This window comes from Lactuca virosa, chromosome 9, assembly GCF_052849685.1.
Source record: "Lactuca virosa cultivar CGN04683 chromosome 9, Lactuca_virosa_CGN04683_v6, whole genome shotgun sequence".
Lineage (NCBI taxonomy): Eukaryota > Viridiplantae > Streptophyta > Magnoliopsida > Asterales > Asteraceae > Lactuca > Lactuca virosa.
The window spans coordinates 104267536-104339624 of record NC_136434.1 but is presented as its reverse complement, the minus strand read 5'-3'; the positions used below and the strand labels follow the sequence as shown (position 1 = coordinate 104339624).

Below are 72089 nucleotides of genomic sequence, written 5' to 3'. Positions count from 1 at the left end.
TCGTTTAGAATATGGGAAACTTATTTGGTTAGGTTCTCTTAGTAAAAGATAGAACTTACGATGTGGTTGCTTTCATCTTGAAGTGAATGTCACAACGATATCTTGTCCAAATCGGAGTTGATTTGAATGTGATATTCACTCTCAAAATTCACTTTGTAGCATATATTGGTTTAAATGGATTGCGATTTAATCAAATCAAAATACTGAAAATAAAACAACATGGATCATTGTGACTGGCCGGAACTTAGAGACAAAATTAGTGATTTTGAGTGATTAAGTGATGTGGAATTAGCATGACAAACAAACGATCTTGTCCTCATCTTCATGACCAATCAAAATTATAAAAAAAATAAGGGGTAGTTTTGTGAAGTGAGATGAGGTCTAAAAATAAGGTTTTGTAATCTGATATATACATATATACGAGTCTTTTTAGTTAACAGTTTAATCCAAAACATGTTTTTAGAAAGTGTAATCTAGATACGAATCTTTAAATTAAAGGTTTTAAATTGAACGATAATCAAATGAATCCTTTAATCATTGAACTTTTGTGAAACTGATCCACAAAAGAAGAGCTAACTTTGAGGGGTAGTCATGTTTTGACCAAAAACAATTACCTAAAAATTGTTCCCATTTTGTCATGTGAACCATCTTCAAAAGTTGATGGACTACATAACACACAATAAAGGGATCAATTCAACCCACTATAGAACTTGACCAAATTTAATTCTATTCTTACCCCTCATATCTCTCTATCAACAAAATAATAATTAAACAAAAAAAGCAAAAAAAGTCAAAGGTCAACTTTACATTTTTAGAGTTTGATCCTCTATGTCAATTGATTCCTTCACCATTTCAACATTTTTTTTTGACAAACAATCCCATCTTCCTCACCATCAAAGCTAGCATGAACACTATATAGAACATAAACAAGCACCACAACTGCTGAAAAAAATCCAAACCGAATATAGGAGGCAGTGTCGATATTTCCCAACAGAAATATGTTGAGAAATATAGATACACGTGGTATCCATGGCATAAGTGGGACCCCCCAAAAATCAGGCTTTCTTGCTTGTGGGACCATGTAACTGAACAACTGTACTAATCCAACTCCAATTATAGAACATCCACCAAGCATGAACCCTTTAGGTTTCCCGGGCGGTGCGAACCACCATAGCAGGGTAAACATGATGGAAGTGAATGAAAAGTTTAACAAGAACGACAGTGTGGGCCATGGGGTTGTGGTCCCCAGTGAGACATATCGTCTGTAAATGACTGCGTTTGAGACCATTAAGAAGACAAAAAGTGTTCCGATGGAAACAAGGTTGAGGAGGACGTGTAGCTCCGTGAATAGCGCTATCGCCGCAATCAAAATCCCTAAAAGTCAAAATACATACTATTTAGTCAAAAAAAATTCTAGAAAAATTATTTTAAAAGGAATCAAGGATTATCTAAACATATGGGAAGACAAACAAAATCTTAAAATTCACAAAAGATTTAGGACAAGTACATCAAGAAGTTGTTCAAGGAAAGTAAGTTTTAGTAAAAGTCAAATTTTTTAAGACATTAAAAGAATGGATCTAATTTAGTGGTTGTAAAAGAAGGAATTCACAAGACCCACATGGTAAATACATGTGAATTTGGCTCAATTCCTCCATATCTCTACCTACTGCATAAGCGTGAATTAGGCTGCATAAAATAAGTTAATTTAATGCAGGAAAATGAAAAAAGAGGACAAATTTGCACTCAATATAGCAATATCCCTTACGTGGTAAATACATGTGAATTTGGCTCAATTCCTCTACCCCTCATGCTCTCAAACATTTCTCTTGCTCGATGCATGTCACCTTTCTTTGCATAATATTTAATCATCAATCCAAACTCTGTCCTGGAAGGCTATAATAGTCAACTTTTAGAAAAAAGAATCAATTTATTTATAAAATAGAGTAAAGAAAGAATGTTCAGGTTCTAGATACCTTTTTGATCATTTCAAAAGCTTCAACAATAGCTTGCCAATTTTTTGGTTGACTTCCTAACACATTTTTGAGCTCTTTTCTTGAAACATGTCTCTCTTCTTCCCATTTTGACTTGTAATCTACAGTGTCATCCCCTTCAATCCACCTAGCCCTATCTGCAGATTTCTCCTTCATTCGCCTCCCATCATCAAGTTTTACAGTTAACACCCTCCCATGAAACTCCATACCATCAAACTCAACTGCTTTCATTGTTGAATTTTCAGCTGTTGTGCCTCCATATATTACAAACCCAAACCCCAAGTTTCTTTCTGTATCGTTGTAACGCTTTATTGATATCACTTTCTTTATTGGTCCAAATTGTCTGAACAATTCTTCAAGCTCGTTCTTTGTTATCCACCATGGAAGATTCCCCACAAAGATTTTTCCCTTATCTCTGTACTCAATTCGTGTGGGTCCCAAATCACTGTTGTTTACAATTTCATCCAAATCAGTTTTGTAAGCAGAAGAATCTGGCGGTGGTTGTGGTGGAGCTGGTGGAGGTGGAGGTGGAGGTGGCGGTGGGGGAGAGAGTTTGTTGGTTAACCAGAGTGTAACGCCCGTGTTTCGAGGCTAAACATTGATGCGATGATGTAATAGTCTAGGTCAACCATTGTACCTCATTTTAAAGTAATAAAGATGAATTACTTGAATATAATGTGAATTATGTGCTTTTGTGTGCTTATTAATTGTTTATAATAATATAATAAATAAAGGATAAAAATAAGCGTCAAAATTAAAATGGGAGATAAGCCCGATATCTTTACATAAGGTTTTAGTGGTCGAAACAAGGATTCCGGGGATATAAAGAACGCCCAAATCTGACTTCATATGAGGAAGTTATGATTTTTCGAAGTTTCGACTTAGCAGTGTACAACCCAAAGTTGGAATATTAGATCGAGCGGTTTCTAGCCGACACAACCTAAACGAGAATCGAAGATCTCGTTATTAGTAGCGTAACGATAAAAAGACAGACGAAAACGGACGTCGGATGAAGAAGTTAGGAGATTTTAACGAACCAATACTGTCCCGGCCTGTTAATAATGTAACTTTTAAAATAAAATCAAAATTAGCCGACGGAGTCTAAACTAAAGTTGTAGATTACGTTCCCGCCTACGCGTGGATATAAAGAACGTCGAAAACGGAGCTCGCATGCGAAAGTTATGATTTTTAGAAGATAAGTGTGTAATTTGCGAAGCTGGATGCGAGGCTACGCCCAGCGTAGACTTCGGACGCCTCGCGTACCAACTACGCCCCGCGTACGAGGACCCTACGCCCCGCGTATTGACTTTTTCTGCGGTTCCGGAGATGGCCACGTCGCCCCACCCGAAGCGAGACACCTGCCCCTACGCGCAGCGTACCACCGAGGGTACGCGCAGCGTTCCGAGGAGGCTCGCGCCTATAAAAGGGCTGCGAGGGCTGCCGAGTATTTTACACCAAATCCTTCTACTTTCTCTCTCTATTCTCTCTCTAACTCACCCAAACACCCTCCTAAGCCTAGGTGAACCCCCTAGCACCTGAAGGAAGCCCCGAGGCTCCCGGAGTCTCCAAGAAAAAGAGTTTTTCGGTTTGAAACTCTGCCCGCGCAGAGCCCGGTTTTCAAGCAAACTTCCCAGTTTCGTCAAAGAAGGTTATTTTTAGAAGCAAGGTGCTGTCCGAATCACTCCGTATCAGGTGAGTGTATAGTCACTTTCATCTTACACATAGATATGAAGTAATTTATGTGCTATGTGTATAGGTATATGTTAGCTATTTACTTGAGATGTTGTTGAATGAAAGATCTATGCTTCTTTCTTTCAGATCTGAAACTTTTACCTTCAGATCTACACTTTATCCTTCAGATCTAAGACTTTTCTTTTAGATCTGAGACCTTTTCTTTCAGATCTACACTTTCTCAGATCTAAACTGTATACTTTGAGATCTAGGTTGGATGAAAGATCTGAACCTCTTTCCTTCAGATCTGGACTATATATGTATTTTATTCTTTAAAAGTTATGTTGCATAAAAGATGTAAGCTTTACTTTATAGATCTGTACCATGTATGTATTTTATATCTACAAATATGTTGGGTAGAACATGGGTAGATAAAATAGTTGTTGTGGTGAAATAAAATGATGAGAGGCCTCAATGTTGACGTTGTTCCAGTCATCTAGCGGAGTATGGATGACGACCACAGACTTTTCTAGGAAGTCCAGTGGAACGCTAGCAGGCTCGCAACCTGTAGGTGTTTGTGAACGAAGTGTTCACCGGTGTACTCCATCCCCCCCATGGTTGCCTTACGGACACATATGGCTGAGGAACCCCCTTAGCAGTAGTGTCCATCCCGATGAAATTCCTTAGGATAGGTCCCTTATAATAGATGCTCTAGGGACGTAAAGTGAGGATAACGAGAACGGGTAACCGGGTTAGTAATTTGATGAAAATAAATAATGAACTTATTATTGTGGGTTGAAAACACTATATGCTCACCAGGCTCCCCAGCCTGACCCACTCAGTTTCTTGTATTACAGGTAGTGGAAAAAGCATAGTTGGATGATTTGACGAGGGATTACGGATTTGAGGCCAGATAGTGTTTTGTGGCCTAAAATGTTTATTTCTTTTTAGTTTATGCTTATGGTCTGTATCGATGATTGACATCCCGAGTTTTTGTAATGTAATGGAAATACATTTCTTTAAGTAATGCTTTGATAAAATTTATATCATATTTTGTTTTGGGAACAAATTCCGCAATGCTTTTCTTAAGAAGTTACTCTGATTTTTATTAAAAAGCATAAACCAAATCGTTCTTTTCTGGCCGTAAAAATGGGGATGTCATAGTTGGTATCAGAGCATTAGTTTAAGCGAACTAGGAATTTGTAGGATTTCTAGACTTAAACTTAGAATGCTAAGCGATGATTGTGAGGTGTGAGCACTAGGTTATTTAGGAAATTTTGCCTAATATGCCTTATGTGCTAAATGATTTATGCCTTATATGTTGTTATTTGTTCGGATCTATGGTCTGTTGCCGACCGGATCTGGAAACCTTATGTGTTTAGGATTCTAAACGTACGACTACGATATTAGAACTAGCATGTAAACGTTTCGGGGTGATAAGGGGAATTTACACATCTATCATGAATAAAGATCTAAGTTCACCTAATTTGGTGAATAGATCGAGATGGCAAGAACCCGAAGTGGAGCTGGAAACGCAAATGGGAATAGCAATCAGCAGCCTCGCCCCGAAGTGATTGAGTAGGTGCCGATAGTCGAAGTTGCACCTGAGCCAGTCACAATGGCTGGAGTTCAAGCCATGATTCGGGCTATGATGGCGGAACAGAGGGAAGAAATGAGACAACTGTTGCTGAATAACAGAAGCAAACCTTCAATGCCTGTTGAACAACCAGAACGAAATGACAGAGAGTCGGAAGAAGGGAATAACAGCCGCACTGTCAGTCAAGTGGAACCCCCAGTGGTAAGAAGGAATGACCCGGAGAGGGAAATCGACCGAGAGGGACGTATGTATAAGAACTTCTTGGGTGCCAAGCCACCAAGTCTTTCCGGAAACCCAAAGCCTGTGGAGATTATGGACTGGATTTCCGAAATGGAGATGGTATTTGAAAGCTGCAACTGCAGCGAGAAGCAGAAGACCGTCTTCGCTGTGAGACAACTGAAAACTGGAGTCTTAAGCTGGTGGAAGCTATTGGCGGATACAATGACGCGAGGAGAAGCTCTGAAAATGTCATGGGATGAGTTCTTGGAACAACTGAAGGCGCAGTACTATTCAGAGATAGATCTAATTGATCTGAACAATGAGTTCCAAAACTTGAAGAAGGGAAGAATGAGCATCGACGACTATGCTGCTGCATTCACAGAAAATATGAAGTTGTTTCCATACTTAGTGCCAACCGAACTTTCCAAAATTGAGAAGTTCGCAAATGGACTGCCAGCCGACTATGGCCCAACAGTCAAGATGGCAACCACTCTGAAATCAGCTGTTCGAGCGGCTAAGAATGTGGAGACCCAACAGAAAGAAAGGGTCTGGAGAGGGCCGAGGTTGGTGAGAAAAGAAAATTTGACGGATCCTCGAGGTCCGGAAAGAAGAGTAAATTCTCGAAATCTGGTTCGAGAGGAGGAGGATCAGAAGCGAAGTGGTGTGACAAGTGCAAGAAGAAGCACTCTGGGAAGTGTGACGGAGGGGTCACTTGTTTCAAATGCGGAAAGCCTGGGCACTATGCCAATGAATGCACCCTCACCCAGAAGGCTTGTTATGGGTGTAATGAAGAAGGGCACGTTTTGAGGGACTGCCCAAAGAAGAAGGAGGCAGGAAGACCCAACATTCCACCGAAGCCGCCGAAGGCAAGAGCCTTCCAGATGACGCTCGAGGCTGCGAAGGAGGCAACAGACGTCGCTTCAGGTACCTTTCTTGTAAATGGTTTGCCTGCAAATATACTATTTGATTCAGGAGCAAACTATTCCTTTGTATCGCATAGATTTGGAGGAAAATTAGCATTGCCTGTAGAAAAACTTGATAATGCCCTAATTGTGGAAGTTGCCAGTGGCAAGTTCGTACCTGTTAGTGATCGTATTAGGAACATCGTCATCGACCTAAACGGAAACGAATTCCACGAGGAGTTATTACCCATAGAGTTAAACGGTTTCGACATCGTTTTGGGAATGGGTTGGCTTAGCACCAACAATGCTGAGATTCTTTGCAGGAAGAAGATAGTAAGGGTGAACCCACCCGGAAAAGATTCATTTATGGTGTATGGAGACAAACGCAGAGTGAATTCTGGAATCATCTCCCTGATGAAAGCCAGAAAATGTTTGTCCAAGGGATGCGCATCATATTTGGCGTTTGTTATCGATGCTAAGAAGGAAAAGAAGGAGGTGCAGAACATACCGGTCGTATGTGATTATCCGGAAGTCTTTCCCGAAGATCTTCCTGGATTACCACCTGATAGACAAGTAGAGTTCAGAATAGACTTGTTGCCAGGAACAACACCGATAGCGAAAGCACCATACCGATTAGCACCGACGGAGATGAAGGAGCTCATGACGCAATTTCAGGAGTGTTGGACAACGGTTTCATTAGACCTAGTTCATCACCCTGGGGAGCTCCGGTGTTATTCGTGAAGAAGAAAGATGGAAGCATGAGAATGTGCATAGATTACAGAGAGCTGAACAAGGCAACGGTGAAGAACAAGTACCCATTGCCGAGGATTGATGACCTGTTCGATCAGCTGCAAGGTTCGAGCTATTTCTCAAAGATCGATCTTAGGTCAGGATATCATCAGCTAAAGGTGCGAGAACAAGATATTGAGAAAACCGCGTTCAGAACCAGATACGGACACTATGAGTTCTTGGTTATGTCGTTTGGACTAACCAATGCTCCAGCATCATTCATGGATTTGATGAACAGGGTTTGTAAACCATTCCTCGATAAATCCGTGATAGTGTTCATAGATGACATTCTGGTTTACTCAAAAAGCGAGCAGGAGCATGGCAAGCATCTACGAGAGGTGCTAGAAGTTTTGAAGAAGGAGAAGTTGTACGCAAAGTTCTCCAAATGTGATTTTTGGATCCGAGAAGTCCAATTCTTGGGTCATGTGGTTAACCAAGAAGGGATAATGGTTGACCCAGCAAAAATCGAAGCGGTGATGAAGTGGGAACGACCAAAAAGCCCCACGGAGATCCGAAGCTTTCTGGGATTAGCCGGATATTACCGAAGGTTTATCCAAGGATTTTCTTCGATAGCTGCCCCATTGACAGCTTTGACCCATAAAGGAGCCGCTTATACTTGGAATGAGAAGCACGAAGAAGCATTCGAGAAGCTAAAGAAGAAATTATGTGAAGCACCGATTCTTTCTCTACCCGATGGAGTTGAAGACTTCGCAGTGTATAGCGATGCGTCGAGAGTCGGGTTGGGATGTGTTCTAACTCAAAGAGAAAAGGTGATAGCATATGCATCTCGACAATTGAAAGGGCATGAAAAGAACTACCCCACTCATGATCTGGAGTTGGCAGCGGTAGTATTTGCACTAAAGATATGGAGACATTATCTTTACAGCACGAAGTGCAAGCTTTACACGGATCATAAGAGTCTTCAGTATCTCCTTGATCAAAAAGAGTTGAATATGAGGCAACGACGCTGGCTAGAGTTGCTTAAGGATTACGATTGCGAGATACTTTACCACCCTGGTAAAGTAAATGTCGTAGCCGATGCTTTAAGCCGAAAAGTGAGCCTTGAAAGGAGAAGGCCAAGAGCGTTAAGGATAGAAGTTGTCTCGACTATTGTGGAAAATATTAAGAAAGCTCAAGAAGAAGCTTCAGAGAAGAATGGCCGAAAGGAAGAACGTTTGGGCAAAACGTTGGAGTTCGGTACAAACAGTCACGGGCTAAAGGTATTCCAAGATAGGATTTGGGTACCTAAGACGGGAGGAATAAGAGATCTTCTGATGGAAGAAGCTCACAAGACCATGTACTCGATTCATCCCGGCAGCACAAAAATGTATAGGGACCTAAAGCCCTACTACTGGTGGCCGACGATGAAGCTCGATGTTGCGAAGTATGTGGCCAAGTGTGTAACATGTGCAAGAGTTAAGGCACAACATCAGAAACCATACGGGAGTTTAGAACCTTTACCTGTACCCATGGGTAAATGGGAAGACATCACCATGGATTTTGTGACTAAACTACCCAGGACGAAGAACGGTCACGACATGATTTGGGTGGTCGTGGATCGTTTCACAAAGAGTGCACACTTCATAGCTGCCAACGAAAGGTGGTCTATGGATAATCTTGCAAATGCTTACGTGAAGGAAATTGTGAGACTTCACGGTGTTCCTCTAACAATTGTATCGGATCGTGATAGTCATTTCACGTCAAGGTTTTGGAGAAGTCTGCAAGAGGAACTGGGTACGAAGTTGTGTCTGAGTACAGCTTACCATCCGCAGACTGATGGTCAGAGCGAAAGAACGATTCAAACGCTTGAAGATATGTTGAGAGCATGTACCCTCGAGTTCCAAGGTAACTGGGATGAGCACTTACCTTTGGTAGAATTTTCCTACAACAACAGTTTCCACTCGAGCATCAAGATGGCACCCTATCAAGCTTTGTACGGAAAAAAGTGTCGTACGCTTTCTTGTTGGCTTGAGGCTGGAGAAAAGTAGTTTATGGGCCCCGAGATAGTCCATGAGACTGCTGAGAAGCTAAAGGTGATTAGGGAAAGGATGTTAGCAGCTCAGGATCGTCAGAAGAGCTATGATGACAAGAAAAGACGACCGATGACTTTTGAAGTTGGAGATTCCGTTTTGCTTAAAGTCTCACCGTGGAAGGGACTTATAAGATTCGGTAAACGAGGAAAGTTGAGTCCAAGGTTTATTGGACCGTTCAAAGTTCTTCAGAAGATTGGGAACCAAGCTTACAAGCTGGAATTGCCCGAAGAACTCGATGGTATTCATAACACCTTCCATGTGTGTTATTTGAGGAAATTCAAGGGAGAAGTTCCCGACATAATCCTGATCTCAGATTTAAGAATGGATGAGAATAAAAGGCTGATCGAAGAGCCCGAGACAATCGTTGACCATAAGACTAAGAAGTTACGTCGCAAGATGGTCGACCTAGTGCTAGTCCGATGGAAACATTCGAATGGGCCAAATCTCACCTGGGAAACGGAGAGTGACATAAGGAGTCGCTATCCACATCTGTTTGCTGATGCATGATTTCAGGACGGAATCATCCTAAGGGGGAGAGAATTGTAACGCCCGTGTTTCGCGGCTAAGCATTGATGCGAAGATGTAATAGTCTAGGTCAACCATTGTACCTCATTTTAAAGTAATAAAGATGAATTACTTGAATATAATGTGAATTATGTGCTTTTGTGTGCTTATTAATTGTTTATAATAATATAATAAATAAAGGATAAAAATAAGCGTCAAAATTAAAATGGGAGATAAGCCCGATATCTTTACATAAGGTTGTAGTGGTCGAAACAAGGATTTCGGGGATATAAAGAACGCCCAAATCTGACTTCATATGAGGAAGTTATGATTTTTCGAAGTTTCGACTCAGCAGTGTACAACCCAAAGTTGGAATATTAGATCGAGCGGTTTCTAGCCGACACAACCTAAACGACAATCGAAGATCTCGTTATTAGTAGAGTAACAATAAAAAGACAGACGAAAACGGACGTCGGATGAAGAAGTTAGGAGATTTTAACGAACCACTACTGTCCCGCCCTGTTAATAATGTAACTTTTAAAATAAAATCAAAATTAGCCGACGGATTCTAAATGAAAGTTGTAGATTACGTTCCTGCCTACGCGTGGATATAAAGAACGTCGAAAACGAAGCTCGCATGCGAAAATTATGATTTTTAGAAGATAAGTGTGTAATTTGCGAAGCTGGATGCGAGGCTACGCCCAGCGTAGACTTCGGACGCCTCGCGTACCAACTACGCCCCGCGTACGAGGACCCTATGCCCCGCGTATTGACTTTTTCTGCGGTTCCAGAGATGGCCACGTCGCCCCACCCGAAGCGAGACACCTGCCCCTACGCGCAGCGTACCACCGAGGGTACGCCCAGCGTTCCGAGGAGGCTCGCGCCTATAAAAGGGCTGCGAGGGCTGCCGAGTATTTTACACCAAATCCTTCTACTTTCTCTCTCTATTCTCTCTCTAACTCACCCAAACACCCTCCTAAGCCTAGGTGAACCCCCTAGCACCTGAAGGAAGCCCCGAGGCTCCCGGAGTCTCCAAGAAAAAGAGTTTTTCGGTTTGAAACTCTGCCCGCGCAGAGCCCGGTTTTCAAGCAAACTTCCCAGTTTCGTCAAAGAAGGTTATTTTTAGAAGCAAGGTGCTGTCCGAATCACTCCGTATCAGGTGAGTGTATAGTCACTTTCATCTTACACATAGATATGAAGTAATTTATGTGCTATGTGTATAGGTATATGTTAGCTATTTACTTGAGATGTTGTTGAATGAAAGATCTATGCTTCTTTCTTTCAGATCTGAAACTTTTACCTTCAGATCTACACTTTATCCTTCAGATCTAAGACTTTTCTTTTAGATCTGAGACCTTTTCTTTCAGATCTACACTTTCTCAGATCTAAACTGTATACTTTGAGATCTAGGTTGGATGAAAGATCTGAACCTCTTTCCTTCAGATCTGGACTATATATGTATTTTATTCTTTAAAAGTTATGTTGCATAAAAGATGTAAGCTTTACTTTATAGATCTGTACCATGTATGTATTTTATATCTACAAATATGTTGGGTAGAACATGGGTAGATAAAATAGTTGTTGTGGTGAAATAAAATGATGAGAGGCCTCAATGTTGACGTTGTTCCAGTCATCTAGCGGAGTATGGATGACGACCACAGACTTTTCTAGGAAGTCCAGTGGAACGCTAGCAGGCTCGCAACCTGTAGGTGTTTGTGAACGAAGTGTTCACCGGTGTACTCCATCCCCCCCATGGTTGCCTTACGGACACATATGGCTGAGGAACCCCCTTAGCAGTAGTGTCCATCCCGATGAAATTCCTTAGGATAGGTCCCTTATAATAGATGCTCTAGGGACGTAAAGTGAGGATAACGAGAACGGGTAACCGGGTTAGTAATTTGATGAAAATAAATAATGAACTTATTATTGTGGGTTGAAAACACTATATGCTCACCAGACTCCCCAGCCTGACCCACTCAGTTTCTTGTATTACAGGTAGTGGAAAAAGCATAGTTGGATGATTTGACGAGGGATTACGGATTTGAGGCCAGATAGTGTTTTGTGGCCTAAAATGTTTATTTCTTTTTAGTTTATGCTTATGGTCTGTATCGATGATTGACATCCCGAGTTTTTGTAATGTAATGGAAATACATTTCTTTAAGTAATGCTTTGATAAAATTTATATCATATTTTGTTTTGGGAACAAATTCCGCAATGCTTTTCTTAAGAAGTTACTCTGATTTTTATTAAAAAGCATAAACAAAATCGGTCTTTTCTGGCCGTAAAAATGGGGATGTCACACAGAGCTTCTCTGTTAGGGTTTGTGAGTTGTTATTATTATTGCCAGTTGGGTTTCTTTTAAGTGTTTGAAGGGGATTAGTGATGTGGGTTTTGGGTTTTGGAGGGTGCGGATTGGTGGTGATGGGTTTAAACGGTGGTTTGTTGTTGGTGGGGAGGCGGAGGGACGAGGAGGTGGAGGTGGGGTGGTGGGGTTTTCAGATTCATGGGACCAAACGGTGATGGAGTAGAAAGGGAGAGTGGTGGTAGAAAGGGAGTAAGGCTTTCCAGAGAAAGTAGAGCAGTAGTATGTGGTGGAGGAAGCAAGGGACAAGTTATCCATGACGATGGAAATTGGTGATTGTATTCAGCCATTTCGATTGGTAGATTTTGTAATCTGATATATACGAGTCCTTTTAGTTAACAGTTTAATCCAAAACTTGTTTTTAGAAAGTGTAATCTAGATACGAATCTTTAAATTAAAGGTTTTAAATTGAGCGATCAAAGCTTGTTTTACAAACAGTCTCATCTTCCTCACCATCAAAGCTAGCATGAACACTATATAGAACATAAACAAGCACCACAACTGCTGAAAAAAAATCCAAACCGAATATAGGAGGCAGTGTCGATATTTCCCAACAGAAATATGTTGAGAAATATAGATACACATGGTATCCATGGCATAAGTGGGACCCCCCAAAAATCAGGCTTTCTTGCTTGTGGGACCATGTAACTGAACAATTGTACTAATCCAACTCCAATTATAGAACATGCACGGATCATAAACTCTTTAGGTTTGTCGGGCGGTGCGAACCACCATAGCAGGGTAAGCATGATGGAAGTGAATGAAAAGCTTAACAGGAACGACAGTGTGGGCCATGGGGTTGTGGTCCTCAGTGAGACATATCGTCTGTAAATGACCGCGTTTGAGACCATTAAGAAGACAAAAAGTGTTCTGATGGAAACAAGGTTGAGGAGGACGTGTAGCTCCGTGAATAGCGCTATCACCGCAGTCAAAATCCCTAAAAGTCAAAATACATACTATTTAGTCAAAAAAAATTCTAGAAAAATTATTTTAAAAGGAATCAAGGATTATCTAAGCATATGGGAAGACAAACAAAATCTTAAAATTCACAAAAGATTTAGGACAAGTACATCAAGAAGTTGTTCAAGGAAAGTAAGTTGTAGTAAAAGTCCAATTTTTGATGACATTCAAAGAATGGATCTAATTTAGTGGTTGTAAAAGAAGGAATTCACAAGACCACATGGTAAATACATGTGAATTTGGCTCAATTCCTCCATATCTCTACCTACTGCATAAGCGTGGATTAGGCTGCATAAAATAAGTTAATTTAATGCAGGAAAATGAAAAAAGAGGATAAATTTGAACTCAATATAGCAATATCCCTTACGTGGTAAATACATGTGAATTTGGCTCAATTCCTCTACCCCTCATGCTCTCAAACATCTCTCTTGCTCGATGCATGTCACCTTTCTTTGCATAATACTTAATCATCAATCCAAACTCTGTCCTGGAAGGCTATAATAGTCAACTTTTAGAAAAAAAAATCAATTTATTTTTCTTGAATTTTTTTGACTAAATAGTATGTATTTTGACTTTTAGGGATTTTGACTGCGGTGATAGCGCTATTCACGGAGCTACACGTCCTCCTCAACATTGTTTCCATCGGAACACTTTTTGTCTTCTTAATGGTCTCAAACGCAGTCATTTACAGACGATATGTCTCACTGGGGACCACAACCCCATGGCCCACACTGTCGTTCTTGTTAAGCTTTTCATTCACTTCCATCATGCTTACCCTGCTATGGTGGTTCGCACCGCCCGGCAAACCTAAAGAGTTTATGATCGGTGCATGTTCTATAATTGGAGTTGGATTAGTACAATTGTTCAGTTACATGGTCCCACAAGCAAGAAAGCCTGATTTTTGGGGGGTCCCACTTATGCCATGGATACCATGTGTATCTATATTTCTCAACATATTTCTGTTGGGAAATATCGACACTGCCTCCTATATTCGGTTTGGATTTTTTTTCAGCAGTTGTGGTGCTTGTTTATGTTCTATATAGTGTTCATGCTAGCTTTGATGGTGAGGAAAATGGGACTGTTTGTCAAAAAAATGTTGAAATGGTGAAAGAATCAATTGACATAGAGGATCAAACTCTAAAAATGCAAAGTTGACCTTTGACTTTTTTTGCTTTTTTTGTTTAATTATAATTTTGTTGATAGAGAGATATGAAGGGGAAGAATACAATTAAATTTGGTGAAGTTGTATAGTGGGTTGAATTGATCTCTTTATTGTGTGTTATGTAGTCCATCAACTTTTGAAGATGGTTCACATGACAAATAGGGAACAATTTTTAGGTAATTGTTTTTGGTCAAAACATGACTACCCCTCAAAGTCAGCTCTTTTTTTGTGGATCAGTTTCACAAAAGTTCAATGATTAAAGGATTCATTTGATTATCGCTCAATTTAAAACCTTTAATTTAAAGATTTGTATCTAGATTACACTTTCTAAAAACATGTTTTGGATTAAACTGTTAACTAAAAAAACTCGTATATATCAGATTACAAAATCTACCAATCGAACTGGCTGAATACAATCACCAATTTCCATCGTCATGGATAACTTGTCCCTTGCTTCCTCCACCACATACTACTGCTCCACTTTCTCTGGTAAGCCTTACTCCCTTTCTACCACCATTCTCCCTTTCTACTCCATCACCGCTTGCTCCCATGACTCTGAAAACCCCACCACCACCACCACCTCCACCTCCACCTCCACCTCCACCTCCTCGTCCCTCCGCCACCCCACCAACAACAAACCACCGTTTAAACCCATCACCACCAATCCCCACCCTCCAAAACCCAAAACCCACATCACTAATCCCCTTCAAACACTTAAAAGAAACCCAATTGGCAATAATAATAACAACTCACAAACCCTAACATAGAAGCTCTGGTTAACCAGCAAACTCTCTCCCCCACCGCCACCTCCACCTCCACGTCCACCAGCTCCACCACAACCACCGCCAGATTCTTCTGCTTACAAAACTGATTTGGATGAAATCGTAAACAACAGTGATTTGGGACCCACACGAATTGAGTACAGAGATAAGGGGAAAATCTTTGTGGGGAATCTTCCATGGTGGATAACAAAGAACGAGCTTGAAGAATTGTTCAGACAATTTAGACCAATAAAGAAAGTGATATCAATAAAGCGTTACAACGATACATAAAGAAACATGGGGTTTGGGTTTGTAATATATGGAGGCACAACAGCTGAAAATTCAGCAATGAAAGCAGTTGAGTTTGATGGTATGGAGTTTCATGGGAGGGTGTTAACTGTAAAACTTGATGATGGGAGGCGAATGAAGGAGAAATCTGCAGATAGGGCTAGGTGGATTGAAGGGGATGACACTGTAGATTACAAGTCAAAATAGGAAGAAGAGAGACATGTTTCAAGAAAAGAGCTCAAAAATGTGTTAGGAAGTCAACCAAAAAATTGGCAAGCTATTGTTGAAGCTTTTGAAATGATCAAAAAGGTATCTAGAACCTGAACATTCTTTCTTTACTCTATTTTATAAATAAATTGATTCTTTTTTCTAAAAGTTGACTATTATAGCCTTCCAGGACAGAGTTTGGATTGATGATTAAATATTATGCAAAGAAAGGTGACATGCATCGAGCAAGAGAAATGTTTGAGAGCATGAGGGGTAGAGGAATTGAGCCAAATTCACATGTATTTACCACGTAAGGGATATTGCTATATTGAGTGCAAATTTGTCCTCTTTTTTCATTTTCCTGCATTAAATTAACTTATTTTATGCAGCCTAATTCACGCTTATGCAGTAGGTAGAGATATGGAGGAATTGAGCCAAATTCACATGTATTTACCATGTGGGTCTTGTGAATTCCTTCTTTTACAACCACTAAATTAGATCCATTCTTTTAATGTCTTAAAAAATTTGACTTTTACTAAAACTTACTTTCCTTGAACAACTTCTTGATGTACTTGTCCTAAATCTTTTGTGAATTTTAAGATTTTGTTTGTCTTCCCATATGTTTAGATAATCCTTGATTCCTTTTAAAATAATTTTTCTAGAATTTTTTTTGACTAAATAGTATGTATTTTGACTTTTAGGGATTTTGATTGCGGCGATAGCGCTATTCACGGAGCTACACGTCCTCCTCAACCTTGTTTCCATCGGAACACTTTTTGTCTTCTTAATGGTCTCAAACGCAGTCATTTACAGACGATATGTCTCACTGGGGACCACAACCCCATGGCCCACACTGTCGTTCTTGTTAAACTTTTCATTCACTTCCATCATGTTTACCCTGCTATGGTGGTTCGCACCGCCCGGGAAACCTAAAGGGTTCATGCTTGGTGGATGTTCTATAATTGGAGTTGGATTAGTACAGTTGTTCAGTTACATGGTCCCACAAGCAAGAAAGCCTGATTTTTGGGGGGTCCCACTTATGCCATGGATACCATGTGTATCTATATTTCTCAACATATTTCTGTTGGGAAATATCGACACTGCCTCCTATATTCGGTTTGGATTTTTTTCAGCAGTTGTGGTGCTTGTTTATGTTCTATATAATGTTCATGCCTAAAAATGGTGATCTTCCTCCTCCTCCTCTACCCACTCATAATTTCATTATATTGTCAATTTTGTCAAAAGAGAAGCTTATTTGTCCAAACTATATGGACTGGATGTGGAATTTGTAGATGACACTTCGCTACGAGAACAAAGAGTATGTTCTCGAGAATCTAGTTCTTAAAATTGATGAAGCAACTGCTACACTTGAGGAAATTTTTGCACATAAACAACACATTGAAGATTCCACTAAGGTCGCTTGCCTTATGATTGCAACCATGACACTTGATCTACAAAAGTCATATGAGGACTATTAGCCATACGAAATGAACTTGGCTCTTGCTCAAAGGTTCCACAATAAAGCAAGGCAAGAGCGTTATGAAGTTTTCAAGTCCCTAATGATGTGAATGTTGAAAGAAGGGGAATTTGTGTGTGATCATGTGTAAAAGATGTAGAGACACATAGAAAGATTGGAGAAGCTTAATGTGAATTGTGAAAAGGAGATTGCCATTGACACGATGTTAAACTTCTTACCAAGTAGTTATGATCAGTTTAACTTAACTTATCATTTGAACAATACTGAAACCACATTGATTGAGCTTCATAATCTATTGCAAACTACCGAAGTTGGAAGGAAGAAGTCCCATTTGAACTGTCAACAAGTTCTCCAGTCATGGCTATTCAACAAGGCAAGAGGAAGAAAATGAAGGTTTATTACCAACCCAAATGGAAATGGAAAGCCCACATTGGAGAGTCTAGTGGTGGGTCAAAAGGAAAAGTCAACTTTTATGATCCTCCTGTTGGTGATCCGAAAGAAGTTGTGTGCTTTCATTGTGGCGAAAAGGGAAATTGGAAGAGAAGCTGTCCCAAGTACCTACAAGAAGTGCGAGAAGCAAAGGGTAAAGTGTCTGGCTCTACATATGGTATGTACTCTATCGAAATCAATAACACTAGTATTTCAAGTTCATGAATTCTTGATACAGGATGTGGTTTCCACATTTGTTCTGATATGCAAGGACTAAGGAAAAGTAGAGAGGTCGATCATGGTAAGTTGAACTTGATCATGGGGATTATATATCAGTTGTTACCAAGATTTGAGTTTATGAGTATTAGGGGAAAGATCCTTGAATCATATTCAGGATCCTCAAATACTTCTGAAGCCTCAGGATCCTTAAACATATCTCGGCATGCTGACTATTACCACTAATATTTATAACACTTGTGACGGCTATATTTTCTTTATTTTTCTCACATATGCAGAACGAGTCGACACAAGACCCATTCTCAATAGAGAGTCATCTCAACCAGGCAAAAGACCCGGAATACCAAGTCAAATAACGTTCATATGCTGATTCCGGAGGATCCCAGAATTATCGAACTTCTTGTTATTAGCATTATTTAGACTATAAATAACACATGTAACTAGCAAACTACATGGACACTTATCTCATATAAGACAATTGTACTTGCATTCATACATTTATCTCTATATTCAACATTTTATATCAATAAAATCACCAAGGCAGGTGATCACTATCACCTCCCAAGGTTTTATGTCGGAGATCCTATCAAGGATCAAGGGCTTTCCTAGTAACTCACTTGTGTCACTTTGATTATCATTTCTTACTTGATTTTCCACGAACATCACAACCTCTCATACAATTTGGTTAGATTCTACTTAGTTGATTTTTGAACAAAACAATTTGGCGCCCACTGTGCGGCCATGGTGTTCAAAATCGTTCAAGAATCATGTCTACCCAACCGACCTTATCCTCTTCCTCAAATCCTCCCATTTCCTCGAAAATCTTCCTCCACCCAGGCGGAGCTCCTAAGAAAACCTATGAGGCACCGAAGAAAAACACCTCTCCGGTTGCTACCCAAGGGTTTTAGGATCCTCATATATCGATTTCTAATAACGAAATCCTCACTATGATGAAGAGACTGGAACGACAAGCCACTTAGAAATAGGAGGATAACTAGACGATACTCAAGGAAATGGAAAGAATAAGGGCAGAGATCCGCAAGCCTCAGGAAGCAGCTCCCTCGATCTTGCAGCCCAAGATCCTAAACTTCGACAACACGAGATCCTCAGTGAACCGCCATGAGATAGGATCCCAATACCAACCTCCATTCCTGCCTGGGACACGACTCCAAGAGAGCAGTCCCATACAATCCAGGATCCCAAAGACACCTTTGTTATTCCCAATAACAAGGATCCTGTTAACTTCTTCAATAATAACACCTTTACCACTAACTCTATGGATGTTGATGTAGGAATGAGCTCGCTCATGGACAAAGAATTTCAACAGTTATGAAAAATGATCTCAAGCGTACCTGGAGTAGTCCAACCTATACCGGAAGTATCCCCAACAAGCTACATGATCTCGAGATTCGTGCCTGCAATCGTTGACACCGAGGTCCCAAAACACTTCCAAACTCCCAGCATGAAGCCTTATGAAGGGACCACGGATCCTGAAGAGCATGTGGCACAATACAAAGAAAGAATGGAAATTATCCCCATTCCCACACACTTGAAGGAAGCTTGCTTGTGCAAGGGTTTTGGTTTGACCCTCACAGGATCAGCCTTAAAAAGGCTTCTTAATGTTCCTCCTTACTCTATTACTTCATTTGCTCACTTAGTTAATTTACTTAACAATCAATTTTCTTGTAGCTAAACATTCGAAAAGATCACTAGTGATCTCTATCGAGTGGTTCAAGATCCTAAGGAATCCCTTAGGACTTTTGTGAATAGGTTTGGTAGGGAAGATCTGAGTATCCCCAACATTGATATGGCGACACCAGTCGAAGCCTTTAAAACGGGCTTAAAAAGGACTCTCCTTTCTACGAAGACTTTGTACTGACCCCATGCAAGAGAATGGACGAGGTCCGAAGTAGAGCATTAAGATTCATAAGGATCGAAGAAGACAAGGAGATTCAGAAAAGGAGCAACCCACCAAGCTCATACGATCACCTTAATAGGAAGGCCAACTCATCAGCACAAAGATCCTACAAGTTAAAACCATATTCCAATCCTGATCATCATAGGGTTAATGCCCTTGAAGATGAAGGAGAGGAAGAGGATTTTTCTAAGATTACTAACTATTGCTTTTCTGTGTATATTTCAGGAATAATATTTGCTATGCAAGATCTTGGCGATAAAGCAAGATGGCCAAGGAAGGGAGAAAATTTCACCACTTGGAAAGACAAATCCAAATGGTGTGCAGACCATGAAGACTTTGGTCATATCACAAAGGATTGCATAACTCTCAGGAAGGAGACCGGCTACCTCTTAAGCAAAGGATACCTCAAAGAAATCCTTGGAAGAAGAAAGGAAAGATCCAAAGAGAAAGATCATGATCCTTAGAAGATCCTCAATAAGCCAGGATCCCCTCCTGCTGACGCTAAGGTAATCAATGTGATCTCTGGAGGATCTGATATTTGTGGTACCTCTTATTCTGCAGAAAAAAGGCATGCCAAGGTGCCAAAAACAGAAAAAGAAGAAAGGCCACGGAAGAATACGTCAATCACAAACGAAAAGGAAATCACCTTTGACTAAGCAAATAGACAAGACATCCATGATCCTCACCACGACGGATTGGTGATCACTCTTTACATCACCAACCATTTCGTCAGAAGGATCCTTGTTGATGGAGGATCCTCATTCAACATTATACTCTTGGATGCTTTAAAAAGAATGAACATCTCAGAGTCCGAAATAATCAAAAGATCCTCAGTATTAATAGGATTCAGTGGCAAAAGAAAACATACAGTCGGCGAAATAAAGCTATCTATCTACATTGAGGGGGTAAACTCTATGCAACGTTTCTGTGTAATAGATACATTATCCTTTTATAATGTTATACTCGGTAGACCATGGATTCACGAAATGAAGGCAGTCCCATCGACATATCATTAATGTGTGAAGATGCCCACCCCATGGTGAATAGTGAAGATCACAGGTGATCTACAAGAATCCAAAGAGTGCTAAAAGACCTCGATGAAATCTTCAACAATACCATGACAAGCATAACAATTAAAGCAGGGGGAACAAGATGTGCTAGGAACAAGAGAGAAAGATGTAAAGGAAGTGCCCATGAAACTTGAGGATCCTGATGCCAAAGTTCTCATAGGATCCTCAATACCAGAACCAATCGAACAAGAACTAATAAAGTTCCTTAGAGCTAGAAGCATGACATTTGCATGGAAGCATGCAGACATGACATGCATAGACAAAAATATAATAACCCATAAACATAATATTGATCCTTCTTTCAAACCAATACACCAAAAGAGAAGGAAGTTCGCACCAGAGAGAAACCAAATTTTACAAGAAGAAGTAGAAAAACTTCTAAAGACAGGAATGATAAAGGAAGTGAAGTTCCCAAGGTGGCTAGCCAACGTAGTCATAGTACAAAAAAATAATAGGAATAGAGAGTATGTGTGGATTATACGCATCCCAACAAGGCTTTTCCCAAGGATCTTTTTCCCTCGACCACATATATACTCCATGATAGACGCCACGGCTGGTTATGAGTTACTAACATTCATGGATGCATCAGCAGGATTCCAACAAATCCAAATGGAACCATCTAACTAAGAGGATACAACATTTATAACCCCAATATATATATATTGTTATACTGCCATGCCATTTGGTCTTAAAAATGCAGGTGCAACATACCAAAGGATAGTCAACAAAATGTTCAAAGAGAAACTGTGGGACACCATGGAAGTCTACATTGATGACAAGGTGGTCAAGTCAAGGAAAGCTGAAGAACGTCTCAAGGATCTTGAAGAAGCCTTCAACATATTGGACGAGTATAACATGAAGTTGAACCCCTCTAAGTGTCACTTTGAAATGAGATTATGCAAGTTCCTTAGGTACATGGTGACCAAAAGAGGAATTAAAGCAAGTCCTGAGCAAATCAAAACAATCATTGATCTAAGATCCCCATCCTCGACAAAGGATATCCAAAGACTAACAGGAAGAGTGACAAATTTAAACAGGTTCATCTCATGATCCTTTGAAAGATTCAAACCTTTCTACGGCGTTTTGAAGAAAAATAAAAGGTTCGAGTGGACTAAGGAGCACGAAGATGCTTTCCAGGAACTTAAAAGATACCTAAGTTAAACACCCCTATTGGTAAAACAATTAGATGGAGAACCACTCATTCTCTACCTTTCAGTATCCTCGAATACGGTGAGTGCACTCTTAGCCAAGGATCTTGACGGGGACCAACATCCCATTTACTATGTAAGTAAAAGTCACTTGGATCCTGAGACCAGGTACTCTTACCTTGAAAAACTTATACTTGCACTCGTAATTGCTTCCACGAAATGAAGACACTACTTTGAAACACATCCTATAAACGTAAGAACTAATTATCATATTAAGAATGTTATGAGAAAACCAGAAATGTAAGGAAGGATAGCAAGGTGGTCCTTGAAGCTAAGCACATACAACATCAAGTATGATCCAAGATCCGCTATAAAGTCTCAAGCATTGGTGGACTTTGTGGCTGGCTTCAATAATAATCTACAAGCTGAAGTAGAGATAGAAACTAAACGATTTCTAGGAGAAGAAAACATAGGAAGATGGACACTATTATTAGATGGAGCATCAAACCAAAGAGGAACTGGACTAGGGATCATACTAAAGACACCACAGGGGGACATCCTACCCCAGGCACTCAGTTATGAGTTCGATGTAACCAATAACGAGGTTGAATACGAGGCACTAATCATGGGACTACAGCTAGCCAAGGATCTTTAGGTATATGTCGACTCCTTATTAATAACTAACCATTTTAATGGATCCTATTTAGTAAAAGGATAAAGACTAGCACTATACCTCCAGATCCTAAAAAATTTAGCCTATGAATTCGAAGCATTCAGCCTAAACCAAGTTCCTAGATAAGACAATGTTGAAGCGGATGCTTTAGCCAATCTAGAATCTTCTCTTAGGATCCCACCAGAAACCAGGGTCCCGATAATCCACGTGATGATACCAACAATCGAGGATCCTGCCAAAAGACTGAAGGATCCCGATGATGACGAGGTAACAACCAACGTCGCTACAATCGAGGATCCTGATCCTCAACTTCCTCATCGGGATCCTAGCATCTAGGATCCTTCCCCAACCTTAAGATCCTGGATTCAACCCATTGTAGAATATCTCCAAAATGGCACCATCCCGAAGGAAGAAAAAAATGACAAGTCATTCAAAATGAGGGTCTCATGTTTTTTGATGATCCATGGTAAGCTATATAGGAAATCCATGGCAGGTCCATACCTTAGATGCCTAGAAGATCTCGAGGCTGCGGAAATCCTAAAAGAGATGCATGAAGGAGACTGTGGTAACTACAAAGGGGGCAGATCCTTCTGCTCCTAGGTGTTGAGGACGGAAATCCGACCCGTGCAACACACATACCTTTTCACCAGTTAAAATTAAATATGCAACAACAATGGAAAAATATTACATAAAAATGAATTTACTTCTTAAATGTTGCACAATCAAATGCAACCCATTCATAAGCATTGCCATAAAAAAAGGGCTTCAAAGAATTTTCAACAATGAAAGTGGCGATTTAATAGTTGCTGATTGAATTAGATCTAATTAAATTAAGGTCTAAGTAATATAAAAATTTGAATGTGACCGAGTAGAAAACATATTAGATGATGCAATGCCAAGTTAGATGTTTCTAAATGTGATATCAAAAATCTAAATCTGACCGAGTCAAATTTTTTTTTTTTACCAAACCCAATAAAAGACATATCAAACAACCTGTAAGGCTAATTGGATTGTTGGTTTCAAAACCCAATATTTCTATTTTCTTATTGTAATAAACTTTTTATTATAACTCTTTGCTAGTTCTACGCTGTTACAAAAATAAAAGTGACTTTAAATTTGTATAATTTAAGATGAATTTCCTCAATCATTGGTCGTGGCAAATTTGTTAGATACTTAGATCATTGGGTGTGGCACACCCATATCCATCTACAACGTTGCCACATCACCAGCAACTCATCATGACTTCTAGTCGGTCTTAACATCGTTGAGGTGAAGCAAAAAAAGAGGAAAAGTAAAAGGAATAAAGAAAGGAAAAAAGAAAGAATTTAGTTTTATGGGGTGTTATTTGTGGCAACATTATCGAGGTGCCTCCATGGAAGGGATGGATCCAAGAATACATTATTATATGTTGTCAATATTAAATAGGTGTTGTCAAAAAAATAGGTAAAAGATCGAAAAAAAATTCACTACGAAAAGACATAATAGGTGTTGCAATGCCACTATGGGACCTATACAAAACCGCTCCTGCTCCACGACATGGTCCAATCGACCGTCGTATGCTCTTAAAGAACCATGCGTATATATTAAAAGCGTAAATTTCACCTCATTCGTATATACAAACATTTTGCATGAATCTCGTGATTTAAAAATGCTAAAAAACTATATCAATTTAACACGTAATGAATGTGGAGTCAGATAGGTTTGTCGTCTAACCCTATCCCCCACAGTTTCTTTTCCCAATTGGATGGGAACGAATGTGATATGTCTGCCACTTCACTCAATGTACTTATGGTAGGCAGTCACTCATAATAAATGACCCAATTAAATTCATAAATGATAAATCACACATTGCTTTTCAAAAAATGGAAAGCTAGAAAGCACAATAACTTCTTGCAAAGTTAAATATTTTTTGTTTGATTATATTACTTAATTAAGGTTACAAAAGCAAATCATATTTTAAAAAGTAGTTTTAGACACATTATAAATTTTATTATATTTTATCTTGTAACATTGTTAGTACTTTAGTTTATATATATTTAGTTTATATATATTTGAAAGAAAATAATTTTATAAAACAATCTAATGTCTTATAGAATTGACCTTACATTAAAAAATGGTGGTGACAAAAACATTCATGTTTGAAATTGTTATGAGGTAACCTGCAATAAAGTATCAATGTACTTTATATATATATATATATATATATATATATATATATATATATATATATATATATATATTCTTATTTGGTTTTTGAGTTTTCCAACTTACTATAATTATATATATTTACCAAAGGGCTCATACTCCAGCGGAACCAAATATTGTCCTCATTTTTTTAGGTTGAAGGTTTAAATCCTATATGGGATATAAGTAAATTTAGAAATGGTTTAAGAGTATGTTGGATTTATATTTTAAGCTTGATAGTTATGACAAGAAAAATCTGTTAGATGTTAATGAAATTGGACGATTTAGTTGTAGGTCTTTTAATGCGGTATCAAGGTGGCTAACATATATTTATATAAGAAAGATAATATGACGTCTAATTATGATAAGAATAATATAAAGAATAATATGACGTTTAAAATCATTTAATTTTTAAATCTTTTATTTAATTAGAAGATAAGTTATCATAGGATGTTATTCATTAAAATATATGGTTCTAAAATGTGTGTCATGCTGCAAGACGTGATATAGTCATTATGAAAACGTCGAAGGTGAGTTTATTACGTGAAGCCAAATATCATGTCAAAGTGCACCTTAGCGCGTGCGTTATGACGTGATTATTTTTCAAGGCGTGAGTTTTTTTTATTAGACCTAAAACAATTGAGTTTTTGTTAACTTTTTCATGGTAAGTGTTACTATAATACTTCTAAAAACTTGATATTTTTTATTTAATTATATAATTATGTGATTTATCTTTTTTTAATGTATATAAAACTATCACACCTTAAAAAACAACATAGATCGTCAAAGTTCGCCATAACGCGAAACAACAACTTATGTCGTTTAAAACCTTGCTAAAATCACCACGAGAACTCCATATCATCCAACAACTTTCATTTTTAGAATATATTAAAAAATGAGAATTTAACTTGCGAAAAGGCTCACAATTTATTAAGTTACTTTTTCTGATATTATATCTAACAAAATTTATTAGATTTCCCGATCATGACATATTATTATATATATATTAAAGATATGAAAAATAGTAACAGTAAACTGCATTCATTCAGAATTGGCAAAATTGATCCATAAGTTTTTATATTTTCAATTGTTCAGATATTTGTCACTAAAGTTTGTCATATTTACAATTTACTCCCTTAAACAGTACCTCATCCGGTATATTCTTCATCTGGATCCTTCCTCATTCCACTGTTCGAGGAACCCACCGCCTCATCTTATTCTTCCTCAACCCTCTGTGTGAGTGTCTCCTCTTCTATCACCTCCTTGCTTTCGCCCAGTTATCCACCGCCTCAGCCTTTCCACCGCTTATCATCGTTTTTCTACAGTTCTGTCGCCTTTCATTTTCTCTTCTCTGCTTCACACACGACCTTCAGCACGGTTGAGGCGCCAGAAAAGGATCGACTACAAGATCGAAGGTCGGGATCGACTGCAACTGTTGGCCGTCTTCCTCCGCCACTGAAGTGACAGATGTTGCAGCGCGTTTCATCTGGGTTTAGGGCTTCGAATCGATTGCTTCGATGTCCACCATCAGCTTCCACATCCAACGCTATTGGCTAATCTGTATACCAAAAGTAAGTATTTTGCTTTCACGGTAACAAATCCTTCCCTCGGTTTGTATACAACCGGTGTCTCTTACCCTGCATATACAACCGGTGTCTCTCTGGAACGCATCCATGGATACCATCATCGACTTCTTCTCTGATACTTCTCCACTGCTTCTCCGCTTCTCTATGTTTCGTGCCTCTAAGGCTATGTGCCGTTCGGGAGGGAGGAGTCGTCTTCTCTTTTCTAGCACTACATGAACTGACGGTGGTGTATGTATGAATGTTTGCCGCAGGTGATACTCACTAAAAGCTTTTCTTATTTGATTGATAATATGATATATAAGGACCGGTAGATTTCTTCTCATGTTCTATGTAAATTTAACCTGATTTTAATAGATATATGAAGCATCTTCTAATTCTGAGTATTGGTCTTTTTTTAAATCTCTTATGTTTAGCTTTAGTCTGATTGTTATGTCATCTTTTATGTTCAAGTCAGTGGGTGAAGGTTTCGTTTAAGTGTTTTCCTATCATTGGTAGAGCAACGCAGTCCAGGTGTTCGATGAAATGCCCCTACGAATTTTCAAAATTTCCTTAAAAGCCACTATTGATTGGTTCATGTTTTCTGTAAGGTTTAGATAGAACAAACTTCTATTTTGAGGCTGATTTTATTTAATCATTTTTTTATGAGTAGGTAATTGGAAAAAGGCGAGGTTCACAGCAGCAATTGGGGAATCCTTCTTTTCAGATGTTGGTATTCAATGTGAAATTGACTTTCACCTTTTAGGAAATTCTGTATATGGATTTTTTTTTTGTTTTTTGTATGAGTTTGTATACATTTCTGTCTTTCTGACTTCTTATGTTGTATTGTTTACAGGTTTTGGCTCTGTTCTCTCAGTTGCTTCAACTATTGAATTCCTCTCATCTACTTCTTCTACCTTCTATCTGGTCTAGAAGTGTGCTAAATTCTTACAAATCAACTTCATCAATACTTGCTAAGCTTAATGGGTAGTTGTATGTCATTTTTGTTTCTGTTCAGATATCAAGATCTATGATTAGGTCGAACTATGTTTATATATCAGTTTTTATTACAAACATTGATGTGGACAACTATGTTTGTAACCCTTCTTAAATTATATTAAACTGAAACTACCCCTCTTTTGGTTTTGACATTTTTAAAATCAAGGGATAACCAGGTAGCATATTCTTGATTTGAGGATTTGGATGCAGAAATTGTTGTTGCAATAATGAATATGAAGAATCCAAATCTGTTTTGGCTACCTATCAGCAGGACCACCTATGCTTCTTGTCATCTTCTCCAGACCTTTTGATTTTGCATTCAAAGTTAGAACAAAGGAAATTGTGTGGTAAGTCTTATTGTTAATTTTATGTACTTAAATCTGATACGGTTAAATTTATGTCGTTTATGTTAAAAGTTTAGTTTTAAAAGAGTATTTACTTTTCCAAGTCTTTGGAGTAGTTAATAAACATCTGAATTTTTTTTTTCTTTTTTTAAGTTATGCATGATTTTTGGATTAATTTTCAATTTTACAAGTGACCTAACAAAAGTTGGTAATTAATGTCACTTTAGAGCCTCTCTGTTTATGTTAAAAGTTAACTTTTGTATGTACTCATTTTTTATAAAACAATACATGAAAGATACAATAAATTATTATATATCCAACTGGAACCGCATACGCCTCTATATCATTTGGCTTAAAAAAAATACTATAGATTGTACTGTTTTAATGTATATTTGATCATATTCTCCCAATTATTTAGGCTAAATGACTATAATTTATTGTTCACACACTAATGAGAGTCTTCAACCGATTGGCACATTCCTTATAAGTGGCTGATTTTGTTTTCCAGCTTTTAATAGCAATCTTTTATTCATAAAAAAGTCAACCCTTTCGCAGATTTTTGTACTGAATCTTTGCTTCTTCTGTTTGATATCCAACACAAAAGGTGTATAACATCTTCCTTTGGTTTATGCATTTTCGTTTTTATATGTTATTTAGGTGGAAGAGTGCAATGGACTAATGGTGCAACCACATAAGGCTATTGTTGGTGCTAATGCTTTTGATCATGAAACTGGAATCCATCAGGTTTCAGTAATTTACATATAAATTTATGGGAAAAGTAAAAAATTCAATTAACTTATACCCGATATACCCTTGCTCGACATTGATGGAAAGGAACTTAATGATCTTTTTTGGGGATTTAAATTCATAGTTGAAATGAAAAAGGTACTAAAAAATAAAAACCTTATTTTCATTTAATACTTTTGGATTATTTTAAAATCTAATCAAATTATTATGTGTTAGGTTATAATTGGTGATGATTTAGAAGCATTGGTATCAGATGAGGCATTCCGGCCTCAAGTTGTTTGGAAATTTGGAGAGGTTCTGGTATGAATCCAACCGGACCCCAATCAGATGTGCCTCCGGTCATATAATATAGTTCTCTTATCCATTTATTCCTCATTTGGTAACCTACTTTCTTATCTTCATTTTCCTTTGTTATATTTAACGACCATTTTACACTTACATTTAAAAAAATCACAAGCTTATTCAATTTTAATACATTAAGCTATAATTTTTGGCTTAGCCTATTAATTAAGTCCATTAACTAAAAAAAAAAAGAAATAGGCAGTTACAGTTATGACTATCATAATAGGGTTAATGACGAGGGTAATAAGGTTTTAAGTCAAGTATGGAGGGTTATGATGTCCCTGCTTTTGAGATGTCTTCCACGTGCACAATTTCAATTTGTGTCGCTTGAAGTGGGGAACCCTAAATCGCCGACCTCCAGTCCCACCGCTTCAAATCCATAAAATATGATAACAAACTTTACCATATTAACGGTGGGTTTTTTTTTCTTTAACGTATTTATTATTATATATAATTTTATGTGTATATTTTTTTTAGGAAACATCTACAACCTGCCCTTTCATCAGTTACAGCCAGAGGCACAGGCAACATCTTAATAGGATTGTTGAATTCACATTCAATGGAATTGTAGGAACCTGCTTTTACTTCTTCATCATTTCTATTAGATAAGTTTGAGTGTTGTTTAGCACAAGTAATATGTTATTTCTGCATTTAATTTTTAGTTAAATACAAAAGATAGCAAACCTACTTTCATAACTATGTCTATTTTCATCCTCCTGTAATAATATTATACTTCAACATTGAATCCAATCAACATGCACCATTCCGACCCACACAACACCATTTCCGACCAGCGCAACGCGCTGGAACGCATCTAGTTTTCATTAGTGATGTTAGCCCACAAAAAATTGTGGTGTTTCGTGAAATATAAAAAGACAGTTTAATATATGTATTTCTTTAAAATGTAAGACAAACTAAGAGAAGTGGAAATGGTTAACGTGTTTTGTTTTCATGTTAGGCTATAAGGAGTATGAAGAGTTAATTGAGGTGTTAAGGGAGGTGCTAAAGATGCTACACCATTTCCTACCTTGTGCTAAGGAGGGTGCTAAGAAAGAGTTGTTGGATTACGTGTCTAAGCTCATAACTATCATTGATATATACTTGAATTGATATATACTTGAATTGATAGTAGCACAATCCTTTTTGGGTTGCCCTCAAGACTTGCAATAGACAGGATGATTTTGGAGATGGAGTTTGATTTATTAATTTGATTAATAAATTGAAATAAGTAATTTATTAATATATTATGAGAATAATATATTAATTGGAAATAGTAATATTTAGTTAATATTTAATCATAATATAATTGGATTAATTTTGGGATTAAAAGAATTAATTAAAAAGTGCATGGATTGAATTGTAATTGTTCAATAGTTGAGCAATAGGCAATCTAGAACCCTCCATAGGCTATGGACGGTTTTCATATGCCTCAGGGTTTCTAGAATAATCTTTAATGGATAATCAGGAAAGTGGATAATTAACCGGTTTAAGATAATCTTGGATTTGGGCTTATCATAGGGTTTCCTTACTGCACTATAAATAAGGCTGATACCCTATGATTTCCGACAACTTGTTCTTGAAGAGTTCCAACTGAAAATTTGCAACCTCCCTCCTCCTTCTCAATCATTATTGCTTGTTAGTGTTGGGTGTGAGCCACTAGAGGCGTGACAATTGTGACGCTTGCTCTCAAGGTTTTCAACAACACAAGTATTTGGATTGCTATTTCTATATAGGCATGATTAATATAACCCTAAGTTGTGAATTTCGAAATCATAGAAGCATGCTAGGGTTTTATGTATTGTTGTTCAAGTTGTATGTTCAATTAGAGAAAACGTAGATCAAATTATTTAGGGTTGCATGCACACATAGGATTGTTTGTTATGCTCAAAACCCATCGGTGGTATTAGAGAGCAGGTTTAGTTTTCTATTGGATTGATACAATTGTTGAACTTGAACAAGGAGGAGAAAACAGAATCGTCATTCTGTTCATCAAACACGCCGTGGTGTTCTTCCAACACGGCGTGTTGACCTGCAAAATCAATCCAACAATTATCATCTTAGAATTACTCATGACTTGGTCCATGAAGTAATATCTAAGTGTGAGTTGTTCCAATACTTATATCTCTATTAAGTACTCATGGGTATTACTCGCAATCTCTACACTATGTATTATGGAAAATGTACTAATACTTCATGACAGTCTTAAATCACTACTTACTTCCAAGAGTATGATCGACTGTGGAGGTTTGAGTAAATTAATACTCGGGAAGTGGCATGCAAAATGAAACATAATAATAAATGGACACACAAATGATAGCAAACCAGCTTATTATCAAGCCACCACAAAATAATCACCAAATCGGTTACAACTTATACTATTATAAGTTTCAAATTTACCAAACTAAAAATTTATGCAATATCACTTGCAAATCTAATCCCTATGGACCTAGTATGACTATCATGCTTTGTCCTCAATAATGGATTCATGAAGGGATCAATCGGATTCTCCTTTGATGATACTTTATTCACTATGATGTCGCCATCCTCAACACGTTTCCTAATGTAGTGATATTTCTTGAGTATATGTCTCGACTTTCCATGATCCTTAGGTTCTTTAGTCAAAACGACTGCACCTTCATTATCACATAATATTTCTATTGGATCCTTGATGCTAAGGACAACACAAAGACCACAAATGAAGTTCTTAATCAATTTAGCCTCTTTTTTGCTTCATTAGCTGTAGTATACTCAGAATCGCATGTAGAGTTTGTCGTTGTCTTCTGCTTGGAACTATTCTAAGAGACCGATCCTCTATTTATCAAGAATACCCATCTTTACTTTAAATAAGAGTCATCTCTATTAGTATGTAAAATTGCATCATAGTAACCTATAAATGATAACTCTTCTCTGCCTCCATGAACTAAGGACATATCTTATGTTCTCCTTAGATATTTAAGGATGTTCTTTACTGCCATCCAATGACTATCACCAATGTTATCCTGATAACGACTCACCATACTCAAAGCATACAAGACATCAGGTTGAGTACATATCATGGCAAACATGATCGATCCTATAGATGAAGTATATAGAACTTGACTCATTCTATCTAGTTCCTCACTAGTACTGGGACATTGATCCTTACTCAATCTTATGCCATGTTGCATGATTAGATACCCTTTCTTGGAATCTTGCCTCTTAAACCTCTTCATGATCTTATCTAAGTATGTACTTTGGCTAAGTCTTATTAGACAAATCGATCCATCCTTATAGATTCTTATACCAAGTATGTATGTTGCATCCCCTAGATCCTTCATAGCAAAGAATTCCACAAGCCAAGTCTTCACACTTTGAAACATTGAGATATCTTTCCTATAAGTAATATCTTGTCAACATACAATACTAGGATCACTACAACACTCCCAGTAGCTTGGACATATACACATGACTCATATTTTCTTCTAGAAAATCCAAACTCTTTTACATTTTCATGAAAGCAAAGATTCCAGCTATGAGATACTTGTTTGATTCCATAGATGGACCTTTCAATCTTACACACTCTATTTGGATATTTAGGATGTATAAAACTCTCATGTTGTGCCATATACACATCCTCTGTCAGATTTCCGTTCAATTTTGCCTTACCTTATAACCATAGAAGGAAGCTATGTCAAGTAATATCCTAATAGACTTGATCATAGCTACTGATGAGAAGGTTTCCTCATAATCAATCCTTTGAGTTTGAGTATAACCTTTCACAACCAATCTAGATTTGAACGTGTGCACATTCCCATCCATTTTGGTCTTCTTCTTTAAGATTTACTTATACCTAACAGTTTTAAGGCCAGGTGTACGATCAACCAAATTCTAAAATTAGTTATCATACATGGACTAAAGCTCTCTCTACATGCTCTCTTTCCATTGGGTTGCCATTGGGCCTTCCATCACTTCATTATAGTTGGATAGCTCATCAATACATGCCAGTGATTCATCATTGATCTATACGTCTCCTTCTGTAGTAACATGGAAACCATAAAAGTCAAGAGGAAGATGAAATCTAGTGGATCTGTGAAGCGAAGGTGGAGATACGTCAGTTTCCTCAATAGGTGGTTCAACCTTAGGTTGAATGCTAGTTTCAACTATAGGTTCCACTTCGGTTGACTCTTGAGTTTCTTCAAGATATATTGGGATCCAACTGGCTTATTTAGATATAAGCTCCCTCTAAAAGTAAGAATCCCCTTCGAGCCACAAACACTTTGTTCTCTAGCGGCTTGTAGAACAAGTCTCCAAAATACATTTGGGGATAACCCACGAAGTAACACTTCTCTGATTTGGGTTCTAGTTTTTCATTGGCCTCGCGACGGACGAAAACTTTGCAACCCTGGACTTTCATTTGTGAAAGAGTGGGATGTTTCTCGTTCCACCTTTCAGAAGGTGTTTTAGCAAACTTCTTAGTCTGTACGATGTTTAAGATGTAGGCTGTTGTCTCTAAGACATAACCCATAAACTTATTGGAAGTCTAGCATGATTCCTCATAGATCGAACCATATCTGATAGCGTTTGATTTCTCTTCTAAACAACGCCATTAAGTTATGGTGTTCTGGGAGGAGAAAATTGTGAATCTATTCCACAATCCTTTACATGATCAATGAATTCAAGACTAAGATATTCTCCACCCCTATCGGATCGAAGCCTCTTGATCTTTTTTCCCAGTTGCTTATCTATTTCATTTTGAAAATCTTTGAACACTACAAAATTTTCTGACTTCTATTTGATTAAATATATATAGCCATAACTACTAAAATCATCACTAAAAGTCAAAATATCATTTGTCATGTCTTGTGGAAGATATAAGTTGTCCACAAACGTCTATGTTGATAATGTCCAACATATTTTTCTCTTTCACAATTGCATGTGAATGGTGTTTTTGTCATCTTTCCAAGTAAGCAAGATTCACAAACATCATCTGGTTTTAGGTCGAATGATATCAACATCCTATCCGATCAGAGCTTCACGATGTGTTTCTTTTTTATATGACCAACAAGACAATGCCACAAACAAGACTTATCGAAAACATTTTCGAAAGAATCAACGTTTAAGATTAGATTATTAAATTTACTAACATTAACAACATTCTCATATATATCCATTGCAAGGATTAGCTTTGAAAATAAAACTGCCCTTTTTATAGACAAAAATATCACCATTTTCCTTATCAAAAGAGAAACAAAATACAACCTTCACAAATGCATAAAAGTAGATAATCTTTCAAGCCATATCAGGCAAGTAGCAACAATTTAATAATCTAACACAAAATCCATTATTAAGAATGATCTTGTAATCCTTATCCTTGTAACGCCTACAGTGCGTCTGCTTCCCTTGATCAGGTTGAGCTCCAATACTTCAACTTCATTCTTTCCTTTAATCCCAGCATATCCGAGCAAATGTACGTACCACATATAGTATCAAGGACACACGAATGAGAAGTTTTGTACTAAGAAGTTCAATCATAAACAAACCTGAAGTGCCACACTCTTTGACTTTGTTCTTCTTTAGATCTTGTAGGTATTTTGGCAGTTATGTTTCCAATTCCCCTTCTATTGGCAGTAGAAACAAATGGCATTGTTGGGGTCAATGTAGGAGCTATATCAGATTCGACCTTTCTCTTAAAACTTTGGTTAGACTGTCCAAGCTTGGTCTTTCCCTTAACCTTGGGAGGAGAAACCTCTTTCCTTTTAGCAGTACCATGTCCAATGGCCAAGAAAAGAGCAGTGGAGTTAAAGTTGCAAGTTTTTAGCATACTCACTTCGGTAGTTTTCATCATGACATGTAGCTCCATCAAGGTCTTATCTGTATTATTCATATTATAGCCCATAATGAATTGGTGGTATTAACTAGAAAGCGAGTTAAGAACCATGTCAATGGCTAACTCATTTGGAAACTAGATACCTAGATTTTCTAATCTGTCTATTTATGATTTCCTCTTTTAAACATGTGCACACACAAATTCTCCCTCTTGATGTTTATATGTCATGAGGGACTTTACGATATCGAATCATTCTTGTCTAGCTTGATCTTGGAATATTTCTTTGAGCTAATAGTTTATGTTATATGCACCTCAGTTAAAAAATCCGTTTTGGAGCTCGTAGGACATGGTTACTAACATAAGGCAAACAACGTCATTCGACACATGGGAATGCTTGTTGTAAGTTCAAAATATTTTCTGTTTATGATTCTATTTTTTTTGCATTAAAAAAACCCAAAAGGATTTTATTTTTAGTTTTTAGTTTAATTTTTTTGCATAAAAATATTTGGAAAAAAGTTACATGATATGAGGATATTCTTTACTTCCATATGTGCTCCGTAGAGATGAAGTGTGATAGGAACTGAATATAACAGTCTCACTACAACCAACTAGGATAATTAACTTTTCAAAAATCAGACAGTTTTGAAATGTCTATGCGATACGAACCAATGTAAGAGTCGAATAATTTTATAATGAAAGTGCGAGATGGAAAACCAAACATTGTTTTAAAAATAATATTCTTTAATGCCTTAGAAAGAACTTAGATTAAATAACCTTTTTCTTAGAAGTACTAAACCTAATAGTTTATGTGTCTTTTGAGTTTAGAAGGGAACTCTTGTTATATCCATGCAATTAATTATCAATTTTGAACTATTAAAGATCCGATGGGCCAAAAAAATGAAATCCACGCCCAATCAATGTACCTACTATAAATGGTACATCAAGCGACTTGCATAAATCTGAAATTCAAAGTCAAATTAAAGTCAAGTTCAAGTCAAAATGAATCCTAAGTGAAGTAAAGTCAAATACAAATCCAAAGCAACTCAAAGGCTAATCTACGACTAAGCAAATTTAAATCTGAAGAGTTGATCAAGATAAAGAAATTATGCGGTAAAATGAGTTATGTCCCTCGATAGCAGAATCATAGGGGTAAACTTGGATTTTCTGTCCATAACGGAGCTTATCGTGTTTACTGGACGAGCTCGGAAAAAGATGAGGGTCGGACAAGTTAAGTTTTTATAAATGAATTTTCTGAGAAATTATCATTAAAAATACACTTTTTTTCACTAATTAATATTTTGGCGTAAAAATTATTTTCTCAAAGGTTGGTTTGACGTACTAATGGCAGGTGTTTGCGTGACTATGAATTCAAAAACTACATTAAAAGTATTGTTATTGTTATCTATGTTCGTGATTTCGTTGGAGTTTCCTTGGTGTCAAGTCTGATCCTGTGAATAAAAAGTGAACTGTTTTTAGTTATTAAATTTTAGGTTTTATTTTCCTTAATTTTATTTCAGTTTTTATTCTAAGTTCCTTTTTAGCTCATTTACTTTCCATTTTGTTTAGTATGTTTAATCTTTTTATTACTTGAGGGCAAGTAAGGTTTAAGCTTGAGAAGATTTTTTAGATGTCATTTTATGCATCTTTTACATTAGTTTTTTAAGTGTTTTGCATCATATTTTATGTTTTTTCATATGCATTAGTTTAAACAATGTTCAACTCATGTATTTTGTCAGAATTCTCGTACTGCTCATGTTTTTATATCATTTTTAGGTATTTCAAGTGGAGCAGTAATTTGAAAGCATCTTGGATGCATATTTGAATCTTAATGGAGCTAGAAAAACTCGAGGAAGCTGAAACATGGGCTTAATTTGCTGAAACTAAAGAATTCGAGTCCCGAACGTGTGTTTTCGAATTTTTACGGTAGTGTTTTCCCTCGGCGGTTGTGTTTTTGATCGTGTTTCATCTTCGTAACTTTTTTGAGCCAAAATTTGATTTTCAAGACTTCGAAGGACTTACACAATCATGTTTCTGCAAAAAGCATGATCATGTTTTTGAGAAATGTGTCCAATATAGCAACGTATTTCGTTAAAGAGCAATTCTGAGATTTTTTCTGAAGGCGTGGGGGGGCTATGGATGGGTGTGGTGCGCCTTGATTGTGGATTTCGGGATTGTTGCGTCTGATGTTTTGTCTTCATATAAATAGCCCTTATTTGTTCCAAAGAAAACCCTAGACGACCAGAGGCAATTGTAGATGATTTTTGAGAGCGATTTCTGTACTTTTTCTTTAGATTCCTAAAGATATGAAAACTATGGATCGACTTTCTCAATTACTTTAGTAGGATTTAGTTGTTTAATCTTCCTTTTTATTGTTTTATATCTGATTTAGCCATGTCGGGCTAAAACCTAGTATTCAGTTTTGCAAAGGATTAGTACTTTAATTAGTCATGAGATTAGGTTTTTAGTTTATGATTCTATCTACTTGTTTAAGTTTTGCACTCAATAAATGCTTGATTTTTAGTTATTTTTAGACTGATCACTTGATTAAACTACTTGACTAGTATGTGCCTTACGCATAGAGGCTTTGACTTTAGGCTATGTACCTGTGGATTGGATTCTGCTTTCCTGTGCTACCCATTAGTGCAGCCAAGCAGTGATATTTTTATTTGTTTAAGACAACCACGACAGTGTTTTAACATGCATGTAATGGAAAAACCGTAATAAATAATAAGTTGCTTTTATATGGAAACTAAGATTATTTTGTTATGTTTAATGCATAGAAGTGTTTCGCACCAAGGATGATGGGTTTTTAGGGTCTAAGTGCATAATAAAAGACCCTAAGGGTATGTACAGGGATGGAAGTGAAAAAAATTCATATTAGAAGGGCTTACGTGTCAAAAATCCACCTTAGCATAGCCATATAACGTAGAATATGGGATTAAAGATAGAAGTTTTAACGAGAGAGAGAAGCAAAGAGGAGAAGATTTTTGTGATTTCTTTTAGGAATTTTGAAGCATAAAAGAGATACAGACAAAATCCTAACATTCGCTTAATGTGGATCACAATTTTCTAGATGTAAGGACCAAACTCCTTAACTTTAGTTTTTGTTTTCATGGCCACTAGGGTGATATTGATGGGTTTTGAGCATTCTAACACTCCTAAGTGTACATGCAACCCTAATAAACCTTGGATCTATGTTTGTCTAATATTCATGCAAAATTGATTTTCCAAGGTTCATAAACCTATCTAGCATACATGGGGAACTTTTATTCTAAAAGTTAGTAAGAATTACATACCTCTTTGTAGCTTGGATTCCTTTGAAACCTTGTGAGCCTAGCACCTCAAGTGTGATGCCTCAAATGTCTCACACAACACCAAGTACACTTGGAATAAACTCTAAGAGAATAAGAACAATTAGCAAAATCGGTTATGCCCTCACTTCATACACTAGTGGCCGATTTTTGGTGAATAACATGTTCCTTATATAGTGGGTTACAATTAGGGTTACACCATGTAAACCCTAATTGTCATGACTTTTCATTTCCATGACCCATGGGTTATGTAACCTCCATGGAGCATCCATGGAGCATCTTATGGGTTTAACCCAACTTGATTATCCATGGAGCTTTGGCCCACTATATAAGTTATGGATGATTTACACAATCAACCCATATATTTAATTAGTCTTCTTTTGATCACATAATTAATTCTAAATTAATTATTGATCAATACTAACTAAATATTATTATTCTTATTATTAATATATTAGAACTTATAATATATTAATAAACCATAAGTGTCTTATTTCTCTCGATTAGTCTATCCAAGTGCATGATGCCATGCAACCCAAATGGACCATGCCGGGTCGGGTCAAGTACATACCAAATATAGTTATGGACTTAGACACTATATCCAACAGTCTCCCACTTGGATAAGTCTAATAACTATAGTTGCAAGTATGACTTCAGGAATCGATCAACAATCGTAGCTCTTTCAAGGTCTCTCGGAACTGAGAAGATGATGGTGTGCCATTTTAGATAAGTGATCATATAATCCTATGTTCTAGATATCAGCCGGACAAATACATGGAACATGGTCTTGCTTATTGTCCAACATTTGTTTCCCGATTTCCGATTTGTTTGACATAGAACTTAACTGAACACATCAATTTAGTTCTGACCGGGCCTGGTACATAGGTCAAAACAAAATCATCGAGGGGCCCAGATATCGCTTCTAATCCAAGAAGGAACAGATAAACTTCGACTCATATGTTTGCTCTACTACTTGTTGAATTACACACAAAGGTACGTTTTATAACATCGAGTTACCAATGCGTTTTCGAACAATCAATGCATAACCAACTCATAGGCAACAAATCATATCTCTAGGTTTGAAGACTTATATGATATTACCGTCTCACGATCACTCAAGATAAATTCCATGAAGTGATACCAGTGAGAGTGGGTTGAATCCAATACTCAGAACTTATGAGCACTCATGAGTGTTGTAGCCCACTTTGTCCAACATCTTGGACTTCTACAAGCCAACCCATGACAGTCTTGATTCATATCTACTTCCAACATATGACCGACTGTGGAGAGTTTGAATAATATGATATATACCATAACATAATTATTCTGGAAGTCAAAACATGCAAAAAGAAATAATAGTAAACGATTGACAAGAGATAGCAACACTTTACTTATAAATAACAACTTTTATTTATCATCAAATGTCAATTACATTTTACAAATTTCAAAATTATCTAACTTCTAAAAACTAATATCATCTCTTAGCCCTATGCTCCTAGCATGCTGAAGATGCTTAACCATACTCAGTCCCTTCGTGAGGGGATCTGCTGGGTTCTCATCCGATGATACCCTCTTTGCCACGAGGATTCCTTCTTCTATTCGATGTCTGATGAAATGATATTTTCTATCGATGTGTCTGGATCTGCCGTGATCCCTTGGTTCCTTTGCTAAGGCAACTGCACTTTCACTATCACAGAAAATTTCCATGGGCTCCTTAATAGCTGGTACAACTCCAAGGTCTCCAATGAAGTTCTTTAGCCATATAGCCTCCTTTGCTGCCTCGCTTGCTGCTATATACTCTGATTCACAAGTGGAATCAGCCACTGTATCTTGCTTGGAACTTTTCCAAGTAATTGCCCCTCCGTTTAGGGTAAAGACCCAGCCTGACTGAGAGCGGAAATTATCCCTATCAGTCTGAAAGCTAGCATCACTATACCCTACTACTCTCAAGTCATCACTCCCACCAAGGGTAAGGACCCAGTCCTTAGTCCGCCGCAGGTACTTGAGAATATTCTTTACCGCAGTCCAGTGAGCCTTGCCAGGTGTTGAGGAGAAAAACTTTGAGATAATCACACTTGAACAAACGTTAGTACAAATATGATAGGTTGCGGAACAGAGTTTTACTCGAGGATCATAAGCTCAACAATAATAAGGGTTAGATGTTAGAGTGTTAGATTGTTAGATGTGGAAATAAATGACAAGGAAGTAATATATCAAGTAGACACTTAAGCTGATTCGTAACAGAGATTGCACTCAATCTCTGTTAATAAATGAGATCATACTTAGTGATAAAGCCATTAATGACTTGCTCTTTTAGAGAGATAATATTTGAGAGTAAGAACAGATATGATATTAAGATTGTAAAGAAGAAAAATAGATCAGAAAAGAGTAGTAATTCATTAGATCTAAGACTCTATTTGTAGAGTCTGAAAGTTACAAAGAGGAGTCTGATCTAAGGTGTCCATGCAAGGTACACCGGTTACAAGGATGTAAAGAAAAAATACAAGTAATCTTTATCTAACGACTGCGGATGCTGAGTCTTCAAGTTGCGGATGACCAGTTGACTGCGGATAGAGAAACAGACTTCGGATCACTTCAAGTTGTAAGAGGGTCACTTTTCGTGTTCAACAATTTCCCCTTAAGTGACCTCTTACAATTCTTCAGTTGTTAAGTTTTAGGAATTTGATGAGGATCCACCAAAATTTCCTTACTTCTTCTAGCCATTTGATCCTTCGAGTGATCTCGAACTTGATTTCCTCTGTGGTGAACTTGGATCGTTGAACCGCAGCCAAAGTTACATCCAATTGTTTCTTGGTGAGACGATGCAAGGAAGATGCCGGAATGAAGTACTTCAGTTCACTATTGGCTCTTTTGTAGATGACTCCCAACTGAGGAAAGTTGGTAGCTCCTAGAGACATATCTTGGAATCCTTCAGTGAAACTTGGTACTGGTTCGAATGGAGGAAAATCAAACTTCGGGGCAAGTATAGGATAGACTTCGGCATCGATCTTAAGAAGTCACAAGCCTTTTCATAGGCAACTGACATTTTGGGATGCTTTTGAGCTTTAAACTGAAATACTCTGGCAATCAGGAAGATTTCTTCAGGGTTCATACAAGGAAAGTCAGCTTGAGTTCGGATGTATTCCATTCCCCTGCGGACCAGAGTGTATTGAATGAAGTCCGTTTTCATGAACTTCCTGATCTTGTAGCTTGACACTGCCTCGGGTCTGTCATTGGACCAAATCTTTTCCAATGAGGAACCATGCTTCGCATTGAACTGAGTAAGGCGTTCAAATTCTAAGGGAAGTCTTTGCTCATCTGGGAGACTGAGGTCAAATGAAATACTGGGAAATAAATGGAATTTGGAAAGATAGGTATATCCCAGTATCCATCCGAAGGTGGTTCCGCAAAGGTTAGGTAAGGCTTGTAATCATCATCTTGTAGCCTTCTCATGGGATTGACCCAAGAGTTGATCATGGTTTCATTCATAGTGGTATCAAACCCATGTTCTCTCCAAATTTGCTCGGCAAATTTTGCACTTCTCCAATCAATCTTCTTTTGTTTTGTTGCGGGAGAGTCATTTGAGTGTGAGGAGGACATGGTTGGAACCAGGTTTTTGAAATGAGGAGGGGTTTCCTGTCGGAGAGGGGATTGATGAGCTACATGAATGGGAGATTTTTGTTGCGGTGAAGGTTGATGAGGAGAGTTTTGTTGCGGTGGAGTTTGATGAGGAGAGTTTTGTTGCGGTGGAGTTTGATGTAATGACTGAGTGTGGGAGATGTGTAATGATTGAGTTGCAGAACCATGGTCACCACTTCCCCCTTTTGGGGTCTCAACAGGCCTTTGAGCCTCAAACCATTGTTTCAGGCCATCGATCTTTGAGAAGGCCTCAGTGAACTGAGTCTTGATCAACTCTGTGACTTGATGAGTGGAGGGAGCATTAGAGTTGAAGAGAAGGTGATGAATGTCTTTGGTAAGTTGAAGAAGTTGAGCTGTGTTGGGTTGTTGCCATAAAGAGCGTCTAAGTTTATCAATGGTGGAGTGAAGAACCGAAATGGTGGACTCATAAGAAGTATGAGTTTCATCAACCAGGCGTTGAGAGTGAGCTGCTTGAGCCTCAAGGGAGGACTTGATTTCATTCTTGAGATCCGCAACTGAAGAGATAAGCTTTTCAACAGTAGCCATGAATTGTTTGTGATCGGCAGTTCGAGAATTATCCAGGTCTCGAATGCCCATCTCAAGACGGAGGAGAATTCTATCAGCAATGTGTTTTTCACGGGTTTCCAAGGAGGTAACCCTGTCGACAAGAGATTGCGGGAGGGACTGTGCCGTTGCGGATTGTTGAGAGGTTACCGCAGCAAGAATGGAGTCTACCTTGGACTGCAATGACATGAATTCCTTACGAGTAACCGCAGGCTTCTTCTTCTTTTGCTCTTTGGGTTTGGAAGAGGAGTATTGAGAACCACTTGACTTTTCTTCTTCAAAGAACATATTGAATTCTTCGTTGTCGGGATGAGGTTGTTGAACCTCATCCATGTGAATTTCGTCCATGCCAAAAACCGGACTGGAACTGAGTGGGATGGCACTAGTTTCGGCATTGGATGCTTGAGCTGCGGTAGGGATTGGCTGAGAAGGACCTTCTTTGCTAGGTTGAGCATGAGCTTGCTGCATAGTCATTTCCATTGCGGACATCCAGTTTTGTATCCACAAGATGTCATGAACGGTCTTGGCGTTGATAAACATTTCAGCCTAATACTTGGCAACTTGTTGAAGGGCTTCTTCCTTTTGCTGTTGGGTCCGGAGTTGTTGCTGCTTCCGGACATTGAAGGCTCTTTTGAAAGCTTCATATTTTCTGATTCCGGACTCAGTAGTGGGACGAGTCTGAGTCCAAGAATCATCTGATTGTGCACCGTCAATTCCTTCATTTCGCACCAGAGCTTCCCCTGGGATCACGGATCCTGGCACAGTTGTGCTCACCGTGCCTAAACCACCTGAGAGAAATGGAATCGGAGTAGGATTTCCTGAGCTTCCTTGGTCTCCTTGACCCGTAGTCAAGTGTGGCCTCGGCTAAGTTCTGGTAGGGGCGGAAGAAGTGCCCTGCGGGTGGGAAGGTGTTTGAAGTGTATGGAGAACAGAAGAAAGGATGGAGCGCAACTCCTCAGGCTCAAAAGTATGTAGTCGGGATGCCCTGGAGACCTTAGGGCTTTTTCTCATAGGCGAGTCCGCTTGGGAGTCACCTGAGGGGTTGTCTCCATGATAAGATGAAACAGATTCACATGATGAATCTGAGTAGCTGGATATGGTTGAAACGAATAGGCCTGCGGGGGCCCCAAGGACTACTGGGATCTGTTGAGAGATCTCAACATTTGTCTGGGTACGCATTTGGCCATGGGTGGGGGTCAATTTCAGTTTCTTTCTCCTAAAGAGGTCACTTGAGACTTGTGTAGAAGAATCAACATTGATAGGCATTTGTTGATCAGATTTGCATTTTCCAGAAACTGCGGGTTCCTGGATGACTACCCTAGAGGAATGTTTCTTAGTCTTCTTCTTGGAGAGGATCTTTTGCCGTTTGGCTTTTGATGGACCAGAAGTTGGGTCAGATTGCGGTACAGTTGGAGCATGAGATGATGTGAGTTGAACAATGGGAGATGGATCTTGGGTCTCAGTGTGAGGGACTGCAGTCGGACGGGGTTGTGGAGGGGTAGAATGGTATGGTTCATATCCACTCGTAGCCACAATATGGTCCGCAACTGCGATATCAGAGAGTCCTAGTGACTCTAGGATGTAAAATGGCAAGCGTCTAAGTGGTCCAAAAACAGGTTGATCTTTTGAGGGGGTGTACCTTTTCAGATCGCGAGTGATGAAGAGTGTTGTGTCGTTTCCCATAGGCAACTTAGCTTCTTTGTGCAAGTCTGAGATACACAGATACCAGAAACGAGCAAATGTGAGCTCGAAAGCGTCAGATTTGGGGCTTTCTTTGGGGATGTACTGCAGGAAATCATCCCAAAGGATCTGGCCGAAGTTGACAGCATTGCCAGTGAAGAGACTCCAAACAATCTCCAGTAGCTTCAATCACATATTGTCCATGCCTCCGGTTCCTCCAGAGAGACTCCGGATCACAAAGTGACAAGCAAATTGCCATACCGCAGGCAACTGGTTTTTCTTGAATTCACCGATCCCCTTCAGCTTCTTTTGGTATCCCATCTGGTACAGTGTGGTGATGATGTCAGAGGTGCTAGGGTTAAAGAAAGTGGTATTTGGGGGAATTCGAAGATTGATTGCTTCCAAGAACTTGGTCTTGGTGAGAACGACCATGGATCCATCAATTAGGGCTAAATGAACTTCCTGGGGATTTTGAGTTGGGCGATAGGCAGAGAAAGCACAACGTAACAAGGTGGGAAGAGGAACCACATTAGTGAACGAATCAAATGCGCCAAAAAGGGGATGAGTGTGGATGAACTTGATCAACAGTTTAATGGCGTCATTGTAGGTAGGATGAACCTCAAACACTGCCCTGAAATTGCTCGATGCGATGGTGGGAGATTGAACCTTGAGAGTTGAACCTGAACCGGTAGGCTTTGCAGAGGTAGAAGCCTTGGATTGTTTCTTGGAGATGCCGGATTTCACCATTGTTGATGCTTGAGAGGATTTTGAGTTTTAGGGAAGAAGATGAAGTTCGTCTGAATATTTTTGAGAGCGCAAAAGATGTGAGTGAGAAAAAGAGGGTTTTTATACTAGCGGATTTGAAAAAGGATTGAATTTACCCTAATGAAGGTGGAAAGGTAAAAACCTTTGGGTTTTAGTGGGGCGGAGTGTGACACTGTCTCAATCATTTTCTTTGAGAAAATTAATTAAAGGTTTTTGAAAGGATGCGCATTTAATAATTGTCAGGCCACGTTTGACAATTGAGTGGTGGGGGTTTAAGATCTGTTGGGTAAAGGGAGAAGTTGAAACGGATTAGACATTTAAAGGGTGTTGAAAAGATATGATGAGATTTTGAGGGAAAAGAGATTTATCTTAGGACGATCCTAAAGTAGGGTGTGGTAATTTAAATAAATTTGCAATTGAAATAAAGTTGCCCACCCTTTTTTTTATCAGAAAAGAAAAGAATGACAGCCCTTAGAAAATTCTTGAAGGAGACTGTCGATGATAATGGAGCATTGCTGAGACATGCGGATGGGTGCCTTTGCGGATGAAGCCTGCTTAGTGCGGATGCATTGAGGGTAACTGCTGAAACACTTGACAAGAAGATTAGAGAAAAATGACAATTAAGACCCAAACAATATAAGTATTATAAAAGATTTTTTTTAAATGTATAACAAATATATAGTTCTAGGACCGCAACCAAGATCAGAAAAGATCTGCGGTGCCTATCAATCAAGAAAGAATTGTGGGTCAGGATTCATCATTCCTAACATTTCAAGAAAATGATTTATTTTCGTTGCATCAAGTGCTTTTGTAAAAATGTCAGCAATTTCTTCTAAAGTGGGAATGAAAATTAGTTCAATGTTACCTTTGAGGATGTGATCTTTAATGAAGTGATACCTGAGTTCAATGTGCTTCGTTTTTGAATGATGAATAGGGTTATGTGAGATCGCTATAGCACTTTCAGAATCACAATATATGGGTATCCGCAACATCCTGTAACCATAGTCCATTAACTGAGTCTTCATCCAAAGAACTTGAGAACAACAGTTGGCTGTGGCTACGTACTCAGCTTCTGCGGTGGATAAAGAAACACAGTTTTGCTTTCTTGATGACCAACTGACTAATCTTCCCCCAAGAAATTGACAACCACCTGAAGTACTTTTCCTGTCTAACCGACAACCTGCATGATCAGCATTAGTGAACGCTTGAAGACCGAAGTCATTCCCGGCTGGATACCATAGACCAAGTGCTTTGGTTCCCTTAAGATATCGAAAGATTTGTTTAACTGCGGTGAGGTGAGATATCTTAGGATCCACTTGATAACGAGCACAAAGTCCAGTGGCAAAAACAATATCTGGTCGACTTGCAGTGAGGTACATCAAAGAACCGATCATGCCACGAGATGTTTTGTGATCCACTGATTCTCCGGTAAGATCCGCAGAGATTTTGTATCCAAAGGCCATGGGAACCTTGGCAGAGGAACAATTATTCATCGAATATTTCTTGAGCAGCTCTGAGGTATATTTCTCTTGATGGATGAAAATACCTTGCGGTATTTGTTTGACCTGAAGACCTAGAAAGAAGTTAATCTCTCTATTCATGCTCATTTGGAACTTGTTTGTCATGAGCTTAGCAAAGTCATCCACCATCTTTTGATCAGATGAACCAAAAATAATATCGTCCACATAAATTTAAACAAGCATTAGGTCATTACCACTTGCTTTTCTAAATAAAGTAGGATCAATGATACCTCTTTTGTATCCGGATGAGACAAGAAATTCAGACAAAGTTTCGTACCACGCCCTCGGTGCTTGTTTAAGGCCATAGACCGCTTTTTATAGTTTGTAGCAGTAGTCAGGAAATTCAAGACTTTCGAACCCTGTAGGTTGTTGGAGGTAAACTTCTTCTTTAAGTTCACCATTGAGAAAGGCACTCTTGACATCCATCTGATGAACCTTGATGTTTCTGTGAGCAGCATATGCCAAAAAGATGCGTATAGCTTCCATTCTGGCTATGGGAGCATAAGTTTCATCATAATCAACCCCTTCAAGTTGACTATAGCCTTTAGCTACAAGTCTAGCTTTATTTCGAACAACAGCACCGGATTCATCAAGTTTGTTCTTGTATACCCATCTTGTACCTACCACTGATTGATTTGATGGTTTGGGTACAAGTTTCCAGACTTTATTTCTTTCAAATTCAGCGAGTTCTTCTTGCATTGCACAAATCCAATCAGGCTCAAGAAGGGGTTCTTTGATTGTTCTTGGTTCAACTGCGGACAGAAAAGCAGAATAGTGACAATGTTCTGAGAGATCATTTGCTGAACGCGTTTGAACTCCTGCGGATGGATCTCCAATGATTTGATTGGGGGGATGATCTTTTGTCCATACAGTTAATCGAGGTTGTTGAGAATCTGTGGCTGCGGTAGAAGGAATGTCAACAATATTTGATGAGACTGCGGTAGGGGAATGCGGTTCCCCCTCGACATGAGAACAGCCACCTGAGTTTATTTGAGCTGTTGGATTTTGAGTTGAATATGGTTCCCCCTGGGATGTTGATGGACGGTCTTCTTGAGGAATTTGTTGAATAGTGAAAACTCTTGGGTCAGTGCTAGTGTCAATGTTTTCAATTTCGTCGTCAGAGTCAGGTTGAATGCTTGGTTGCGGTTGGGACCGAGATGCAGAATTTGGAGCAACTTCTTCGATTATTGGAACTTCAATGGAAATTATTTTTTTTAGAGCAAGAGCTTTCTCTTTCACAGATGTGGCTTCAGATGGAGTCGGACCAGAAATATCTGCATTTTGATGTTGGGCTTCAGTGGTTGTAAGGACTTTGGATAGATGAGCAGTTGGTAGTGGATTAAAGAGACTATCATAGTTAACTTCAACTATGTTCAAAGGACCTTCAGAGGGTGAAATGTCACATTCCAGAATAGTCTTGGTTTCATTTGAAGGAGGAGTACTGCGGATATAACAATCGTCGAATTTCACATCAAAGCTTTCGACTATTATCCTTGTACGTCGGATGAGAACACGATATGCAACTTTGTTGGTTGAGTAGCCAAGAAAGATTCCTTCATCTGATTTAGGTGCAAATTTGTTGAGATGATCTGTGTTGTTGATGACAAAACATCTACACCCGAATATGTGGAAGAATCGAACGTTTGGTTTTCGATTGTTCAAGCCTTCATAAGGTGTTTTATTCAGGCGTTTCCACACAATGCTTCTATTTTGCACAAAACATGCAGTAGCCACAGCTTTTGCCCAAAAATAGAGAGGAAGATTTGCAAAGTTAAGCATAGATCTTGCAGCTTCAACAAGAGTACGATTTCTTCGCTCTACTACCCCATTTTGTTGTGGTGTATAGGGAGCTGAAAAATTGTGACAAATGCCCTTAGAGATTAAGAAATCATTCAAGAGACGATTAGTGAACTCTGTTCCATTGTCACTGCGGATACGTCGAACTGGCAGCTTTATCTGAAGCTCAATTTCTTTGATGAAGTTGATCAACACTTGTGGAGTTTCAGACTTGAGTCGTAGAAAGAAGACCCAGGTGAAACGAGTGAAATCATCCACAATAACCAGTATGTATTTTTTGTGATGGAGACTGGCTACGGTAGATGGACCACATAGATCAACATGAAAGAGTTCTAGTGGTTCAGAGATTGATAAGTCGATGATCAGAGGATGAGTTCCTTTGGACTGCTTACCACATTCACATGCAGGACAAAGAGTGTCATTGTTGAATTTAAGAATGGGAAGGCCTCGGACAAGTTCATTGGTTACCAAGTTGTTGATGTATCTGAAATTGAGATGAGCTAGCTTGCGGTGCCATAACCAACTGACTTCGGATACGGCTTTAGAGAGAAAACACAACTGCGGTTTACCGATAATGAGAGATACGTCCAAAGGAAACATAGTGCCTTCGGATTTGGACTTTATCAAGCATGTGCTTCTATCACTTGTCAAAATGTAGCAATATTCACTATCAAATTCCACTCGATGACCAGCCTTACACAATTGACCCACGCTGATCAGATTGTGTTTAAGTCCTTCAACGTAAGCAACTTTTTGGATTGAGAAGTTCCCAGTTGTCAGCACACCATAGCCTTTGATTGAAGCATTTGCATTGTTTCCAAAAGTCACATAACCACCATTACATATAGGCCTGAAGTCACGAAGGTATTCCAACCTTCCAGTCATGTGCAAGGAGCAGGCACTGTCTATTAACCATTCTTCTTCTTGTTCCTCCTTGCACAAAGCCTACAAAATTAATGGGTTAGTTTGGGCACCCAAACAAGTTTGGAGCCCGAGGACATAGTTGACTTTGGTAATTGTGATGCATGAGTGTGTGATTTTGTGACAGGATGAGTGACTGCTTTGAGGCCTAAATCTGGGTGTTTGTGAGATTTTGATTGGACAGGACTTCTTTTGAGATTTTTGTTCAAATTTGGTTTTTGACGATGATGAAATCCAAAAGAAAGATTTTTATCATTCATCCTGACACTGTTGTTTGTTGGAGTATCCTGAGGTCTAAGGGATGTATGGGAGGTCTTTTGTCCAGTTTGTGAGACTAAGTTGACTGAAATCATTTTGGGATTTTGACAGATCTGTGCATGTGAGTTTTTTAAATGTTTAAAATACTTTGGAGTTGTCAAAATTCCTTTCCATTTTGGATCATTTCGAGAGTAAACTGTGAAACCATTACTTCGAAATGACTTTTCATGTTTCAAACTTTTGTCAAAGTTTTCTGAAGCAATCTGACAAACTAAAACTTCCTTTTTGTCTGGTTTCTTATTTTTTGAGACATGGGAAAGATAGTTTGTAAAAGCTGGTTTTTCTGGACTCTTGAAATGAGTGTTTTTGGTTTGACTCTCTCTTTTGGGCACATTCTGACGAACTAAGGCTTTCTTTTTGTCTGGTTTCTTATCTTTAGTGACATGAGAAAGATAGTTTGCAAAAACAGGTTTTTCTGGACTCTTGAGGTGAGTGTTTTTGGTTTGACCTTTTGTTTTTGAAATTTTTTTTACCATATTATTCGAATTTTGAAATTCCCTTTTGAGAGCCCTTTTTGCAAGAGTTTTTGGAGATCCACAGTCAGTAGAATTGAACTGCGGTTTCTTTGATCCTTTTGACAATTTTTGAAATCTAGGACTTGAGTCATCGGAACTAGATACTTCGTGATTATTGGAGCACTGACCATGCTCAAAATTTTCTCAAGGCAACTCATGGTAGATTGGCTGAATGGTCACGATACTTTTGACCTCGGTCTGGGGCAGAGTTGACTGAACTACCGCAGAGTAAGACATGGGACTAAAACATGGCTGTTGTTCTAACTGCGGTTCCGGACTGCAGTGAGCTTTACTGCTGTCCAAAGGTAGTGATGGGAATGTTGATTCAGGAATTTCTTCAATGACACAATTATTACTCAGATTATGAAGACGACCAAAATAAGTTCTTATGTCCTCTGGAAAGGTTTTATTATTGACTGGGAAATGAAATTGTCGGTCTGGTGGGACATAGGGACGATCTTTGTTAAACCGGGGTGATGAGTCCTTTGTGGTATTGTACCCATTGGACCAACCCCAGTTATAGGTGTTATCTGTGGTTCCATTATTCACAAGATTCTCAATTGCTTCACTTTCATTAAATAACTTTTCAATTAACAAGTTCAAACGTACAATTTCCTTTTGTGCTAAGTCCTTCTGATCTAGAGCTATTCCTAGTTGAGTTTCACACAACATCTTTGCATTTTTTTCTAACACTAGGTCTCTTTCTAACATGGCCACCTTGAGTCTTTTGTCTTCTAAACGTCCTCTAACATGAAACAACTCCTGGGACGCTATGTTCTTCTCATCTAAGGCCTTGTTCTAGTCTGTAAGGACGGCAACACAAGTGTCATTCAAGTTGTCTATGAAAGGTTGACATTCATGCATGTTGTAATTAAGTGTTTGGATCATGAGTTTTACCTGTTCGATGATGCTCAGAGTTCCTTCATTTGCCATGTAGTAGTAATTCTTTTCAGATTTGCTTGTGATGTCATCATCCGCAGTTGCCAGCATGCATACTTTTCCTTTGTTTCTGATGCGTATGTCTTCATCTTCATCTCCTGATGACCAAACTTGATGGTCTCTCTTCACATGAGCTACGTATGCTTTGGCTTTCTCTTTTTCTTCCATCTCTTGATCCATTCTCAGATAGAATGCTTTGTCTTTCACAACATTAGCTTTGCAATCTTTAGCAAAGTGATTTTCCTTGTTGCATTTGTGACAGATTACAACATCATTCCTATTTTCAGATGAGGTACCGGAGTCAGAGATTGGCTGCGGTGGTTCTTTTTGTTGAGTAGGTTGAGATGGCTGTGGCGAAGGGTTTGTGAATCGAGGATGACTGTTTTGAGAATTGAAGTTGCGGTTGAAAGAGGGTTTATTGAACTGATTTTTACGAAAGGATGTGGGTGGAAGTCGATTGAACTGTTTGCTAATTAGGGCAATTGCATTTTGGAATTCTTCTTCATCATCATATTCTGAGTCGGCTTCATATGACTGCGGGGCTTGAGCTACCAGAGCAAGTGGACCACCGAAGTCTGCACAATCTTTGAGAACGGTTGATTCTTGAGCTTGCAATTCACCATAGAGTTTGTAGAGAAACAAGGTGTGAATTTTCCTATCTCCTTGGACTATCATCTTAGCAGTTGTCCAATGTTTACCCAAACCATTTAGAAATTGAAGATTTGTCTCATGATTACTTCGAACAGTACCAGCATTTGATAACTTAGTGACGATCAGATTGAATCTCTTGAAAGAATCTTCCAAACTTTCTCATGTATGAGCTTTAAAGTTGTTGAACTCATTGAGTCCAGTTGTGAGCTTCTTGTCTTGAGCTTGTTCAGTTCCTTCATACAGATTCTTGAGGACATCCCAGATCTCTTTGGCTGATTTGCAATTTATGATAATATCGAAGTTGTCAGGAGCAACTCCACATGAGATTTCATAAAAGGCAATAGCATCATTTTCCATTTTGTCAAGATCATCTTTAGTGGGGCGACTCAAAGCTGGTTGACCACCTCCTAGTCTGGCTGTAGCGCCATCGGATTGTATAGGAGTAAGAACAGGAACGTGAGGTCCTTCTTCTACAGATCTCCATACATCTCTTCCAAGTCTTCTTAAGTACCTTTCCATTCTTTGAGACCAGTGATGATATTCACTTTCTACAAGTATTGGTGCTCGATTTGAACCACCAACATTGTTGGAAACATTGAGAGATAATGTTTGTGCCATTTTCCTTGAGTTTTATGAAATGAGCTTTAGTGGTATAGAAGGCTTTTAGAAATCAGAGTTTCAGTTCGAAAAGCAACCACTTTGGCTCTGATACCAATTGTTAAGGAGAAAAACTTTGAGATAATCACACTTGAACAAATGTTAGTACAAATATGATAGGTTGCGGAACAGAGTTTTACTCGAGGATCATAAGCTCAACAATAATAAGGGTTAGATGTTAGAGTGTTAGATTGTTAGATGCGGAAATAAATGACAAGGAAGTAATATATCAAGTAGACACTTAAGCTGATTCGTAACAGAGATTGCACTCAATCTCTGTTAATAAATGAGATCATACTTAGTGATAAAGCCATTAATAACTTGCTCTTTTAGATAGATAATATTTGAGAGTAAGAACAGATATGATACTAAGATTGTAGAGAAGAAAAATAGATCAGAAAAGAGTAGTAATTCATTAGATCTAAGACTCTATTTATAGAGTCTGAAAGTTACAAAGAGGAGTCTGATCTAAGGTGTCCATGCAAGGTACACCGGTTACAAGGATGTAAAGAAAAAATACAAGTAATCTTTATCTAACGATTGCGGATGCTGAGTCTTCAAGTTGCGGATGACCAGTTGACTGCGGATAGAGAAACAGACTTCGGATCACTTCAAGTTGTAAGAGGGTCACTTTTCGTGTTCAACACCAGGATTCCCCTGATATCTGTTAACCATGCTCAAAGCAAACGCAACATCAGGACGAGTACAAGTCATAGCATACATGATCGAGCCTACAACGGAAGCATATGGGACTCGACTCATCTCAGCTATCTCAGCCTCTGTACTCGGACTCTGAGTTTTACTCAGTCTGGCATTACACTGGATAGGTAAATCTCCTTTCTTGGAATTTTCCATGTTGAACCTCTTCAGCACCTTGTCCAAGTAGGTACTCTGACTAAGTCCAATTAGTCTTTTACTCCTATTTCTCAAAATCCTTATCCCGAGGATATAGGCAGCTTCTCCTAGGTCCTTCATAGCAAAACACTTCCCAAGCCATGATTTTACTTTCTGCAAGGTTGGGATGTCATTCCCTATGAGTAGTATGTCATCCACATACAATACCAAAAAGCTAACTATACTCCCACTAGCCTTGACATATACACAAGATTCATCTTCGCATCTCGAAAAGCCAAAATCTTTGACTTTCTCATCGAAACAAAGATTCCATCTGCGAGGTGCTTGTTTCAATCCATAGATTGATTTCTCAAGCTTACACACTCTATTAGGGTACTCTGTACTGAGAAAACCCTCTGGATGAACCATGTAAACATCCTCAGCCAACTTCCCATTAAGGAAAGCGGTTTTGACATCCATTTGCCATATTTCATAGTCATGAAATGCAACAATGGCTAACAGAACCCTAATAGACTTAATCTTGGCCACTGGTGAAAAGGTTTCATCATAATCAACTCCCGGAGTTTGAGAATAACCCTTTGCAACCAGTCGTGCCTTATAAGTATGTACATTACCATCTATGTCGGTCTTCTTCTTGAAGATCCATTTGCACCCAACTGTCTTACGACCTGGTACATTGTCAACCAAGTTCCAAACTTGATTGTCACACACGGATTGTATCTCGCTATCCACAGCCTCTTTCCATTTAGCAGCCTCAGGGCCTGCCATGGCTTCCGTGTTGCTGTTAGGCTCATCCAGATTTATCAGTGTGTTATCACTGATAAGAGTATCACCTTCTGCAGTAATATGGAAACCATAATAATGCTCAGGTGCATTCCTAACTCTGGTGGAACGCCTCAGAGGTACAGATACTTCAGTCGTCTCAACAGGAGTTTCCTCCTCAGGTTGAGGGCTAGGGTTTGAGGTTCCTTCACCACTTGACTCTTGAATTTCTTCAAGGTCAATTTGCCTCCCACTGTCTCCTTGGCTTATGAATTCTCTCTCACGAAAGACTCCTCTTCTTGCTACAAATACCACATTATCACTGGGTCTATAGAAGATGTAACCAAAGGATTTCTATGGGTAGCCGATGAATATACACTTCTCACTTCGAGGTTCGAGCTTATCGTGAGTCTCGCGCCTCATGAAAGCCTCACAACCCCAAATCTTGATGTGATCTAGATTGGGAACTTTTCCAGTCCACATCTCGTGAGGTGTTTTGGCAACCTTCTTTGTAGGGACTAGATTAAGGATATGGGCGGCAATCTCTAAGGTATACCCCCAAAATGAGATTGGTAGCGAAGATCGACTCATCATGGAACGAACCATGTCCAACAAGGTCCGATTGCGCCTCTCAGCCACACCATTCAACTGTGGTGTTCTAGGAGGTGTCAATTGTGAGACAATCCCACATTCCTTAAGATAGTCAAGGAACTCAGTACTAAGATACTCACCACCTCGATCGGATCGAAGCATCTTAATGTTCCTGCCCAACTGATTCTCCACTTCTTGCTTAAACTCTTTGAATTTATCAAAGGTTTCTGACTTATGCTTGATTAAGTAGACATATCCATATCTACTAAAATCATCAGTAAAAGTCACATATAAGCGATTAGCATCTCTTGTGGTGGTTCTGAAGGGTCCACACACATCTGTGTGTATGAGGTCCAACAAACCTTCACCCCTAGCACAAGTGCCAGTAAAAGGTGACTTTGTCATTTTTCCATGTAGACAAGATTCACAAATATCATCTGACTTTAGGTCGAATGACTCCAAGACTCCATCCTTTTGGAGTTGGCCTATGCGTTTCTTGCTTACATGTCCAAGACGACAATGCCATAAAGATGCTTTATCTAAGCTAGTGGAAGAATCAATACACAATACATTATTTCCTAAGTTATCTACAACATATACAGTTTCATACACACCATCACAAGGTAATGCTTTAATATAAAGAACATTATTAAAGAAAGCATCAATACCACCATTATTATTATCAAAATAAAATGTAAAACCTTGTTTATACAATGCATGAAAGGAAATAACATTTCTTGCCATTTCTGTCGAATAACAACATTTATTCAAGTCTAAAGTAAACCCATTATCTAGTAACAAGGAATAAACTCCAATCTTGGTGACAGGTGAAACTTTCCTATTCGCCATGATTAGGTTTATCTTTCCATGCTCCACATTCTCACTTCTTCTTAGTCCATACAAATCAGAACATATGTGAATTCCACAACCTGTATCAAGGACCCAAGACTTAGAATGAGGTGAGTTATTAGACAATATAGTGTATATACTTGCATGGTTGGGTTTTACTTTCCCATCCTTAACATCTTGCTGGTACTTTGGGCAGTTTCGCTTCCAGTGTGACTTCTCATGACAATAGAAGCATTCAGCCTCACTTGGGTTAGCAGAAGGAGTGACAAAACCTTTCTTGGTTTTGCTTGAAGAGGAGCCTTCAAGGGTTTTACCCTTGGTACCCTTAGAAGGGTTTTTTCTCTTCTTACCTTTGCTATGCCCGATTGCCAAGACATTGGCCGCAGTAGGATTAGGAGGAGTAGTAACACCCGACTTACCCTTAAGACTACTTTATGTAGTCTTTAAGAGTCCTTGAAGTTTACTAAGTGTAACTTCTTCCTTATTCATGTGGTATGTCATACGAAATTGATCATAACATGAAGGTAAGGAGTGCAAAATGATATCTATTTCCATCTCCTCAGGAAAGTCAACATTTAGTTTCTTCAAACGATCCACAAACCTTTGCATTCTCTGCATGTGGGCAGTGATGGTCTCACCATCCTTCATTCGGGTAGTTATCATGGAGGAGATAATTTCATACCTTTCTTGACGAGCACTTTGATGGTAGCGTTCCATCAAATCCATGTACATCTCGAAATGGTAGTGGTCCTCATAGGACTTTTGGAGCTCGACTGTCATAGTAGCCATCATGATGCGTGCCACCTTGGTAGCATCCCTTTCATGTGCTTGAAATGCAGCAATCTCCTCTGGAGTAGCAGTGGACTCATCAATCTCCTTTAGCTCATTATCAAGGACATATTGTTTGTCCTCATAACGAGTGACCATCCTGATGTTTCTGATCCAATCCATAAAGTTGGATCCATCAAAGATGACTCTCCCACAAAGATTCATGAGAGAGAAGGAGCCGGTAGGGTTTGAGCCAGAAGCATTGTTATTGGAAGACATCTGAAAAGAAGAAAGAATAGTTTAGATTAGATATAAAGATATTCCTTAATAAAACACCCAAATGTAATATTAAGGCTAGGACCCAACACAATATTTTATAACTTAGAAGAAGGATGCCGTAATCTAAGCTATAAGATATTTGAAGGTAGGTGAATGACGATTCACCAATTTCCACCATGAAAACGAAATATTTAATTAGGTTTTAATTGGTTTAGAAACTCCTAGATTCTTTGAGATTCATTGAACTTTTCAATGGCATGTTTCAATCTCGAGTGTGCCCTTCAAGTTTTGTGACTGGGATGCCGAGGATCACAAAACAAGGTGTGAAGTAACCATGCAAATTACTTGGTACCCTTAATGTATTACCCCTCAATCGAAGTGCCGGTTAACCACACACGCTCCAATGATACTATGATAAACATTAAGTCACCCTTTGCCTACCTTGATAAGTCCAAGTTAGTGTGTCGGTTAACCACACATGCTCCACTAACGACTTAATCAAAGTGCAAAGTGTAATTTCATGGATTAGCACCTTATTCACATTTTCCTAAAGTAACTAAGATTGGGAATTAATAAAAGTTTAGTTACTTTAGTATATTCATAATACTTTTATGAGAATTATAGTCCTTGTCCTACCTTTTTCGGCTAACGACCCTCCACCGATCAAGGAAGCGGTGGGTGAGAATGGACACCCATTAAGTTGCCATTTTATAGGCAACAACCTTATACCCCCCTTATAGATCGCTCCAATGATACTATGATAAACATTAAGTCACCCTTTGCCTACCTTGATAAGTCCAAGTTAGTGTGTCGGTTAACCACACATGCTCCACTAACGACTTAATCAAAGTGCAAAGTGTAATTTCATGGATTAGCACCTTATTCACATTTTCCTAAAGTAACTAAGATTGGGAATTAATAAAAGTTTAGTTACTTTAGTATATTCATAATACTTTTATGAGAATTATAGTCCTTGTCCTACCTTTTTCGGCTAACGACCCTCCACCGATCAAGGAAGCGGTGGGTGAGAATGGACACCCATTAAGTTGCCATTTTATAGGCAACAACCTTATACCCCCCTTATAGACCGACTTCGTGAATGAGGCCTACTAATGGTAAGACGACTTTGTTCTTATACATATATAATAATTATTAAACTTATAATATTATAAAGTATAAGGGTAGAATTTTAATTATTAAAATTCTAAGGGTTGGAACTAAAGTTTTTAATATGACTTTACTTGTTCCAAATCTTGAGGGCAAGTTTTGTAAACTTTCAAAACTTCTTATTTCTCATAACTTAGGAGTTAATTGAGTATTAAAATGAATACTCTTCATTTTGTAACTCTTGTGTTCTTTTAATGGTTTTATTTAAAGTGTGACTTTTGGTTATCCATAACTTGAGGACAAGTTATGGACTCCATTAAAACACATAATGGTCATGAATTAACTACCAAGTAGGTTACAAACAATTCCTATGATCATCTATACTCATAAGTTCAAGAACATGATTATCAAGAATTTCAAGAATCATAAATAACTTATATAAAACTTGTAATTTTTGATAATAGCCATTGTAAATGGATTAGCATAAACAGTACACCATCTAAAACAGGTTTTAGAACATCCAAACAGTTTAGGATAATGTTTCTATTCCATTTCCAGCAGCAAAACTCGAAAATCTGCATTTTGGGGCTCCTACTCGTCGAGTGCATGAACTACTCGTCGAGTAGGATGAATTTACTCATGGACTCGTCGAGTCTCCCCATGGACTCGGCGAGTTCATGCTGCAGAATGCCCGAAAACTGAGTTTTTTCACAAGTTTGCATCAAGTATCAAACAAACAAGCCTAGGCTCTGATACCACTGATGGGTTTTGAGCATTCTAACACTCCTAGGTGTACATGCAACCCTAATAAACCTTGGATCTATGTTTGTCTAATATTCATGCAAAATTGATTTTCCAAGGTTCATAAACCTATCTAGCATACATGGGGAACTTTTATTCTAAAAGTTAGTAAGAATTACATACCTCTTTGTAGCTTGGATTCCTTTGAAACCTTGTGAGCCTAGCACCTCAAGTGTGATGCCTCAAATGTCTCACACAACACCAAGTACACTTGGAATAAACTCTAAGAGAATAAGAACACTTAGCAAAATCGGTTATGCCCTCACTTCATACACTAGTGGCCGATTTTTGGTGAATAACATGTTCCTTATATAGTGGGTTACAATTAGGGTTACACCATGTAAACCCTAATTGTCATGACTTTTCATTTCCATGACCCATGGGTTATGTAACCTCCATGGAGCATCCATGGAGCATCTTATGGGTTTAACCCAACTTGATTATCCATGGAGCTTTGGCCCACTATATAAGTTATGGATGATTTACACAATCAACCCATATATTTAATTAGTCTTCTTTTGATCACATAATTAATTCTAAATTAATTATTGATCAATACTAACTAAATATTATTATTCTTATTATTAATATATTAGAACTTATAATATATTAATAAACCATAAGTGTCTTATTTCTCTCAATTAGTCTATCCAAGTGTATGATGCCATGCAACCCAAATGGACCATGCCGGTCGGGTCAAGTACATACCAAATATAGTTATGGACTTAGACACTATATCCAACAGATATTGCATGGTGTTTTGAGGTCAAATTGAATTATGAGAGCCTTGGCGATCATACCATGATCATTGCACTTGAATAAGTCCATAAGAAATACTTATTAAGGTATGTATGGATTAAGAGCTGAAGCAATTAGGGTTTTGACATTTATAATAATACGCGACGCGTAGGGTGGATATACGCGACACATAATGCCATGAAGCCATGATGGGTTATGGAATCATGATTGGAACACAACGTGTTTATGAATTGGAACGCGACACGTAGACTATGCAGAATGTATGTTTTGCGTGGTTTGACCAATAAAGACCTGTTAGAACTCGTAAGTAGCTAGAGTCATCTAAGAAATAATGGATTACTAGTAGACACTCATTGTGTATGAATCGTTGATAGGTTGCATTTGGTAGAAATTTTCTTCTAAATATCTTATTATTCGTGAGTCGTGTACTATGTGGATTAATACTATTATGTAACTTCACGACTCTATATATGTTATAGTATGTTACATGGTATATTCTCGTGTGTTATGTTTACATGTTTAGTTTAGAGCCTTGCTCTCGAAAGAGACAAGGGGAATTTGTTCATAGCCTTGCTCTCGAAATATACACGGGGAATCAGTTTAGAGTCTTCATTTCAAAAGGTATAAAAGGAATTAGTTACATGGCTACGTGTTATGTGTGATGTATGCATAAGGTAAAATGTATAAATATTGTGTGATCACTAAGTGTTTCACTTACCCGTTGATATTTAACATTTCTCAGGACCCTTGGGGATAAATAATTGAAAGGACTTGACATGACTATAGGGACGTTCGCATTTAATGATTTCAAAATTAAACATCTGATTAATGTTTGAAAGTAAAGACTTACACAACTTTGTTTTAAATTTCATATATCATTATTCTTGATGAATAAATAATGGGTACTGGTTTTGAAAGGAATAATAAGTTTTAATTGAGTTTGACGTTTTATGATATTTTTTTAAATGTGGATGCTACACCTTTGGCTTTAAAATCTCATGAAAGAGCTCATCGGACATCATATCATGCCTATCATTTTGTATGTCAATGATAAGTCTGAAATTTCCTTGATGAAAAATCTTGTGTTTCATGATCAAAGCAAACATATTGACATTCATATTCACTTTATATGAGATTGTGTTGAAGATGAAAAAGTTATAGTGGAATATGTTAGCTTAAATGCTCAACAAGCAAACATCTTTACCAATGATTTAGCATAGAAGCACAATAATATGAAAAAAGATCAGTATAAAAAATCTTAATCCAAGTGTTGTTTAAGAGGGATAATATGAGTTTAAACCCTACTTGGGTAGGTGCTCCAACTTTACTTCCATTGCCAAAGCCTCTTTTGTTGACAAAAGAGAACATAAACGTTTTTTTCACATATTATGAACCTAATAAATGAATGATACTGGGTGGTTTGGTTATAAAATGATATTCCAACATCGGTTGTAATGTACCTCAAAATAGAGAGATAGATAGAAATACTTAGTGTAAGTGTTAGAAAAGATGGTTTTTTAGTAGTTGAGTGTGAGAGTTGCTCTTCTTCTGTAATCGTAGTTTAGTCTCTGACTAAAATCATTTTTTAATCTCAATAAAGTGTGTGATAATTAACCTAAACTAACATATATGATAATCGACATAAACTAGATTATATGGTGCCTATGAAGAAGTTAGCGAATAAATATAACTAATGAAGATTTGATAAATTTCTAAAAATACAAGGAATTGCATTAGAATTTTGAGATTTAAGAGAACCTAAGATTATGAACTTGAAGGTTTTGAAGTTGAAACTCTAATCAATTTGGAACTGAAGTAGGAAGAGTGAACCATGAAGTGTTAAAAGATATCATAAAAATTGAATTAAAGTATTAATATAATTTAAAAATCAGTACGAATTGGTTAAAGACCAAAACCACAATAAAATGAAATCATTAAAATTGCCTATGTATCAGAAAACAAATTAGACCTAAATTATATGTTTTTGTTTTTTTGTAAGACATAAGAACTATTTATAAAATTTACTCTACAATTTATAATCTTCAGGTTTCAATAAATGATATAAAGAGAACTTATTTGGGCTACATTTTATTAATAATTTTGTGGAACCGAAGAAGTTAATATATGTAGGCATACACAGGAACGTTAGAGTCATTAAAACGTAAAATTTAAAGTGAATGGGACTGTCATTGTTTGTGTATTCTCATATTAAAAAGTACGACTGAAATACAAACTTAAAAAACTATTAAACAAAAAGTGAATGTTGAATTAGATGTCCCCGAAGGTACATGATAACATTAGTGTAGAGAGACATACTTGCTAAATGGAAATACTATAAGGCTAAAGGGAGTGGAAGTGTCAAGGGAAGTGTTAAGGAAAGTGCTAAATGTGCCATACCACTCTCTACCTTATGCCAAGGAGGGTGCTAAGAAAGAGATGCCATGGGTGTAGCGAGAGGAGAGAGGAGAGAGAAAGTATAAAGGTGTGTTGTGATTGGTTGATTTGTATTTCTTTATATATTTTAATTTTTTTTCCTCCACAATTAAACCTGTTAAATTGTCACACTTCCACTCTCTACCTTTTTTGTGCTAGACATGCTAAGCCTATGTGTCATGAAAAAAAAACTTAAAAATCCTATGTGGCAACATGCTAAGAGTGTTACCACTCCCTTTAGCCTAAGAGACGAAGATATGACAGATGTGAAATTTTGTTTAGCATCCAACTCAACTTATAATGTACATTTCATGAAAATTCATTTATTTTGCTAGTATTCTTGAAGCAATAGGACATCGTAGAGGATTTGACATTGACATTACAAATTTAATACAATTTAGAATCGATCACAAAATTGCTTTATAATAAATAATAATATCATTAGGTCGCAATATATTTTTCAAAAACTAAACTATAATATTTGATAGTTGTTAAAATGTGGTCAACTTTTAATTTTGATACATGACATTTGAATGATAAGGTCCTTTTAGAAAGATAATAATCCTCTTTTTGAAAGGACTTGGAATGGATACCGATGGGAGTGGAAAGACATGTCAATAAACACTCTCACCACCATGTCCTGTGTTGTCGTGTATTATGGGCCTATGTGGATCACAAAAGGTCAGCAACATCGACCTTCAACTTGATCGGCACTTGATACCAAAATACCAAATATAGAAATACTCATTAGTTAAGTAGTCAAGAAAAAATTGACTATGGAACATATATAATGAACGCTTTTTCTATATATAATTTTTTATTAACAATTAATCAGTTAAGTTTATTTAATATAATTGGCATATATGATTTATCATGGTATCATTCATCCACCACTTGTTATTTATTGCCTGTTAATTATATATTACGGTATATATTATATTCAAAGGGTGTTAGGACTAAATGAGTTAATCGAAATAATTACGTTTTTGTGTTTTAAAAAAGGGAAATTGAGTAATCTAACATTTTTTTGGGTTTCTTTTTTAAAAAATATAACCTTTTTTAAACAAAATAAACACATATTCTGGAAGAGATCGTTCCAAAACGTATTTCGGAATATTTTTCGGATGGCTCGGCCCATGTAACAGCCCAAAAATCAAAATAAAATTTTCATTTATCCAAAACAACCCCAATACAGTAATTGTTTACAAAAATATAGGTTCACAAGTATAATTCATAAATCAGAATATTCCAGAATCCAATAACATAAAATCCGAAGGATGTGCAATATCACGTCTTCGCCTTGCCACAGTCATCTGAAGTACCTGAAACAATAAAAAAAAGTGTAAGCACGAAGCTTAGTGAGTTCCCCCAAAGTACCACCACACAAACATATAACAACATGCATACTGGGTCCACAACTAACAGACTGGATTACCCCAGAGCCTATAGCATGAGTCTGGCTTGCCTTCCGGTCCATAGCTCATGTCTGGTTTGCTCCCGAGCCCACAACAAAAGTATGGCTTGCCTTACTGGCCCACAACTTATGTCGGGCTTGCTCCTGAGCCTACAACATAAGTCTGGCTTACCTTACTGGCCCACAACTTATGTCTGACTTGCTCCTAGGCTTGTTGGCTTCCGCACAGAGGAGGATTGCCTCAACCTAACCATACCATGTCGACATATACATAACAGATAACATGGATCCAGCAAACAGATAATCGTATAACCAGTCAGACAAATAGGCAGATCTACAGATCACTACAGCATAACAACATCCTATATATCAGGACACAGATCTAATATATCACTACAACAAAGCAATATCCTTTATACTAGGATACATAACCTAGTGGGCCGACATTGGCGCCATCGACCCACGAGTACAGTGAGGAAAAACCCACCTCTCAGACCGAACAAATAGCTAAATAGGTCTCTGCTCCAAATCTCAGCTCTAGCCATCACCTATTCATCAAATAGTGACCAATCTCAAATAACACTCAAAATATTCGAAATACCCTTAGGTCAAACTTGGTCAAAGTCAACGGCCTATAGTCAAAGCAACTACAGCAGGCTGTCACGCCGTGGCCATCCTTGGCCACACAGTGGCCACTAAACGACAAAACAAATGGGCCTCAACCTAATCACCACACTGTAGTGACCTGAGCCACGTCGTAGGGACTGGTCTGGGCAGCTTAAACCATTAAGTCACTTTCCTTTCTAACTTCAAGGGCTCCAAAACTCAGATATGGTCCTTTCTAAGGTCTAAGCGGATAAAGTTTCCAACTTTATCCCTTTAGACCCTCTAAGAGATAGAGATCTCACTCCAAGTTCTAAATAGGGAAAAAACATGACATGGCTTAATCAATAAGCACTTAACATAGAAGGTTTACTGACCAACAACTTCAGAAGGGTTTCTAGCATCATTTCCATCATTCAAATTCGTGCTTTTCAGGCATGCATGTCCAATTCATGCCTTGAACTCTTATTAGGTCAAAACGAGGATAAGAAGGGACAAGATTCCATGCATGGCCTCAAAACTCATTTGTACTTCAGATCCAAAGAGCCAAATACTCAAAATGGACTAGGAATTCATAAAGTTACAAACTTTTTGAGATCACACCCTCCAAAATCCACAAGATATGAAGAAAAGGGACCAAAATCCAAGATCGACCAACTTAGCAAAGAAAAGATTGAGTCTTGAACACTCACCAAGTCCAGAAGATGTATATGCTGCTTACAAGGTGATAAACCACACCAATGACTTCCTTCTCCTTTAAAGAATACCAACAAAGCACCAAAAATGAACTTTAAAGAGTAATGGAGGCCAAGGTTTCGAAATGGGGAGGTGGAGGCTAAAGGAGATAACCTAGAAAGGGAGTTAAGGCGTTTGTATATAAGGGAAACCCTAAAAATCCTGGATATAAGCTGTAGCGGCTGCCATGTCGTGGCACCTCTCAAGACACGCATTCATTAAATTTCATGCCACGACGTGGGCACCATGCTCTACGTCGTGGATGGGCATTTCCTTCAAAGCCTTTTTCTGATTTCTTAAGTATTTTCCCAACCATCTTGGGTCACAGGTGTTACAATTCTCCCCCACTTAAATTGATTTCGTCCTCAAAATCACTTTATTCAGACAGTCCCTCCAGAATCCCGATCTGAACTAAGAAATCGACTCATACAGGCGACTACCTGCTCATACTACAATAAAAGTCTAACCCTGGTGAAACTCACATACCCTGATTAATAATGAATCCTTGACCCACTAACTTAACCAATGAATAATAACCATCACTACTCTTCCCAAAATCCGGGAATCCAATACCAATTTGGACTCCCAAACAGGAAAAATCATCTCGGAACGCAGTCAATATGACCTCACTTTGCAACCCGAACCATACTAAACCCTTTCGACCCAAAATTATCTTGCTGATACCACTAGAAAACAGAACCCCTGACACTGTTGTTTAAACCTCCATTCAAAAACAATTCGACTCCCAACACAAGTCTCGTCTAGATAACTGTTGCAGAGAAACACGTACAATGCCAACATATTCCACAACTTCCTAGCTATAAGAAAAATCTTCTACTGAGAACCACAAGGCCGGGGACTCTCAAAACTACAACCACCGAAACAACTCTGCCAATATGCTTCCCGGGACCAGGAACCCATCACATCTAAACTTCAGAACCCATATTCTAGGACTGATATTCATCAATTCGTTGAACCTAACCCTTGTCTTTGAATAAGAACACCACCAAACACTTGGAATGAAGTACTTAAAACACATCGATCGAGAATTTCAACCAATCATAAATCTAGAAGTTATACCAAAAACCTTAAATACACCCTTGACTCCCTGACACGCCATTACCAACCACTGCTCCTACGAGAAAAGATGACCAATCCAAGAATTTTCACATTGTATCCAACCCTTATCAGCTCAGGTATACCCCCACCTGGAAAATCAATCAAGACATTCAAAATGAACTTCATGACTAGAGATTCCATAAACGATACCCAACCTTGGTAACCAAACTCCTAATAACAGCCCGCAAGCAAATGGGGTTCATAATGCAAACACTTCGCAAGGGACTCTCTGATGCACGACTGATACTCCTAACAACCTTTAGCTGCTCACATGATCCAAACTAGCTGGTCTGTGAGTCTTCCGACTTCTAACAATGCACTAACACCAAAAGTACCACATGCGGAAAAATAAACAATCATGATCAATGGACCTATCCCTTATATCTGGAATACCTTACAAGGTCCTCAACATAAGTCTGGATTGCCTCCGAGCCCAAAACATGAGTTTGGAGATCCCTTCCTGACCCTCAGTCTATGTCTGGAATGCTCATGGTATCACGCCGATCTTGTCGACATTCCATAACTCGCTTGAAAACTCACAACCAGCACCATGAGGGACTAAAGATACTCAACCTCATCCAACGGCTTTGTAGGAACCCAATCAACGTCCCTCTTAATGCTAACCAAACACAACAATGACATACTCTTTTACCACACACAATTCCTTTCACAATACATGCTGCCACCAACGTAAAATCCGATGAAAACATGGTCGCACACGACCCGAGAATGGGATAGACGGTCGCACTCTTGATCCAATTCAAATGTTATAACCCAAATAATAACCACGCATATAATTCGAAACAAGTGCTCCATTGCTATCTTGTCCAACCCACATACACCCCTCACGACAATATATAATGAACTTACCACAATACACACCCTTAAGGGAACCCATAACCTCATCCAAAGGGTGAAGTGCCAGAGATCTAACGAAATGGCGAACCTCGATCATTAACAGAAAACATCCTCATGAACGATCGAAACATGATCACATACCTTGATTGAGACAGAACAAACCCCATCAACATGTAACTATCTCGATAAAAATTTTAAAGTTATTCAGAAATGTTGCTAAAAATTTGGTCGGATCCATCCAAATACCAACCCTGCCAGCACAACATGCCAAAAATTAGATTCTATGCAGATCTAATGTCCCGTCTGGAAAACTGAACAACACTCCCCCAAATTCTGGACTACCAATAACCAAGGACACCTTCCAAAATCGAGACGAACTTGACGATAGGTTGATGAATTCATTGAACTCCAACTGATACAAATCAAACTTCCGAAGAATTTACCGCTTTCATGATGAACGAAATGACCAATGATCAAGTATGCATTGACACCTAATCCAGTGAACCAAAAACCACGCAGAGCTAAACATACCCATCTCTGAAATTAATTTACCGATAGACAACTGCACAATCTAGACTATAAATAACAATCCATACAACGAGCTGACAAATCCCTCAACAACCGATACTCAACCCGAGCGATCCTAACGCGCCTCCTCATCTATTCATTGACATCCCAAAAGGAACCAATGGCTACAACGAGATCCTTAACCAACTATTTCCTAATGCGAGACAACTCATGTATTTCCTGAATTCATACATCCAGTATCCACTTGCTCTACACCCCTGACTTGACCAAATCGTGAACCGAAATCCCGTGTACCCGCACCACAGATCCTTATGAACCATTCTTCCAATACCAGAAACTCGAACATATCGATGATCCTCCAAGCAGAATACCTAGTCTCCCCCACTAAGGTTTCGAACTACCACTCACTGGTGTTGCAACCAAACAATATCTCAAACCGGCTCAACCCGGTACAAACCATCCCTGACTCTTGGAATGAATATTACACGCAAGATGATCTTCCAGATAAGGACTAAGAAAACCCTAAGAGATTCTAAATCTCAGATGAAGACCTGATAAATTTCCAATAATAACCACCTTTAACATTAAGGGTTTCATGCAAATACATAAACAAAACACCAACTTAATATCCGAAAACATACACTCCTCGTCTGCAATCCCAACCGTCAATTCATCGCAATAATCATTCATACATACCAAAGGGCATCATTCTTATAGTTGGGATACATCAAAGACAACAAAAAGTTGTCGCTCCCGATTCGCCCGAAACCATTAGCTAGCACTTGACCTACCTATATCCCAAGAAGCCGACCCTTGGTCTCATCATGAGGCATCCACACCACAACAATCCTCCTGCACATTCCCACGCTGTCATACTTCCGCCAAACACCGCAACCAACTAGCCCCATGTTGGGCTTACATCCCAACTCTAAAAGTCACAAGCTTGTTTACTCCTTCTCCGAACTTAGAAAACTGGAAGGACATAACCCTCGCCAAAGATAGTGACATTCCAATCCATCTGCTAATCACCCATCCTACAACCCAACTTCTCGATCCGCTCACGACAACAACTTCCTTCTTGAGTCCCGCGACCCAATTGGCACTACTTGATAAAGGCTCCCGAGACCTCAAAATCAGCTAACTCACCTAGGTCTGAACCATTTAAAACCCAAACTGACATGGCCACTAAAGACCAAACAGTCACCAGACTCATCCTCAGCCTGAACAACCATAACCAAAAGATTGACAGATGCAGAAACATTGCCACGAGTCATAGTTATCCAACCATGCTATCTACCCTCAACCGGCTCCTTAGAATCCTCGTGAATTCCTTGATTCGAGTATGGATCTTGTGCTTCCAGTAGCACGGGCCTAATACTAACTTCCACGCCTATCCATCCTTTCCTCAACAATCATCTCGAGTCCTTTATGTTACCTACTCATAATAGTACTTCCAACACCTGCTAAACTGTTGGATTTGGTATCTAAGCCCATAACTATAACTGATATGTACTTGACCCGATAGTAGCATGGTCCTTTTGGATTGCCTTCACCAGTGCAATTTGATAGGATGGTTTTTTGAGAATAAGGTTATTTACGATTTATTAATATATTATACGTATAATATATTAATATGTTTATTTAATTAGTATTGTCCAAGAATTAATTTGGAATTAATTTTGTGGTCAAACGAGACTAATTAAACATGGAGGGATTGATTATGTAAATCAATCACACTTATTGTGTGGGCTAAGTGATCCATGATTATGTAAGTGGGCTAAACCAATAATATAACCCATGGATAGTCCATGGAGGTTAAACCCATGGATCATAAGAATGTGGAAAGTCATGGATCATAAGAATGTGGAAAGTCATGGATCATTAGGGTTTACCAAGTGTAACCCTAGCACTTGCCACATCTATAAAAAGCCTCCTCCATGCACTAAAATGGGTTGCACCATTTAAAGAATCAAGAAACTTATTCTCTTAGAACCACCTTTTGCATATTGGTGTTTGTGAACCATTAGAGGCATCACACTTGAGGTGCTCAAGCTTTCAAAGGTCAAGAACACTACCCTACTCAAGAGGTATGTATCCTAACTATGTTTTGATTATATATTGCTACAATTGTATGCTAGCTAGGGTGAATGCTTTGGAAAAGAAATGCTTGTATAATTAGAGAAAACTTAGATCCAAAGCATTTAGGGTTGCATGTGCACTTAGGAAGTGTTATAGTGCTTGAAACCCAACATAAACAACGTAGTAACCACACTAAAGCACTTATTATGCCCTCCTAGGATTACCACCTCCCCTGCTATCAGCTACAGAAGAACCCCTATTAATGTCAACATATCACTTCATGAATACAATTACATACAACAAAACTTAAATAATCTTTCGACTAAAAGACTCAACCCTACAAAGATTAGACTCAGATAAGAGTTGCACAATAGGACCAAATCACTCACTCTAAGATTATTTAACCTTCGCAACATGTAATTTAATGTATTCATTTGTTAGTTAACTCACATCAATATGAGTCCTACAAAACATAAAGCAGACAACATTCGAGCAGTGGAGTCGACTGACACTAAGACACAATAATAATCAGGTAGATCCTCATGAGAAATTCCCGACCTCTAGGCCCAAGCATCTAGGATACACATTCATCTTGTCCTTACTCTCTCAAGAGTGGCTAATCATTCCTCACGTAAACCTGATATGAACTGCACCCACTCATGAAACTTCCACTAACTCTGCAGCCACTCGTGCATGTTAATCATACATAACGTTGGATCCCATAGACATTTGAATAATTGACTCTACCCTAAGCCCTTAATCATACAAGAATAGGAAATAAAGCTAAATCAAACATTCTTAGGCTATAGAATCTTTGCTATGTACAACTACGATGCACACACTAAGCAACTACATAATGATGTTAATTTCATCTAGCATACAAGAGATTCTCCTAGGCTATTAGGCATCATACATCAGGTAATTCTAGCATGCAATTCCTGAAGATCCCTAGCCTACTACTAGCATGTAGTTCTATCACAATCATCATAAGCAAATAACACTGTGGGTAAATTTAGGTAAACTTGCTTGCTTCAGCTGATCGTACACATCTCATCCTTCCTTGGTTACTTTTCAAAATAATTTTGAAAATAATTCTGAAAATAATTTTGAAAGAATTTTTGAAAACTTTTACAGATCTTAGCTTGAGATTGGATTCACACGAATGCTCATCCAATTCACTCAAACCAGGGCTCTGATACCAACTTGTTAAAGCCCAAAAATCAAAGTAAAATTTATTTATCCAAAACAACCCCAAGAAAATAATTGTTTACAAAAACATTGTTTGAAAAGTATAATTCATAAATCAGAGTATCCCATAATCCAATAACATAAAATCCGAAGGATGTGGACGATCACACATTTGCCTTGCCACGATCATCTGAAGTACATGAAACAATAAAATAAAACTGTAAGCGCGATGGTTGGTGAGTTCCCCTAAAGTACCACCACATAAACATATAACAACATGCATATTGGGTCCATATCTAATAGACTGGATTACCCCAGAGCCCACAACATGCGTCTGGCTTGCCTTCCGGCCGACAACTCATGTCTGGCTTGGTCCTGAGCCCATAACATTAGTCTGGCTTGCCTTACTGGCCTACAAATTATGTCTGGCTTGCTCCAAGGTTTTTTAGCTTCGGAACAGAGTAGGATTGCCTCAACCCAACCATACCATGTCGACATATACATAATAGATAACATGCATCCAGCAAACACATAATCATATAACCAGTCAGACAAATAGGCAGATCTATAGATTACTACCGCATAACAACATCCTATATATTAGGACATAGATATAATATATCACTACAACAAAGCAACATCCTTTATACTAGGATACATAATCTAGTGGGTTGACATTGGTGCCTTTGACCCACAAGTACTGTGAGGAAAAAACTCACATCTCAGACCGAACAGATAGCTAAATAGGTCTCTGCTCCGAATCTCAGCTCTAGCCATTACCTATTCATCAAATAGTGACCTATCTCAAATACAGCTCAAAATATCTGAAATACCCTTATGTCAAACTTGGTCAAAGTCAACTGTCTAGAGTCAAAGTCAACTATAGCAGGTTGCCACATCGTGTCCATCCTTGGCCACGCAGTGGCTATTTAACGACAAAACAAACGGGCCTCAAACCACTCACCACACTGTGGTGACCTGAGCCACGCCATGGGGACTGGTCTGGGCAGCTTAAACCATTAAGTCACTTTGCTTTCCAACTTCAAGGGCTCCAAAACTCAGATCTGGTCCTTTCTAAGGTCCAAGTGGATGAAGTTTCCAACGTTATCCCTTTAGACCCTCCAAGAGATAGATATCTCACTTCAAGGTCTAAATAGGGCAAAAACATGACATGACTTAATCAATATGCACTTAACATAGAAGGTCTACTGACTAACAACTCAAGAAGGGTTTCTAGCATTCATTTCCATCATAAAAATTTGTGCTTTTCAGGGATGCATGTCTAATGCATGCCTTGAACTCTTATTAGGTCAAAACGAGGGTAAGAAGGGCCAAGATTCCATGCATGGCCACAAAACTCAATTCTACTCCAGATCCAAATAGAAAAATACTCCAAATGATCCGGGGATTCATAATGTTGCAAACTTTATGAGATCTCACCCTCCAAAATCCACAAGATATGAAGAAAAGGGACCAAAATCCAAGACCTACCAACTTATCAAGGAAAAGATTGAGTCTTGAACACTCACCCAAATCCAGAATATGCGTTAAAAGATGTATATGTTAGTTACAATGTGATAAACCACACCAATGACTTCCTTATCCTTCAATTAATACCAACAAAGCACCAAAAATGAACTTTCAAGAGTGATGGAGGCCAAGGTTTCGATATGGTGAGTGGAGGATGAATGAGATAACCTAGAGAGGGAGTTAAGGCATTTATATCTAAGGGAAACCCTAAAAGTCCTGAATTTGAGCTATAGCGGCTGCCACGCTGTGGCCTCTTCATGTCATGTCATGGTACCTCCCAAGACATGCGTTCATTAAATTTCATGCCACGTCATGGGCACCATGCCCCACGTCGTGGCTGAGCATTTCCTCTAAAGCCTTATTCTGATTTCTTAAGTATTTTCCCAACCATCTTTGTGATGGGTTTTATGCATAAGAACAATCTTATGTGCTTATACAAACCCTAATGCTTGGATCTAGGTTTCTCTATTGTACATGCAATGATTCCAAGACTTGTAAACCCTAAACTAGCATACAATAATCAAAATTATCTATTAACATCAGATCTAGATGTTTACCTCTTCAATCAATGACTTGAATCTTCTTTGCTTGAGCTTAGAGTCACAAGTGTAACCCCTCTAATGGATCACAAACACCAAGAAGCAAGAAGGAAATAGGAGAGAGGAGGGAGGATGCTAATAATCAGCTCTAGGGTTTCTCTTCAAGAAGTGGTAGCCGAAAATCACATGTAGGGGTCTCTATTTATAGTGTAGGCTGCTAGGGTTTCAGTATAAACCCTAATGGACAGCTTAGCCACCAAGCAGCCCAAGGAACCTTCTGGAATAGGGCCTTGGACGAAATATGATGATCCTTTCATCATATTTTCGTTCCCCCTCTTGTCCATTAGGTTTCCCAGCCCAAAATCCAACTATCACACTTTTGACAGTTTATACCCCTTTATTTAATTAATCTCTTTTAGCCATCAAATTAATTCCTAATTAATTTATGACTAATACTAATTAAATAAATATGATTTCTCCTTTAATATATTATTCTTATAATATATTAATAAACCATAATATCCCATCTCTCATGAAATTACCTTGTCTAGTTGCTTTGGTGAAGGTAACCCAAAAGGACCATGCACAACCGGGTCAAGTACATACCAAATATAGTTACGGGCTTAGACACTA

The 72089-nt window shown here is 38.3% G+C and overlaps 1 long non-coding RNA gene across 5 annotated transcripts; it reads left to right on the top strand.

Moving 5' to 3' along the window:
- The first annotated feature begins 25747 nt into the window (after nt 1-25747).
- LOC145137374 (uncharacterized) lies at nt 25748-29812 on the top strand. Of its 5 annotated transcripts, none has more exons than XR_013721019.1 (6): nt 25748-26153; nt 26331-26419; nt 26818-26873; nt 27001-27490; nt 28145-28372; nt 28451-29354. It is a non-coding gene; the product is annotated as an uncharacterized LOC145137374 (long non-coding RNA). The 5 variants fall into 5 exon arrangements; XR_013721016.1 differs by adding an exon at nt 29535-29812 and having other exon boundaries at nt 25749-26419; nt 28451-29143; XR_013721018.1 differs by having other exon boundaries at nt 25749-26419; nt 28451-28989; nt 29054-29354.
- The last annotated feature ends 42277 nt before the right edge of the window (nt 29813-72089 follow it).